Raw genomic sequence first — 72,089 nt, forward strand, 5'->3', positions numbered from 1 at the left:
GTGTGTTTTTTTTATAGATAATACACGGAATTAAGAATAATTAATTTATGATCAATTAAAAATTCAATATTTTGGTGTTATTTGAAGTTGTTGTCAAGTAATTTCGTCATTTTATTCTCCGTTGTTGTTCTGGAAATCGTTTACAACAAGATACATCGTTTCATATCACACACTTATTTTCCAGCATCACGTCTGAATCAATATTTGTGTAATCTTTTTGGAACTTGGAACATCCTTCTTTTCCAGCATCACGTCTGAATCAACATTTGTGTAATATATTTGGAACTTGTAACACCCTTATTTTCCAGCATCACGTCTGAATCAACATTTGTATAATATATTTGGAACTTTGATACTCTTGTTTTCCAGCATCACGTCTGAATCAACATTCGTGTAATCCTTTGGAACTGTGATCTGTATATATCTACATACGTGTCAGATCAATCTATTTTTAAGTTGTTGTTGTTGTTGTTGTGGGAAAATGCGTTGAATACTATAAAACATACCATTAAGTCCCACATGGTTGTGACCATTATATTTTTCTATTTGCTGGAATCTATATCAAATCCGCCAACAGTAATCTTTTCCTATAAATATCTTTTAAATGGTTTTCAAATATCAATTATGTGGTTACCATTCGTTGGATTTTCATAGAAAATTACACGCTTTAAGAAATAGTAAACAAATAAAACCTTTGATAATAATAAACAAAAATGTTCTCTACCGTTCCAAGATTCAGCAATACTTGTTGTGCTATTTTAAAATAGAAGTGAATTATTTATAAATAATACAGAAACACCGATGAAATATTTGCAGATAGTATAGAAGACGATTGAACCATTCAATAGAAACAGAAAGAAATCTAGATTTATAGATAAAATAGAAATGAAAGAATGCAAAGGTGAATTCTTTGTACACTTTGATATTGAAACTACAGAAACCCAGCTGGGCAATTTACATATTGAGATTTTTTTACTTCCGATTTTGTGAGTGACCATGTGATACAATATTCTCTCGTTCGTGACGTGTGTTCTGTTAAACATGGGTTAATGTCCTGACATATTCATTTTAGAGTTTTTGTCATAGAACTTTATCATCGGTGTGTTTCGTTGTTAAGACAAAAAACGTACATAGGCAATAAGAAAATATAGTGTAACCATACAGCACAGTGTACAGTCGGTTTCAGCGTCGCCCAATGTAACCTAAGGTGAAGATCCGAGTCTCGGGAAGATGAGAAACGGACTGGTCTGTGATATCTTGATATCTTAATTGCTCTGGAAGGCATATGTCATCTTATGTTGTTTCATGAGGTTGCTACCTGCCACCACAAGGAGGTCCCGCCTCAAAATAAGTCTGCCTGTTCAGCAAACAGGAATTGTATTATCTATACAAAGGTATGGATGATTCAAAACCAAGCCTTCCCCCAGATTAAGATTTATAAAACCAATAGCATACAAGATTCATACATGATATGGCAAGAGATTGAACATTTCACTTTCAAATGATTATCCGTTTCCAAGGAAGGGGACGTAATGCAGGTTATATACTTTCTTAACTGTAAAGTGAAAATAAAATAACTTTATTTCATAGAGTTGTTTCCCTTTTTTCTCAGTGCTCTTCATTTATCTACAATTTATTCTTGGCAATATGTTTATGACAATGTATTATTGTTATTAGTGATCTGAATGTATATTACATATCGTTTATTTGAAACTTTACAACAATTGCGAAACAAGATATTGCAACGTACACTAATCACACATGCTGGCCCGGATGTTGGCGCACGAGGGGTCTCATTGTGGGAGGAAACCGGAGTACCCGGGGGAAATCACGTGGTCGGACAGGTGACCCCTACCCATTTTTTTTTACTGGGAATCGAACCCTGGATGGCTAGGTGAAAGGAGAGTGCGTTACAAATACGCCACCCGACCATCCGAATGAAATTACATCTGTTGTATTGACAGATATGGCAGTGCACATGCAATTTTAAATATATTTGACTTTTGCGAGGTGACATCAGTGCATTTTATAAAATCAATTTTGCGAGTGTACGGTACCTTTTCATTGTATTTCTTCATTTGTTTCTGCCAGAAAGGAGTTACAGTAATCACAAGAGTACTGCATTGTAATGCATATGTACTGTTTATTTGGTATGCACGTGTATAATCTGTGTCTGTCTTCTCTGTTGCATGGTGCAATTTCAAGGTTGAAAGGTGTGTGTTTTACCAAACTATGCTTATAAATACAATCACACATGTTTTTTTATGGCAGATTGTAATACTCATTCTAGAATTGTCAGAGGTTCAATGAAACTGCGATGAAGATTTTACCCAATTTCATTTTATGCATATTTTTTTCGTTATTATTCACATGAACATAAATTCTATATGTGTGTTCTAGACATTCTTCTTATCAAACGTAAGGTAATCCATTGATAAAACTCGAGGTCGTGTACTTGATTGCAAAATAGATATATTAATCAAGAAATATGACGTCTTTCGGTGGTTTTGGTAAAATAGCATTAGCCTTATGTATAGACCATAAAATAATATCTCATTAACATAATGGCTACGCTAAAAATCTGTCTGTTGTGATTTAAGAGCGTCAAAATCGATATATTTTTATTTTTGTGAAAAGAAACTCACCATGCATAAGATTACCCAATACCATATTTTGATGTCCAAATTTTTTCCACGTTTTTCACCGAGAATAGCATGCTATATTGTCAGGTATTGAAAGCTTATTTGAAACCTGTACATTTTTAAACGATCAGGACATTCCGTTTTCTCGGGATTTAAGATGACTTAAATTCTAGAACTGTACAACAATTATATGAAAAACTTCTAATGTCAACAATTAAATGAAATAATGCCAGAAAGGTCAACATAGAACCAACACAATCCTCAGATAACTATTTGTTCACTGTATTAAATATTAGCATGATAAATGTTAAATCAACGGGTTTTACTTTGGATAAAATTAATTTCAAAATAAATGTTTTCAACAATTTTTCTTTCCTTTCCTGTTTTGTTATATTATCGTCACATATCCCTGTTGATTTTGTTATATTTAGCTATATTACCGTCACATGTCCCTGTTGATTTTGTTCTATTACAGTCACATATCCCTGTTGATTTTGTTATATTACCGTCACATATCCCTTTTGATTTTGTTATATTACCGTCACATGTCCCTGTTGATTTTGTTATATTTAGCTATATTACCGTCACATATCCCTGTTGATTTTGTTATATTACCGTCACATATCCCTGTTGATTTTGTTATATTACCGTCACATATCCCTGTTGATTTTGTTATATTACCGTCACATATCCCTGTTGATTTTTTTGTATTTAGCTATATTATCGTCACATATCCCTGTTGATTTTGTTATATTTAGCTATATTACCGTCACATATCCCTGTTGATTTTGTTATATTTAGCTATATTACCGTCACATATCCCTGTTGATTTTGTTGTATTTAGCTATATTATCGTCACATATCCCTGTTGATTTAGTTATATTTAGCTATATTATCGTCACATATCCCTGTTGATTTTGTTATATTTAGCTATATTACCGTCACATATCCCTGTTGATTTTGTTATACCCCTGTTGATTTTGTTATATTTAGCTATATTACCGTCACATATCCCTGTTGATTTTGTTATATTACCGTCACATATCCCTGTTGATTTTGTTATATTTAGCTATATTACCGTCACATGTCCCTGTTGATTTTGTTGTATTTAGCTATATTACCGTCACATATCCCTGTTGATTTTGTTATATTTAGCTATATTACCGTCACATATCCCTGTTGATTTTGTTATATTTAGCTATATTACCGTCACATATCCCTGTTGAATTTGTTATATTTAGCTATATTACCGTCACATATCCCTGTTATTTTGTTATATTTAGCTATTCACATATCCCTGTTGATTTTGTTATATTTAGCTATATTACCGTCACATATCCCTGTTGATTTTGTTGCTATATTTTGTTATATAGCTATATTACCGTCACATATCCCTGTTGATTTTGTTATATTTACTATATTACAGTCGTCACATATCCCTGTTGATTTTGTTATATTTAGCTATACCGTCGTCACATATCCCTGTTGATTTTGTGATATTACCGTCAGATATCCCTGTTGATTTTTTTGTATCTAGCTATATTATCGTTACATATCCCTGTTGTTGATATTTAGCTATATTACCGTCACATATTTAGCTATATTACCGTCACATATCCCAGTTGCTTTTGTTGTATTTAGCTATATTACCGTCACATGTCCTGTTGATTTTGCTGTATTTAGCTATATTACCGTCACATGTCCCTGTTGATTTTGTTATATTACCGTCACATATCCCTGTTGATTTTGTGATATTACCGTCACATATCCCTGTTGATTTTGTTATATCTAGCTATATTACCGTTACCTATCCCTGTTGATTTTGTTATATTACCGTCACATATCCCTGTTGATTTTGTTATATTACCGTCACATATCCCTGTTGATTTTGTTATATTTAGCTATATTACCGTCACATATCCCTGTTGATTTTGTTATATTACCGTCACATACCCCTGTTGATTTTGTTATATTTAGCTATATCACCGTCACATATCTCTATTGATTTTGTTATATTTAGCTATATTATCGTCACATATCCCTGTTGATTTTGTTATATTTAGCTATATTACCGTCACATATCCCTGTTGATTTTGTTATATTTAGCTATATTACCGTCACATATCCCTGTTGATTTTGTTATATTACCGTCACATGTCCCTGTTGATTTTGTTATATTTAGCTATATTACCGTCACATATCTCTGTTGATTTTGTTATATTTAGCTATATTACCGTCACATGTCCCTGTTGATTTTGTTGTATTTAGCTATATTACCGTCACATATCCCTGTTGATTTTGTTGTATTTTATATTACCTATCACATATCCCTGTTGAATTTGTTATATTTAGCTATATTACCGTCACATATCCCTGTTGTATTTAGCTATATTACCGTCACATATCCCTGTTGATTTTGTTATATTTAGCTATATTACCGTCACATATCCCTGTTGATTTTGTTATATTTAGCTATATTACCGTCACATATCCCTGTTGAATTTGTTATATTTAGCTATATTACCGTCACATATCCCTGTTGGTTTTGTTATATTTAGCTATATTACCGTCACATATCCCTGTTGATTTTGTTATATTACCGTCACATGTCCCTGTTGATTTTGTTATATTTAGCTATATTACCGTCACATATCCCTGTTGGTTTTGTTATATTTAGCTATATTACCGTCACATATCCCTGTTGAATTTGTTATATTTAGCTATATTACCGTCACATATCCCTGTTGTATTTAGCTATATTACCGTCACATATCCCTGTAAATTTTGTTATATTTAGCTATATTACCGTCACATATCCCTGTGTATTTAGCTATATTACCGTCACATATCCCTGTTGATTTTGTTATATTACCGTCACATGTCCCTGTTGATTTTGTTATATTTAGCTATATTACCGTCACATATCTCTGTTGATTTTGTTATATTTAGCTATATTACCGTCACATGTCCCTGTTGATTTTGTTATATTTAGCTATATTACCGTCACATATCCCTGTTGATTTTGTTATATTTAGCTATATTACCGTCACATATCCCTGTTGATTTTGTTGTATTTAGCTATATTACCGTCACATGTCCCTGTTGATTTTGTTATATTTAGCTATATTACCGTCACATATCCCTGTTGATTTTGTTATATTTAGCTATATTACCGTCACATATCTCTATTGATTTTGTTATATTTAGCTATATTACCGTCACATATCTCTATTGATTTTGTTATATTTAGCTATATTACCGTCACATGTCCCTGTTGATTTTGTTATATTTAGCTATATTACCGTCATATATCTCTATTGATTTTGTTATATTTAGCTATATTACCGTCACATATCCCTGTTGATTTTTTTATATTTAGCTATATTACCGTCACATATCCCTGTTGATTTTGTTATATTTAGCTATATTACCGTCACATATCCCTGTTGATTTTGTTATATTTAGCTATATTATCGTCACATATCCCTGTTGATTTTGTTATATTTAGCTATATTACCGTCACATATCCCTGTTGATTTTGTTATATTTAGCTATATTACCGTCACATATCCCTGTTGATTTTGTTATATTTAGCTATATTACCGTCACATATCCCTGTTAATTTTGTTATATTTAGCTATATTACCGTCACATATGCCTGTTAATTTTGTTATATTTAGCTATATTATCGTCACATATCCCTGTTAATTTTGTTATATTTAGCTATATTACCGTCACATATCCCTGTTGATTTTGTTATATTTAGCTATATTACCGTCACATATCCCTGTTGATTTTGTTATATTTAGCTATATTACCGTCACATATCCCTGTTGATTTTGTTATATTACCGTCACATATCCCTGTTGATTTTGTTATATTTAGCTATATTACCGTCACATATCCCTGTTGATTTTGTTATATTTAGCTATATTACCGTCACATATCCCTGTTGAATTTGTTATATTTAGCTATATTACCGTCACATATCCCTGTTAATTTTGTTATATTTAGCTATATTACCGTCACATATCCCTGTTAATTTTGTTATATTTAGCTATATTACCGTCACATATATTTAGCTATATTACCGTCACATATCCCTGTTGATTTTGTTGTATTTAGCTATATTACCGTCACATATCCCTGTTAATTTTGTTATATTTAGCTATATTACCGTCACATATCCCTGTTGATTTTGTTGTATTTAGCTATATTACCGTCACATATCCCTGTTGATTTTGTTATATTTAGCTATATTACCGTCACATATCCCTGTTGATTTTGTTATATTTAGCTATATTACCGTCACATGTCCCTGTTGATTTTGTTATATTTAGCTATATTACCGTTACATGTCCCTGTTGATTTAGTTATATTTAGCTATATTACCGTCACATATCCCTGTTGATTTTGTTATATTACCATCACATATCCTTGTTGATGCTGTTTATTATAATGAAATTAAGTAAATAAATAGTATTTTCCTGCAGTAATTTTACTTTGGTGGTGTTTGTGTATCGAAGCTTTTTCCTGTACACTGACTTCCTCGAGTCAGAGATAGGTTTGATGTTTATGACAAGCCTTCGAATACTTATCCATATCATTAACTTATTTTTAAATATAAATTTGCATTTGATTTTGGTTAGTTGATATTAAAGATAAAGTAAATTAGATTATTTTTCAGTAACCTCGATCTAAACTTAGTACCGTGTGAGATAAAATAGCTGCTTGATGACTTTACAGAGATTTCGTTGATGTTGTTTGGTTTCCGTAGTAAATCCAAACATTAAAATTGATAGAACGGTATCAGAGCATGCAAAGAGAGAAAGATTTACACAATGACCCCTGAAAAAAGTACGCAGAGTTCATAAAGGGAAAGCGTCTTCTGTTTCATCCATGACGCCAAACATGTAAAGATTTCTCAAAGGTTTGTAAGAATGCAACATCCGGGCAATATACATCGAACACATCTCTTTACGGTACAAGGAAATGAAATATTTCCAAATGAGATCATGGTGACGACGTTGAAATTCCCCCAAATTCGTGATTAATCTGCATCTTATGAATCCTTGTAGTGTAAGTTTACCTGTCAGCTGTCGACATCTTTAACGAGGATAATGGTACCGAGAACAAGCCCCTATGTCAGGGAGACATACAATATTATTTAATGAAAATACAAAGTTTACCATAGGGAAATTGGAATCACTAAGTTTATTTTACAACTGAGAGGAAGCTTTTCTTTTTTAGGTATCTCTGTAGGAAAAAAATCGAGGTAAGCGGCTGAACAACAGTCGGCCATTTCCATGTTTTAAAACTTTGGTGGTCAGTATATCACATGCTATATCAAAATATCAACAATATATATTAATGTGAAAAAGCATAAGTTCATCATTAGTATACCTCTTTTCCTTTTTTCCTTTTGATTTTATTTTACGTACCTTTCATGAAACACACGCCAGCATCTTTTTTTTTAAAAGAAAGCTGCTATAACTGCAGAATGTGGGCGGGTCTTTAGACAAAAATGGAATATGGTAACATGAAGCGTTTTACAAAAAAATGAATTTCAGAAGAGGATGTACACGATTGTACAAGACTTTTCGGAAGTCTTTAAAATCAAATTCTATTAGTTTCTATTCCAGATTAAACAGTATCGCAATAAGGCTTATCTGGCCTAAAGGGCACCAAGAAACTTGGATAATATTTTAGTTTAAAAACTAAACGGTACAGCAATTCAAATTCCCTCATATGGATGTTAGGTCGTTTTGGAGTCCAGTGTAAACAAGGGAGGTCCGTATACTTATAATTAAATGGCCAATTAGTGTACCAACCGAGTGTATTGCCCATTACTTCGCCTTTAAAAATGGATGTATAGGTGGGATTTCCTTAGTCATCAAGCAAGCGGAGTTCGTTTTGTTTACAGGAAAGGTAACAAAAAGATTATTTTTTCAAACAATATTCAAATGATTAGATACATCTCTACAAAACTTCTTGAATTGGACAACAAACCAGTAGGAGTCACTTTACAGTCTTAAGAGGGGTCCCATACAAAATAGTGTACAGTAAACAAGAAACCAGGATAATTTGTCACTTGACAACGTAGGTTATAGTACAATTAGGGGGCAAACTTAGTACACGACATAAAATTCTGATCTTGAATTATAAGTACCTGTGTAGTGTCTATATTTTGCTAAAGATGACTAGCGATATGCAGACTTCATAAAAAAACAAAAGAAAATACTAACATATCAGCACAATCTCAATTTAAATTCAAGCCGGAAGATTCTTGAGCAAATCTCAACAATAAGAAAGATTCACAAGGTTACTCCTAAAAATGTGGATATAGAATAAGACCAGCTGTCACGGAAGGGAAAGCGTCGTCTACTTTATTGACGACACCCGCCATATTAATCTTGGTCAATCCGAGTAAGTAATGCCACGTTCATAAATGAAAACAAGGTAAACAACAGAACAACCAGAAACAGTCAGGGACATCAGACACGCCCACCTTCATGTCAATAATTAAAGATTAATGAAATGAACATCGTGTTACATATTGAATCAATACATCGGATTGATTTTGTTTGACATACTCGATATATGAGTAACACGCAAATTTATTTCATACCATTTTATTTCAATTCAAATATATATGTATGTATATATATACTCTATAGAGACTTTTTAAAAATCAATAATAAATAACGGATTTCATATCATATCACATATGAAGCGGACAAACGAAAAACAAAGCAATAATTATATCTGTGGATAATCAACTACTGGTTTACTCCAATCTATTTGTTTTTTCCGTGCTTCCATCAAATCAATTAAGAATTATATTACAGACAAATCTGATTTATAATTTGAAATAAAATCTGATATTATCTGTTTATCATATTTTAGACACTTCAAATCAAAATGCGTCAGATTTTCATGGTTTATTTTATAGTAGTACGTCTGTTTGTTTGTTTGTTTGTTTGCTTTACAAGTAATTTTCCTACTGAACACAATTTCCGTAACTTGCCGTAAATGATTCTAAAACGTCCACCACTTTTAAGAAAATAAAGAACGCATAACGCTTAGCAATTTTTTAAAAATGTTGAAAACAGTTGTAATAAGAAAAAAAAAGATAAAAAATATGTTTGGAATGGTATATCAAATAAATAGAATCAATGAATTAATTAGATAATCTCTGAATGATACAAACGAACATATATACATGTACATATATCAAGAAACGCTGTTAAAGTTGTTCTTTATATTAAGGTAAAGGAAACCGTCGGATTGACACAAGCATTTTCATTTAAATGTGATATTTTTCATACATGCAGACTGTTTGAAACGCGTCCTTTGAAACACGCTACAGATTTCATTTATTAATTATAAACCCTCAATGATGTTTAATATTGGTTTTACTGGAGCAAAATGCAAGGTCTGTCCATTACTTAAACAGGTTAAGAAAGCTCTACAGAAATGCAAAACGTGTCAAATATTCAAGATATGTTTTTGACAGTTAAAATACATGTCATTAATGCATATCTAAGAGAAAAAGTAAAGAAAAAACACTGATATCTGAAACCAACCTATATACATAGTCTAACCAAAATGGGACAGACGAGTGGGCGAGACGAACACCATATACCCTAACAATATCCGACAGGGCTTTGTTTTGTCATTGATATAAAGAATAAACATGAACACATTGAATAAAATGCAAGTTTTTTTTTTCCTTTAAGAATATACATATTGTGTGGATGTTGTTACAGAAATTTGTAGACGTCTAGGTATATTTATGAAATATCAGACACTTGTTAAAAAGACAATTTTTTTTCAAGTTTAGATAATTGATGTTATGTGTGTTTGACCTATTGGGCATTCCGTGATGGATTTTGTTTTTTACACGAGACGACTTTGGTCGCCATATTTGGACAAGCCTCAGAATGAATAACAATGGTGGTAAGATCATATAAATCATCCAATCAAAAACGGCGTTATATTTCCGGTTTCTTTTTTCAAAACATCACATAGAGATGTGTCGTTTGGCCAACTGTAGACTATAATACCATTATAACTACCTGAATGATGCAAATAACCAGGTTTCGTGGCAGGTATTTTAGTCTCTTTACCTTAATACAAAGATACGTCTGGAATAAATCGGAAAAATTGTAGAACGCCGCGATTCTGTAACGTGAGAAACATTTCAACAATATGAACAAGTAGGAATACAGTTAGACCCAAATAGTGGAAAACACGGCTAAGCAACCTAGAGTTATCACCCTTTATTTCACTAATCTATATTTCAAAAATGATACACGGCAGTAAAATCAAGGTATTGTATAAATAACACTAGTAACGAGACCATCAAAAAACGGGGATAAAGTAAAACATTTAAATTGCACATTGATCAACGTTTACGTGGATGGTGTTAACGAAAAATTGGTTGATGGGGTAGTAAGATTAGAAAAAGGGGTGGGACTTATTGGCGAATGTTTTTGACAATATGCCATTTCAACACCATGACTGCACTGAATACCCTCCGAGAGGTTCAGAATAGCCATAACAACGCCTATGATAACTACAAGAGTTCCGAATACAACCACTAAGATAGGTACGATGTTGTTCTTGCTAAGAAGAGGTTCCTGTCGCAGCTTCATCACACAGACTGGCGGTATTATAAACGCAAGCGGACACGCTACCAATACTCCCTGTTATAAAAGAGAAGAAATGACCGGTTAAAACACGTATTTGTGGTACATTCATGTGTTAAGTTAAGGAAAACGTTTAGAAAAGCGTGTAATTATAGTGTATCTTTGCCATGACGATTGCGATTTTTGTAACAAAATGTCGTTGGTAACTTACAAATTGTTATGTAATTTAAAAACAATTTCAACTTCTTTATTATTAAAAGTCAATTGATTTATCGGATATAGGAAAATAACATCATGAAACATTTATAACAATATACATACTCATGATTACAGACAAAATACAGACCCGGAGAGAGAAAACTATTGGCTCAATTGATCTCTTAAAATGTAAGCAACCTTGATTTATTTAGACAGTTTTGTAATTTCTTTTGTGTTTTTACGTGAAAAAAAGTTCTATTAGTTTAAACATACTAGGTTTAATACTTTTTTCAAAATTTTCTGTCTCGGGTCCGTGTAACAAAGACATTTCAATATAAAATAAATCTCATCTTTTGAATCATCTAAATCACAAATGGTACATACTCAACACGCAATTGTCTTGTCACGGGAATGTCGCTCACATATATCATCTATCATCGTATTAAAGTATTTCATCGAACTTCGCTGAGCAATTAACTAAATGAAGACATATTATCATACTTACATTTACAGTAAATACTATTCCTAGACAATCAGTTGCCATGGAGACGACAACGGTGATGATAGATACGCCCACTGTGATACCTATGTGACGCCATATCGGTAACTCATCTGTCATGGCTGGGAAGAGGGCGTTGGTCAGCACCTACCAGTATTACCAATTTAAGGTTAAGTTATAACTCCTTTAAATATGTAACCATGACGACAGGGAAATAAAGCCAGTGTTTAATTCATCCTTTGTGAAAAATGGGTTTTGCTAACTTGTGTGACCAGTAAATCACATATGCCCTGATAGTGACGTCACAAAATGCCATTTCCTGTGTTATGAAAACTGATAAAAAAAACCCCAAAGGTAGTTTGATATCATGCAGCCTTTAGATTCATTATAGAACAGAAGTCTTAGCTTGGTGATGAGTGAAAATTACATTTTATTAATAAATACTACGCTGTGTTTGGAGAAGGAATAATTGGGGAAGGGAATCAGATTCTTTTTTTTATGTATCTACCTCTATCTGAAAGCATTGGATAAAGCCATTATTGATAAACTAAGCAACGCCAGTCATATATTGCAATACTTTTGGGAACGAGTCTTCAAGGTAATTTTTTAAAATGTGGAAATTAAGTGTACTTCTTCAAGCTTTTAATATGAAAAATCACATATGTCTTGCTCTGAAACGTTATTTACAACTATTGAATATGTCAATTTGATGTTTTAGTGATAACTTCCGCCATAAGCTTTTGAATTACTTTTTAACTAAAATAATCACTATACATGGAGAGTAATAATAAGCAGTATAAATTACCTCCCTTGTGACGAAGCATTCCACTGGATACGTCAACATGATAGTACAGGCGAAAGCAAACCTGGCTACATTCATCAGATCGTCCTCGTGACAGTAGTTCTCTAAGAGATCGCCTTTATAACAACAAACAATATAGACATCGGGTAAATTCACCTTTATAAAAAAAACAATACAGATACCTAGTAAATTCACCTTTATAACAACAAACAATACAGACATCGGGTAAATTCACCTTTTTAACAAAAAAAATACAAATACCTAGTAAATTCACCTTTATAACAACAAACAATACAGTATTCAGAGTAAATTCACCTATATAATTTCAAACAGTAAGTCATCTGTTGAATAAGTACATTTTGAAAGTTTCCAGGCTACATATCCGATTCAATCATCAACGGTTCTCTTTAAATCACTTGGTTTCTCAAAAATTGAAATTTATTCCACCAAGCGGCTAGTTCACCATCCAAGTTAATTATTTTTATTTCTCTTAATTGTCCTCTAGGTATTATTGATATTTCGTGCTATCTTTCTACATTCCTTAAAATTACATATGGTAGACACTGCTGGTGAATTTCAGTTCCAGGTGTAATCCACATGGCACGTTTTAATTAAATCGAATAACGGCACGATTCAGAATAAACACATGTACTTGATAATCTTTTGAAATCATACAGTATTGAAAACTATCAAATGTATGAAAGGTATTTAACATAAGGGCTTGTGTATCTTACAATCTAGTTTTTGACATCGGTAAATTTGACGGATTTAACTCGCTTTCTAGAACTAAAAGTAAGGACAAACCAACGGTGTGGGTCAGTAAAATAGCAAATTTGGTATCGGAAAGTGCTGTCACTTGTGTACAATCGTTACAACACTTTGAGTTCTTGACATCACTCATGAGTCACAGAAGAAGCTGGTGTCTTTGATTCAGTAATTTGGATCTAATGTATCTTATTCTTAAGTTTGCACATTTTTTGTTTACTTAAAAGTTGTAAGTCATACAAACGAAAAAATATTCGGTATAACAGTAAAGAATTATTCAATTTTTTATTATATTTAAAGAACCAATTTCGTTTACATCATGTTGGAATCCGGCTGTCCGGGTTCAATATTATAGATGACCTTACCTTGTGTTAATCCGGTGAAGGACACATAGCCGATAATCCCCATGATGATGAGGGTGAGCATCGAGAAGAAGATGCTAACATGTGTTACAAAACTCCATCGCTGATTGGTTGGATTCTCCAGTGACCCGTGTATCAGAAACGTATTGTGGTGACACATGTACGCTGTAATTACAAACACGTGCGTTACGTTTAAGGATGAATACAGCCATATGGCGATATAAATGAAACATTTGGAAAGAGATTAAAAAACAACATCACCTATTACCTTTTACATCTATAACCTTTATCACCTATCACCTATAACCTTTATCACCAATCACCTATAACCTTTATCACCTTTAACCTTTATCCATTAAGTTTCAATTCGGCCTTAAGTCTGAACTTGATTTTACTATCGATATGTGTATATGTGTACGATAAGTTATTACGTCACAATGCAAGGAGCATGCGTCTTATATCTGAACTATCGGTCAAACTGTATACATAAATAGCTAACAATAAGGTAACATACATCCTTAACACAGAACTGTAAACGGATACTTTTATATTTTTGTAAACTGTCCTTAACGCTTTTTGGTCTCAAAATATTACGTAAATATATATTTCCACAAATTGTATATTTTCTGTGCGCTGTTTACACAGTACATTAAAAATTTATTGCGCCAAAATAGATATGTTTACTTTATGTCAGATTAAAACGTGAATACTTATATGGATATACCTCATCACAGAAAACACATATACTCTTACCAAAAGCCATGATACCAATCGCCTGAGCCACGTTAGGAGAGATAACAGTCCAAGCGTCATCAGTCGGTGGACTGAAACACATAACATCTTTGTGAATATAACATGTTACAGAACAAGGGAAATGCACTATAGGTACAAGCAATCTGTAGTTTCAAAACTTTTTCCACATGGGACCCTGGGAGTTGAACCCACACCAGTATGTACAAGTACACTTATATTCATATAATTCTGGTCCCAATGTAAGGTATATATTCAAACTTTACCTAATTTGTTTAAAATTTGACTGAGAAATTTTCAAGGGAAATGATGACGCCGGACGCTGGACGCCATGTCGGGAAAGTTACATTGACTTTTACACGTAATGACCATCTATAATGCATGTTACTCAATGTTATCAAAAAGTTGTATGTCGAATTTATTCGTGTTTATCAAATCTTCAACTTGGAGGAAATTAAAAACAATCGTCTGGATTAGCACATTTTGCCGCAAGCAAGACAACAAGTAATGATAAATAGGGTTTAAAATGTAAAATGGTAAACAGTGTACCATGTTCCACTCGGTGTATCCAATTCTCAGAGAGATTTCTGCTGATCAGAGTCCCTGCTGTATAACCTTATTTGTATAATCACATTTGAAGTTGTTATTCAGCTAATATTGGCTTGAAAACAATCATTCCAACAAAGTTATTTTGTTTTTGCATATGTCCATGTGTACTTACATGTTGTGAGCAAAATCTCCTAGTCGGATACAGATACATATGAGGATGAACAGCACCAGGACTAGAGACAGGAACGCCCACTAGAAAATCAACAACATAGAATTTGGCGATATATCGGGGAAAAACAAATTACACACATATCCGTAACAGCACCAGGACTAGAGACAGGAACACCCACTGTAAAATCAACAACATAGAATTTGGCAATATATCGGGGAAAACAGATTGCTCACATATCCGTACAAGGACTTAAAGACAGGAACACCCACGGGGGTAAAATCAACATTTTGGAGAGGGAATTTCACCAGTGCCTCATTTTCAATGTTTTATCCATAAGATTCCAAGGTGAATATTGACATAAGAAAGAGTAGTAATTTCAGCTCCTAATCTTCAGTGGCGAAAACGTGGCAGGGCTAAAGATATTAGATATTCCGGTTTGACTCAAATAGCGAACTTTCTTAATAACGCCATTCATTTTTTACATCTCGATGTATATACTTACCTTACTGAGTTTATCTATATCTCAATATTGTGACATTATGTCGAATCTACTTACCTTACTGAGATAGCTATATCTCAACATTGTGACATTATGTCGAATCTACTTACCTTACTGAGATAGCTATATCTCGATATTGTGACATTATGACGAATCTACTTACCTTACTGAGTTTAGCGATATCTCGATATTGTGACATTATGTCGAACCTACTTACCTTACTGAGTTTAGCTATATCTCGATATTTTGACATTATGACGAATCTTCTTACCTTACTGAGTTTAGCTTTATCTCGATATTGTGACATTATGACGAATCTTCTTACCTTACTGAGTTTAGCTATATCTCGATATAATGATAGTGGTAACGTGACGAGTATTGTAGCCAGGAATATGATAAACTGTCTGTTGGCTAGAACAGTATCTCCTAACGTTTCTGAAAGAATACAAATCACAGCTATTAATATTACATTCTTAAAGGTCAATCAACAAAGAGTTCATTAGGGACAACAAGTGGTGGACAAAAAAGGTCCAAAACCGAACACTATTACTACACTAAACTGTAGCAGTTCGCATATAAATTTTAAATATAACAAAGTGGCTAAGATAAATGATGTCCTGCTTGACAGACCGACAGTTTTCAGAAAAGTAAAAAAAAAATGAATATGTTTACCGTTTCAAAAAGAAGTGAACAAGTTATTTTATGAATTATCTCAGGCTAAAAGTTGGTACAGTCCAACAAGCTGCGTTTTACTGTAAACAGTTTACTAAGTACTATGTAATGAGACTTGTCTTTGTTGTCCAGTATATATAGGAATGATTACAGCCAAAGGTTTTAATTAAATACATGATATCCGTATAGCGGTCCTACCTGAATATGTCGACATCGTTAATAATATAACCTTCGATATGTCGAAGTCGTCCGAAACATTACATGTAATAACGTTATCTTTCATTGGAAACATACACATGGATATCACGAAGTATTAAGTAATGTCTTTTACATGAAACTATGAGTATTTTTAATTGATTCAAAAAAAATAAAGATGGTGCAAATATAACTTCACAAATTTTCAAATATTCTTTGACTCTAAACCAGTCAAAATTCCCAGTCTACAACGGGTTTGGTGTCAGGAAGCTGAATATGATACACACAAAGTTATGTCATCAATTTAGTTCTTTGTCATACGATATATTTCCTGTAAATCTGGTTGATGGGGCCAAATGCTCAAGTTGAACCTCTTGTGAAAAGGATTTCATTTTTTTGTTTGATGGTCCAAATTACGAACAGCAGTAACGTTTGCCTTTCCTTAATCTTTGATCTTCAGACTAACATCCTTTTAGAAATGAGAATCTGCAGCAGAGAATGGAATTTTAAATAACAGACTAAATAATTTGTTTTCTAAATTCTGAGATAAATATAAACATCACGTATCATAGTACAGTGTTCCTTGTTACCCCTGAATGGGATAACAATACCTCTAAAAAAAGGGGAAAATGTAAGCCCCATCCTCCCGGTTTTCGAGCACTTTCATCGTATGCAAATATATAATCGACAAAGAACTAAATATGAATTGTGAAAGATTGAAAAAAACCCAATACCACATTTAATCAAAATATCCATTTAAAAACGCATGCAAATCTGTTTCCGTTATATCAAAACATTGAATTCGTAAATGATCACTGTGCAATATCCTGAACAAGTGAGTTGACTTTTAAATAACCAACTGTCACCATTTAAGTTAGGCAACCGCTACCTTGCAAAATTTGCGTATTCATTGCTGGATAAATGAAGCACTGGGGATACCAGCATATATCTTCTAGAGAATCCCCACTATCTTTATTGAAATCTTTTTGAAATAATAGTTAGAAGAAATTCTTACGGTGTCCTGAAAATTGGATGACAAAAATAAAAAGAATGACATATAGCGTTTCAAATCCCATTTATTAGATAAGACGATATGTTATCGTGTCAAGTGATAAGTTCAACATCTCTATCTAGTAAGCCATTATCACCATCGTAGTAAACCAACTTAATATTCATTTTTTTTTACAATTACTTCGATTTCATCAGGAAATCAAGTGATTTAGCATTTAGCATTGTAATTACCTGAAGTTTCATAAACACATTATTACTGGAGTTATCTGCCCTTGTTTTTTCCAAATGTTAGCGACTACGACTAACATATGCACTATAAGGATGTAAATTTCGAAATAAATTTAGTGTTAAATAAATAAATGGCGATAAAAAACCTGCTAATTAAATCAACAATTATATATAGTGTGTTAAAAGGTCGATATATGTACACTTACCTTCTCCGCCAATACGTACTATAACTTTGGTGATTGTATCTCCTATAATGACTTGGTAGCTTATCATGGCTGAAACAGAGAACAATTCTAAAAATAGTTGGCAATTTAAGACAATATTATTTATTTTTTATATTCATTTATCTATATTTGTTTATTTAATTTTTTTATCTTTTCATTTATCAGGTAGGAATAAATATTCTACGATTTGTAAATAGATCGTTTTTAATGTACCAATTACAGAATATATTTTAGAGTTATTTCCCTTGTCATATTAATTCAGTAATGCCGTCCTCCTGTCATTCAATTTTCGATCATTTTTAGCTTAAAGCGACATCACGGTAAAACAATTTTTTAAACTGATTTGCCATCATTCAATACATATATATATATATCAAGTGTATCACCTTATGAATATGCCGCCCTTAAAGGGGGTTAATCGATAATTATAAAAAGGAACTCCTTATCTGCTGATCAACAGTCTGGATATGTAATTTTTTGGCGTCTCCCATAAGATAACGCACGCGCAAAAACACTGTCGCCTGTAAATACAATTCGTTTCCCGTCTGAAGAGCTCACGACAATGTTTGTGATTAATGTCACTTATTTCGTCATTCTGAATTGTCTTAGAGTTAACAAATACCATTTGCTACACCCATTACAAAATCGAGTGCTGAAAAACGAGATTTCACTGACTGTCGCTACTGTCGCTGTCATTTCTGCCCGTTTACCAAACGGATTTCCCCGTTGTCAAAACTGTGACGTCAGGTGATCAATCCTAAATTTGAGAGGGGTTTCCCGAACCAAAGATGTGGTCAAGCCGGACATTGGTAATCGTTACAAGAAGTGTATTAAACAGGTACAACCAATGATAATTTTTTACCGTGATGTCCTTTTAACTATTTTTAATGAATTCTTCTTAAATGAAGTTTACTTCAGATGACAATAAACGTAAACACAGACTAAATTTATCATAATTTATAAAATAAGACGTGCACAGCTTAAAAACAGTCATAATATTATAAAAATTAATTATTCAAAACAATGTTTCAATATGTAAAAATGCTGTAATTAATATTTAAACCACTCTAACCTATTAGAGGATATAAGAACTGTAGTGTGGTAAGAATGTAGAACCCTGGTCGTCCACAGGCTACCAATATCATGTCCTGGAACGAAAACAACTTAACTGTTAAATGCTGAAGACGTGACTCTGTTTCTTTTATGCTATAAAACAAACATTTAATCCACAAATAGGAGATTCAAAATGCTTCTGCATGCAAAACAAAAACATTGAAAAGACGAAAAATACCCAAACCGAATGAGACAGGGACATTATATTTCACATTTTTGCGCTTTTCTTTTTTTTTTTTATTATTGTTTTTTGCCTTAGTTTGATTGCTCTGATTTGGCTGTGTCTCGATTTCATCTCATCCTCGCCCCAACGCCTGTTTATTTCACATGAATGAACGGGAACACGAGTGAACCATATATTTTTACCAGAGATAGAGAATGGTAGAGAAAGGGACGGGAAGACGGGACAAGAGAAGCAAATTCGTATATGTCCATAAGCATATAAGCAATAATGATCATGGATATGTGTTTTATACGTACCTGATAACTGTTTGTATTGGACAGTTTCCCAGACTCGATTAGAATTAACACTGAATAATCTGAAAGTAAAAGGAAAATTTTTTTTTTTTATTTTTTTTTTTTTTTTTTTTTTTTTTGTAAAATTTACACGTGTACGTGTATTTAACCAACATTTCTTCCGTTTGAGTAAAATCTTATACAAGAAAGATGCCTCAAACATATACAGTAAGACAATCAAGTGGAGTTTAAGCGCGTTGTGTACGATGCGTGAGCGCAAAATGTATGCAATTCAAAGCGATAAAATAACTCTACCGTAATAGATGCAACCAGGCATAAAACCCTGATTGTTTAATGGATAAATATGTGGAAAAATAATTAAAATATTGTCAAATTTCGTGAAGATACAAAAAAATAATTTTAAAAAATCAAATAAACATATGATTACGGGCTTTGACGGAATTTGCCGAGATACCACGAATGACTCACCTGTTATGAGAGCAACTAACATCAACAAAAATATTCCAAAGGCAAAGCCCGCCTGCTTCAGAGCGAATGGTATACCTGAAATATTAGTTGCTTGATCAGTCCAATTTCAATCCAGCCACTCATTTCAAAATCTACGGTATTATTAAATACATAGAGAAAGACATATTTCACACGTTGTCCCAGAAATACTATGAATTTTATGTATTACAAAAAATATACAAATGACATTTGAACAATTATCTATCGCCAAAATATAAAATGCAGCCGAATGGACCATATTGGGGTGTTGTCCCTCCCAATATACATTTTTGGCATTTTTTTCATCAATTTTTACCTGTCGTCTGATAGCTTTCTTATTACTGACGTGTCCTAGAAGGACGAAGCGGTTGTTTGATGCAGTTTCCTTCCCATCTCATTCTAAATTCGTATTTAGAGCTACTGTTTATAAGTTTGTCTTTTCTTGGGACAGTAATTTGTAATCCCCTAATGTACGCATAGAATTTCACCGATTCGTCCTGCTTTCACTATAATCTTATCGCCATCTCGCCACACTACGTTCCGCCTTAGTGTACATATAAGGTTATACTAGAGCCGAAATGTCTTGTGATTTCATTAACATCTTGTTCACTGTATCTCGTGCAAGTAATGTTGACATTGGTTTATTATCTGATGAAGACGACAGTGAAGTCATCGAAACATCATAATTATCAAACTGGTTGTGAAATTATACATTTATTCAAAACTTTTCAAGAAATATCAACATACAAATTTCTGAACACATAAGGTGTATCTTTTAAAGGTCAGACTAACAGATGAAGGGCGATGACGATGATGATGATAATGATGACGACGACGACGACGACGACGATGATGATGATGATGATGATGATGATGATGATGATGAAAAATCTTTACTAACCTATGATTCCAGAGCCGATAATTGAGTTGATGAAATTGAAGCTAGTCATTGGAATATTGCTGCGAAGACGGCCATCGTCCTTTTCCTCCACAAGCTGGTGCGTGTCGCCCATACTGCTCGTCTCAGAGAAATCCGACATTGTCTGGAAGATGAAGGTTACAAAATGTGAAAATAGAAAAGATTTACCTAGTGCAGCCAGAAGTTAGCGAGCCGATAAATTGACTGAAAGGCTTGCTCAGACAGAAGGACGGAAACGCTAGACTAGTTTAATGTACATTAATAAACAAAAAAACACATGTTTTTCAAAATAATTTATTGTAGAAGAGACGGTATGACATACGAACACGTCAGGATAGAACACTAAACAACCATGATACATATTGTAAGACATTAGCTCAGCAGTCACAGTAGACTCTCTAGTAAATGAAGTAATTTTTCCAAGGGCCTTAAATGGGGAATGATGATGATGATGATGATGATGATGATGATGATGATGGTGGTGGTGGTGGTGGTGGTGATGATGATGATGATGATGATGATGATGATGACGATGATGATGATGATGGGGTTGGTGGTGGTGGTGGTGGTGGTGGTCTTTGTGGCGTTGATGATGATGATGATGATGATGATGATGATGATGATGATGATGGTGGTGGTGGTGGTGGTGGTGATAGTGATGATGATGATGATGATGATGATGATGATGATGATGATGATGATGACGATGATGATGATGATGACGACGATGGACACTACTGAGTATACCCTGACAATTCCATGGCGTGACATACACACTGTACCATGTTCATGATAGGAATAGGGAGATACAGCGCTCACACGATAGGAAAACTGGACGAAATAAGCCATCGCACATTTGTGCGCACGTTGTGTGGTTCTATCGCACAAATGTGCGACTCTGTCGTGGTTAATACAAATTTAGAAATGACTTATAGATAAGTGTGGGATAGGGTTTATTTATGTTCTAAGTATATAACTAAAGATATTCCTAATTAAGCCATACATCTATATGTTAGACACCTGTAGATCTATCAAATACAGACTGAATAGTTATATACTAGAAAAAAATGAGGGAGGGCAGCTAATGGGCCTGCATTGCTCACCTGGTATTTCACAAATACATTAATTGACAAATTCACAATTGGCATTCAAAGTGGGCATGCCTAATCGATTGTAACCAATTTCCACAACATAGATTTTCTAACACTTCACTCTCTAAACAATGAGAGTTATGACTGGGTTTTAAGTACATGCCTTTTCTTTTTTTCTGGAAACCAAATATCATGTTTCTCAGATTTTTTTTACCAGAAGAAAAAAAATCGTCCTTTAACCTTGAAAATGGGTCAAGGTCATTTCTTTTCACATACATTGTTAGTCATTATCCTAGGAACCTATCAGTCGAATACAATGCTTCTTTCTGCACCTTTTGGTAAGACAGAATTAAAGTTAAGATTTTGACTAGTTTGATGACTTTGACCTTAAATAAGGGTCAAGGTTATCTCTTTTTGCAAACTTTGTTGGGCTTCATTCTTTGAAGTTATCGGGTGAATACTGTACTTCTACGACTTATGGTTAGTTAGAGAAAATTGTTTTTAACCAACTTGACCCCTGTGACTTTGAATATGAGTCAAGGTTATTGATTTCCGCAGACTCTGTCGTGCTTTATACTCGAAGCATACCAGCCAAATGGCATGCCTCTACGCCTTTCAGTTCATGAGAAGAAGTCGTTTAAATGTTTTAACAAATTTGACCCTTATCACTTCAAGGTCATTTTTTTCCCAAACTTTTGTCGGGCTTTATCCTCGGAACATACAAGCTATATAGCATGCCTATAGAGCTTTTAATTCATGAAAAGAAGTAATTTAAAGGTTTTATCAAATCTGACACCTGTGACCTTGAATATAAGTCAAGGTCATTTTTTTCGCAAACTTCGTCGTTCTTTATCCTACGAATATATCAGCCAAATATCAAAACATTTGGTTCATTGGTTGTTAAGAAGATGTTTAAAGAAAAAGTTGAGACCGAATGACGGACGGACGATGCCCAACGGCATAAACTCACTAAAAAAAACACATGCATTTTAGCTGAAATTGTTGTGTTTAACATATAACCTGCATCCCTGTCCAACATATAATCTACATTCCTGTCTATCGCGGCATTTTAAATCATCCAACACTAATTACCAAATCAAATTTCCTGTGAAAAACGACCAAATGAGACCTAATGCATTCCTATTCATTTCGATGTGCAATTCAACTCCGTATGAGCACGGGTTAAACTTAACATCGAATTTGAAAGCGATTGGACTCGCTGTAACCTGAGGTTCGCTTGAACGTTAAACAACAGTTATGAGAACAGAGGATGTACTATACCTCCATCGGGACTAAATGATACTGTGAATCCATGATTCTATCCAGGTATGTTAAAATAAATCCTGTTGTTGTTTCTGTTTTTCTTCTCAAGTAAATTTAGTCTCTTGTTCACAATAACATGTTCTCGTTTTTAAGATGAAGAAATTATGGATTCAAAACACGCAATATCTAACAAAAGGACCTGCGATTTTAATATCATTATGGAGCATCAATAATATGTTGCTTTGTATATTGTACATACATCAACAGAGCGCAACTTGCTATACATAGGACCCTCAGCTGTGAGTATTGTCAGCTTAACATCTGCACAAGTAATTAACCAATTTCCAGTTACATCGTATATTCCTAATAGTATGTTGTTTGTTATCATTTCCTGAGCTGATTTTTGTTCTTTCTCGTTTTCTTTTCTGTGAAATATGTAAATGATGTTTACGGTGTAAAACAATTCCATTTATCTCCGATTCAAAATTTGACAAGCAAACAATCCTTTGAATGATGGTTAATCTCGGTGATATCAGTAACACGGTAGCATCTGTCGCTAATGTCTTTCGCTATATTCAATAATATGACTTGCATAAACAAGGTTAAAAGGGTTTCAAACGATGTCTAACAGCACGGGAATGTATATAAATATATACTCAGCTCTTTACCAGGGGTAAACTATTGATTAACTTAACTTATGTAATGATGTATTTTGTTTCATCCCTGGAACTCTAGCTCAATTCTAAATGTTTACAATGATTTGATATTGGTGACATAACTTTGCGTCACTGCAGTTGTATGATCCGACCCTTTAAAACATCAAACACTCTCTTTTATTAAGTTATTTTAACAGTTTTTCATCAACATTATTATGATAACTGTTCAGCATATTCGTGTTATTTATATACACTGTTATTTCCTTAGAATAAATAATGATGTGACAGCTGTTGTGGATATATCGGTGTGTCATTACGTTCTACGTATGGCATGTAGTTGTTTGACTTATACGGAATTGAACTGACTGCAATATTTTCTGTCTATCAAAACACTTTGATACCATAAACAAACTGATTTTTTGAGAATAAGACAGGGAGGGAGACGAAGCTGAGAGAATTACGACCCTGTCATTGGGCAATAATAAAAGGGGGACAACTCTTGCAGACTTGTGCGGAGGAAGGTAAATGATTTAAGCAAACAAAGTAACATTAACCCCATTTAACAGAGAAAAATATATCTCCTAGCGCCACACGATGCTATAGATTTAAATGCCTTGTTTATTGTAAATTAGTAAGTAAAATAATTAATTATTTAAGGAGATAGAGGAGCTTTCGTGTCTAGATTTTGATATTTAATCTGTTTAAATTAAGGAATGTTTCACTGTCTTATAACACTTGATTATTTCAGTAAACGATTTGGCGGAGATCTGCAGTAGAACTGACACTACCTCAATCTTATGAGAAAATCCTCGGACAGGGCGTCATTAAATAGCCGATGATCTAATATCCAGCGACCACTAACCTAAACTGGTTGTCTACGGATCTTCATGTCACCCTATGTATGCAATGCTTATCCGGTTGTGTCCAACTGACAATCACTAAAATGACTGTTCCACTATCCCTCACTAATCTGACTGTCCCACTAGTCTCTACTTATCTGACTGTCCCACTAGTCTCCACTTATCTAACTGTCCCACTAGTCTCCACTTATTTGACTGTCCCGCTAGTCTCTACTTATCTGACTGTCCCACTAGTCTCCACTTATCTGACTGTCCCACTAGTCTCCACTTATCTAACTGTCCCACTAGTCTCCACTTATCTGACTGTCCCACTAGTCTCCACTTATCTAACTGTCCCACTAGTCTCCACTTATTTGACTGTCCCACTAGTCTCCACTTATCTAACTGTCCCATTAGTCTCCACTTATCTGACTGCCCCACTAGCCTCCACCTATCTGACTGTCCCACTAGCCTCCACTTATCTGACTGTCTCACTAGTCTCCACTTATCTGACTGTCTCACTAGTCCCCACTTATCTGTCTGTCCCACTATCCTCCACTTATCTTACTGTCCCACTAGTCTCCACTTATCTGACTGTCCAACTAGTCGCCACTTATCTGACTGTCCCACCAGCCTCCACTTATCTGACTGTCCCACTAGTCTCCACTTATCTGACTGCCCACTAGTCTCCACTTATCTGACTGTCCCACTAATCTCCACTAATCTGACTGTCCCACTAGTCTCCACTTATCTGACTGTCCCACTAGTCTCCACTTATCTGACTGTCCCACTAGTCTCCACTTATCTAACTGTCCCACTAGTCTCCACTTATCTGACTGTCCCACTAGCCTCCACTTATCTGACTGTCCCACTAGTCTCCACTTATCTGACTGTCCCACTATCTTCCACTTATCTGACTGTCCCACCAGCCTCCACTTATCTGACTGTCCCACTAGTCTCCACATATCTAACTGTCCAACTAGTCGCCACATAACTGACTGTCCCACTAGTCTCCACTTGTCTGTCTGTCCCACTAGTCGCCACTTATCTGACTGTCCCACTAGTCGCCACTTATCTGACTGTCCCACTAGTCTCTACTTATCTGACTGTCCCATCAGTCTCCACATATATGACTGTTCCATCAGTCTCCACTTATCTGTCTGTCCCACTATCCTCCACTTATCTGACTGTCCCACTATCCTCCACTTATCTGACTGTCCCACTAATCTCCACTTATCTGACTGTCCCACAAGCCTCTACTTTGAACTTACTGCAAGTGACTGAAAAAGTTTTTCTAATAATGACGATCGTAAATGTTGAATCTGTATTGAAAATGTTATCAAAATTACAGTCGATGTTTCAGGTATTATACATTGTTTCGTTTCGTTTTTATCATTAATTTTTTTAATCTTATTTTTTAATTTTTGAGCTCCCGGTTCCGGATCCAGATGAAATCCGGAACTAGAGCGGACAAGTGTTTGTATTACAAATTGAGAGCAAAATGCGTCCTCTATTTCATAGTGTGATGAATTATATTTAAAGTAATTAAAGAATACGACAAAACATTCCCATATATAATTAAATTATATATAAGTTTTTGTCTTTAGCATTACAAGTCAATAAAAGTTATCAACACTTTCTTTATAAACATAGAGCACTCCGGAAGTCTTTCTCTGAAACACAAGATGCGGGTAGACTGGTCGATCCTACTGATTTTTTTAATCAGCATGAATTATATTTTGTAATTATTACAGTCCTTCTCAAATACCAGTTACATTCGTACATGTTTAATGTCTAGCGTTCGTTTACTTTCCAATTACACGATACGGCAGGAACATTTCAAGATGGCGGCGACGAACCACACTCCGGTAGTACAGGTACAAACAGTGTGGCCCAGTACTCCTTATGACTTACTGTTTGTTACTTTTGTTGCAGTGGAAACCTTATGATAGAAATGTTGAACAGCGTTATCTATGTATATTTACAAAACATCTTAGAATTTTATGTTCCGTGTTGGTGTTGATTATAAATAAATATTTAAACAGATAGCGCGCAAGAAATGTTCATTTTTCTATAAGTTTTGGTTCCCTTGTAACACAAATCCTACTCTGAGATTTGTGTCGTAGCATTTTCAAACATTTGAATGCATTTTGCGTTCTATTTATACAATAGATATCGAAATATTTGTTCAAGACTGAAAGTATTGTTCAACGAAGAGACTTTTCAATTGAAATTTAGAATATTGACAGACTGTTTATGTCCCCTTCGTTGACACATAAATTTCATCTATACACAAATGATGAGCTCAATATTGACATAACTGGACTAAATGAACATTTGGCACACACAAATGGCTACGTACCGTGGACAGTTTCTTAGATGTAAAACACATTTAGATTTCCGGGAGAGTCACTGCCTTGGTGTCGGATTTCCGATGAAGCTCTCATTCAAATGAATAACATTTCACTTTTAAATTTAAATATTTGTCTATACTTATCTACTGATGTGGACCATTTCTTAAAATTATAACAGAGGTTATTACTAATTTCAATTCCTTCACCTGGACTCGAACCGGGACCTCTGGTTTAGTAGTCTGATGCTCAACCGACCGAGCTGATGAGAAGATCTCCGTAAACGAGCTGTATATTGCGGTGAATATTCTATCAGAGAAAAAAGGGCGTACAAATTGTTTCAAAACTGCAAGATGAACGAACAGAAATCAGGTTTATACATACAGCTACGGTTATCTTTTAATGTCCCCTCCGAACTATGCACGTGACAGTGCTAGCAGCCTTCGTTGTCCTTGATATCTGCTTTATATTGGCCACCCGCCTTATACCGCCAATATTTTCAGAATTTAATAAGAGGCAGTATAGCGAGAATATACTGTAATACTTCGATCGATAATGACATCGACCGTTTTACCTTTTGATCATAAATAGTAATTAAATCTTACATGCTTTACTCATCATTACCACTAGTGATTTATATATATATATATGTACATATATCTTATATGACGTGCTAGATTAAAGAAGCTGTATTCTAAAGTCAAATAAATATCAGGGAGTTTTCATTTAAATTGTGTTTGGCTGTATATAGTTCTCGCTTGAAGGCAATGTAATACACATTTTCCTTTGGCGATTGGTTTATAGACAAAAATCGAATAAAGCCTTTGAATATATCCTGTTATATCATATATCTGTCAAATAGTGACGATTAACGTTTTTCATTATCCCGCATCTCTGAGAAGTTAAAGCCTAACACCAGTATAGCACACACTACCTTTATGATGCCATAGGGTATTGAGTTAGAAGATACGTACATTCTGCATGCTAGGCTGTCCGTACGCCAAATGTTACACTGTCTATGTAAATGCAAATTGTATTCTGTTATTGTATAAAATGTATATGTGTATCCACTGTTACAATAGATACAAATACGTTGTTGCAAAACATAAACACTGTTACACTGTTTATATACTCAGTATGTTACACTGTTTATATACTCAGTATGTTACACTGTTTATATACTCAGTATGTTACACTGTTTATATACACAGTATGTTACACTGTTTATATACTCAGTATGTTACACTGTTTATATACTCAGTATGTTACACTGTTTATATACTCAGTATGTTACACTGTTTATATACTCAGTATGTTTTTATACTCAGCATGTTACACTCTTTATATACTCAGTATGTTACACTGTTTATATACTCAGTATGTTTATATACTCAGTATGTTAATATACTAAGTACGTTACACTGTTTATATACTCAGTATGTAACACGTTTTATATACTCAGTATGTTTTTATGCTCAGTATGTTACACTGGTTATATACTCAGTATGTTACACTGTTTATATACTCAATATGTTTATATACTCAGTATGTTACACTGTTTATATATTCAATATGTTACACTGTTTATATACTCAGTATGTTACACTGTTTATATACTCAGTATGTTTATATACTCAGTATGTTAATATACTAATGTTACACTGTTTATATACTCAGTATGTTACACTGTTTATATACTCAGTATGTTACACTGATTATATACTCAGTATGTTTATATACTCAGTATGTTAATATACTCAGTATGTTACACTGTTTATATACTCAGTATGTTACACTGTTTATATACTCAGTATGTTACACTGTTTATATACTCAGTATGTTTATATACTCAGTATGTTACACTGTTTATATACTCAGTATGTTACACTGTTTATATAATCAGTAAGTTAATATACTCAGTATGTTAATATACTAAGTACGTTACACTGTTTATATACTCAGTATGTAACACGTTTTATATACTCAATATGTTTATATACTCAGTATGTTACACTGTTTATATATTCAATATGTTACACTGTTTATATACTAAGTACGTTACACTGTTTATATACTCAGTATGTTACACTGTTTATATACTCAGTATGTTTTTATACTCAGCATGTTACACTCATTATATACTCAGTATGTTAAACTGTTTATATACTCAGTATGTTACATTGTTTATATACTCAGTATGTTACACTGTTTATATACTCAGTATCTTTATATACTCAGTATGTTACACTGGTTATATACTCAGTATCTTACACTGTTTATATACTCAGTATTTTTATATACTCCGTATGTTACACTGTTTATATACTCAGTATGTTTATATACTCAGTATGTTACACTGTATATATTCTCAGTATGTTTATATACTCCGTATGTTTATATACTCAGTATGTTACGCTGTATATATACTCAGTATGTTACACTGTTTATATACTCAGTATGTTTATATACTCAGTATGTTACACTGTATATATCCTCAGTATGTTTATATACTCCGTATGTTACACTGTATATATACTCAGTATGTTTATATTCTCAGTATGTTACACTGTTTATATACTCAGTATGTTTATATACTCAGTATGTTACACGTTTTATATACTCTGTATGTTTATATACTCAGTATGTTACACTGTTTATATACTCAGTATGTTACACTGTTTATATACTCAGTATGTTTATATACTCCGTATGTTTATATACTCAGTATGTTACGCTGTATATATACTCAGTATGTTACACTGTTTATATACTCAGTATGTTTATATACTCAGTATGTTACACTGTATATATACTCAGTATGTTTATATACTCCGTATGTTACACTGTTTATATACTCAGTATGTTTTTATGCTCAGTATGTTACACTGTTTATATACTCAGTATGTTTATATACTCTTTATGTTACACTGTATATATACTCAGTATGTTTATATACTCTGTATGTTACACTGTATATATACTCAGTATGTTTTTATGCTCAGTATGTTACACTGTTTATATACTCAGTATGTTTATATACTCAGTATGTTACACTGTTTATATACTCAGTATGTTTTTATGCTCAGTATATTACACTGTTTATATACTCAGTATGTTTATATACTCAGTATGTTACACTGTTTATATACTCAGTATGTTACACTGTTTATATACTCAGTATGTTTATATAATCAATATGTTACACTGTTTATATACTCAGTATGTTTTTATGCTCAGTATGTTTTTATGCTCAGCATGTTACACTGTTTATATACTCAGTATGTTTATATACTCAGTATGTTTATATACTCAGTATGTTACACTGTTTCTATACTCAGTATGTTTATATACTCAGTATGTTACACTGTTTATATACTCAGTATGTTACACTGTTTATATACTCAGTATGTTACACTTTTTATATACTCAGTATATTACACTGTTTATATACTCCGTATGTTACACTGTTTATATACTCAGTATGTTTATATACTCAGTATGTTACACTGTTTATATACTCAGTATGTTACACTGTTTATATACTCAGTATGTTACACTGTTTATATACTCAGTATGTTACAATGTTTATATACTCAGTATGTTTATATACTCAGTATGTTACACTGTTTATATACTCAGTATGTTTATATAATCAGTATGTTACACTGTTTATATACTCAGTATGTTTTTATGCTCAGCATGTTACACTGTTTATATACTCAGTATGTTACACTGTTTATATACTCAGTATGTTTCACTCTTTATATACCCAGTATGATTATATACTCAGTATGTTACACTGTTTATATACTCAGTATGTTTTTATGCTCAGTATGTTACACTGTTTATATACTCAGTATGTTTATATACTCTTTATGTTACACTGTATATATACTCAGTATGTTTATATACTCTGTATGTTACACTGTATATATACTCAGTATGTTTATATACTCAGTATGTTACACTGTTTATATACTCAGTATGTTACACTGTTTATATACTCAGTATGTTTATATAATCAATATGTTACACTGTTTATATACTCAGTATGTTTTTATGCTCAGTATGTTTTTATGCTCAGCATGTTACACTGTTTATATACTCAGTATGTTTATATACTCAGTATGTTACACTGTTTATATACTCAGTATGTTTTTATGCTCAGTATGTTACACTGTTTATATACTCAGTATGTTTATATACTCTTTATGTTACACTGTATATATACTCAGTATGTTTATATACTCTGTATGTTACACTGTATATATACTCAGTATGTTTTTATGCTCAGTATGTTACACTGTTTATATACTCAGTATGTTTATATACTCAGTATGTTACACTGTTTATATACTCAGTATGTTTTTATGCTCAGTATATTACACTGTTTATATACTCAGTATGTTTATATACTCAGTATGTTACACTGTTTATATACTCAGTATGTTACACTGTTTATATACTCAGTATGTTTATATAATCAATATGTTACACTGTTTATATACTCAGTATGTTTTTATGCTCAGTATGTTTTTATGCTCAGCATGTTACACTGTTTATATACTCAGTATGTTTATATACTCAGTATGTTTATATACTCAGTATGTTACACTGTTTCTATACTCAGTATGTTTATATACTCAGTATGTTACACTGTTTATATACTCAGTATGTTACACTGTTTATATACTCAGTATGTTACACTTTTTATATACTCAGTATATTACACTGTTTATATACTCAGTATGTTACACTGTTTATATACTCAGTATGTTTATATACTCAGTATGTTTATATACTCAGTATGTTACACTGTTTATATACTCAGTATGTTTATATACTCAGTATGTTACACTGTTTATATACTAAGTATGTTACACTGTTTATATACTCAGTATGTTACACTGTTTATATACTCAGTATGTTACAATGTTTATATACTCAGTATGTTTATATACTCAGTATGTTACACTGTTTATATACTCAGTATGTTTATATAATCAGTATGTTACACTGTTTATATACTCAGTATGTTTTTATGCTCAGCATGTTACACTGTTTATATACTCAGTATGTTACACTGTTTATATACTCAGTATGTTTCACTCTTTATATACCCAGTATGATTATATACTCAGTATGTTATACTGTTTATATACCCAGTATGATTATATACTCAGTATGTTACACTGTTTATATACTCAGTATGTTTCACTGTTTATATACTCAGTCTGATTATATACTCAGTATGTTACACTGTATATATACTCAGTATGTTACACTGCTATATACTCAGTATGTTACACTGTTTATATACTCAGTATGTTTCACTGTTTATATACTCAGTATGTTACACTGTTTATATACTCAGTATGTTACACTTTTTATATACTCAGTACGATTATACACTCAGGATGTTACACTGTATATATACTCAGTATGTTACACTGTTTATATACTCAGTACGTTACACTGTATATATACTCAGTATGTTTATATACTCAGTACGTTACACTGTTTATATACTCAGTATGTTTATATACTCAGTATGTTACACTGTTTATATACTCAGTATGTTACACTGTTTATATACTCAGTATGTTACACTGTTTATATACTCAGTATGTTTATATACTCAGTATGTTACACTGTATATATACTCAGTATGTTACACTGTTTATATACTCAGTACGTTACACTGTATATATACTCAGTATGTTTATATACTCAGTATGTTTATATACTCAGTACGTTACACTGTTTATATACTCAGTATGTTTATATACTCAGTATGTTACACTGTTTATATACTCAGTATGTTACACTGTTTATATACTCAGTTTCTTTATATACTCAGTATGTTTATATCCTCAGTATGTTACGCTGTTTATATACTCAGTATGTTACACTGTTTATATACTCAGTATGTTACACTGTTTATATACTCAGTATGTTTATATACTCAGTATGTTACACGTTTTATATACTCAGTATGTTTATATACTCAGTATGTTACACTGTTTATATACTCAGTATGTTTATATACTCAGTATGTTACGCTGTTTATATACTCAGTATGTTACACTGTTTATATACACAGTATGTTACACTGTTTATATACTCAGTATGTTACACTGTTTATATACTCAGTATGTTTATATACTCAGTATGTTAATATACTATGTACGTTACACTGTTTATATACTCAGTATGTTTATATACTCAGTATGTTAATATACTAAGTACGTTACACTGTTTATATACTCAGTATGTTTATATACTCAGTATGTTACGCTGTTTATATACTCAGTATGTTTATATACTCAGTATGTTACACTGTTTATATACTCAGTATGTTTACATAATCTTAGTATCACACTGTATAAATACTCCTAATATTACACTGTATATTTTACTCCTAGTATTACAATATATTTTACCGTAGTATTACATTGTATATTATACTCCTAGTATTACACTGTATATTACACTCCTAGTATTACACTGTATATTATACTCCTAGTATTACACTGTATATTATACTCCTAGTATCACATTTTATATTATACTCCTGGTATTACACTGTATATTATACTCCTAGTATCACACTGTATATTATACTTCTAGTATTACACTGTATATTATACTCCTAGTATCACATTGTATAAATACTCCTAGTATTACACTGTATATTATACTCCTATTATTACACTGTATATTATACTCCTAGAATCACATTTTATATTATACTCCTAGTATTACACTGTATATTATACTCCTAGTATCACACTGTATATTATACTCCTAGTATTACACTGTATATTATACTCCTAGTATCACATTGTATAAATACTCCTAGTATTACACTGTATATTATACTCCTAGTATCACACTTTATATTATACTGTAGTATTATACTCATAGTATTACACTGTATATTATACTCCTAGTATTACACTGTATATTATACTCCTAGTATTACACTGTATAAATACTCCTAGTATTACACTGTATATTATACTCCTAGTATTACACTGTATATTATACTAGTATTATACTGTTCACTTTATATTATGCTCCGAGTGTTACTCTGTATGTTATACTCCTAGTGTAGGAGTATAGTAAGAATGTAATACTTCTATTATATATCGAGCGTATTATTGTATATAACACTAGGAGCATTTGTATATATAGTGTTACACTACAAGTATGAGTTACAGTGTAATACTAGGCGTCATATATATACAGTGTTACACTAGGGTTATAATACAGAGTGTAATTCTCGGAGCACATGTAAATATACAGTGTTACACTAGGATTATAATACAGAGTGTAATTCTCGGAGTACATGTATATATACAGTGTTACACTAGGATTAAAATACAGAGTGTAATTCTAGGAGTACATGTATATATACAGTGTTACACTAGGATTAAAATACAGAGTGTAATTCTAGGAGTACATGTATGTATATATATATATATATATTTACAGCAGAAGTACGATACAGAGTGTAATTCTCGGAGTACATGTATATATACAGTGTTACACTAGGATTATAATACAGAGTTTAATTCTAGGAGTACATGTATATATACAGTGTTACACTAGAAGTATGATATACAGTGTATATATACAGTGTAATTCTCGGAGTACATGTATATATACAGTGTTACACTAGAAGTATGATATACAGTGTATATATAGTGTAATTCTCGGAGTACATGTATATATACAGCGTTACACTAGACGTATGATATACAGTGTATATATACAGTGTAATTCTCGGAGTACATGTATATATACAGTGTAATTCTCGGAGATATACAGTGTATATATACAGTGTAATTCTCGGAGTACATGTATATATACAGTGTAATTCTCGGAGTACATGTTTATATACAGTGTAATTCTCGGAGTACATGTATATATACAATGTAATTCTCAGAGTACATGTATATATACAGTGTAATTCTCGGAGTACATGTATATTTACAGTGTAATTCTCGGAGTACATGTTTATATACAGTGTAATTCTCGGAGTACATGTTTATATACAGTGTAATTCTCGAAGTACATGTATATATACAGTGTAATTCTCGGAGTACATGTTTATATACAGTGTAATTCTCGGAGTACATGTTTATATACAGTGTAATTCTCGGAGTACATGTATATATACGGTGTAATTCTCGGAGTACATGTATATATACAGTGTAATTCTCGGAGCACATGTAAATATACAGTGTTACACTAGGATTAAAATACAGAGTGTAATTCTCGGAGTACATGTATATAACAGTGTTACACTAGGATTATAATACAGAGTGTAATTCTAGGAGTACATGTATATATACAGTGTTACACTAGGATTAAAATACAGAGTGTAATTCTAGGAGTACATGTATATATACAGTGTTACACTAGGATTAAAATACAGAGTGTAATAGTACATGTATATATATATATATATATATATATATATATATACGATACGGAGAGTGTAATTCTCGGATACATGTATATATACAGTGTTACACTAGGATTATAATACAGAGTTTACTTCTAGGAGTACATGTATATATACAGTGTTACACTAGAAGTATGATATACAGTGTATATATACAGTGTAATTCTCGGAGTACATGTATATATACAGTGTTACACTAGAAGTATGATATACAGTGTATATATACAGTGTAATTCTCGGAGTACATGTATATATACAGTGTTACACTAGAGGTAAGATATACAGTGTATATATACAGTGTAATTCTCTGAGTACATGTATATATACAGTGTAATTCTCGGAGTACATGTATATATACAGTGTAATTCTCGGAGTACATGTATATATACAGTGTGTAACAGAGTACATGTATATATACAGTGTAATTCTCGGAGTACATGTATATATACAGTGTATATATACATGTATATTCACAGTATAATTCTCGGAGTACATGTATATATACAGTGTAATTCTCGGAGTACATGTATATATACAGTGTAATTCTCGGAGTACATGTATATATACAGTGTAATTCTCGGAGTATATGTATATATACAGTGTAATTCTCGGAGTACATGTTTATATACAGTGTAATTCTCGGAGTACATGTATATATACAGTGTAATTCTCGGAGTACATGTATATATACAGTGTAATTCTCGGAGTACATGTATATATACAGTGTTACACTAGAAGTATGATATACAGTGTATATATACAGTGTAATTCTCGGAGTTTATGAGTATACACATACTAGATCTGTTATACTCGTTATACTGAATACGTAGACTTTTCGAGAGTACAAGTAGAAAACTTCTTAATACCTAGGGGTAACCCCTTCGTTTTCATCCTTCCTCCTCCTCCTAACATACTAACCCTTACCCTTTAATATTTCTACAGAGGAGGAAGATTCCGTTTTACTGACTGTTTTTACTGAAAGTACATATAGAATAACAATACAATCGTGTTTTTGTTTAACACCTAATAATCTCAATCAAAAAGAAATTATTTTTTCACAAATGAACGAAACTTGTTTAACATCACTCTCCCGGAAACTCCCCAATTCTCTCACCTGATAATCATTTTGTTGGGTCTTTCCCGGGGTGTCATCAGCGACCGGGACTTCAATCTTAGACATTTTCAACATGGCTGTAAACTTAATTCCTTTGTTTGTGTCTCAACTCCAAAGAACAAAACGATTTGTACGTTGAAACAGAAGTGATAACACGCACAAATCATCCCATGACTTGAAGTGATCTTATTGTTTTCAAGTCGTACCAGTTTCCCGGCCTAAATTGATTTTTCAGTTTTCAAAATCAAATAAAAGCCACGCGAATATGGATATAACGCCTGGCACTTTCTACATCCGAACAAGTGAAATTACATCCAAACTGTTAAATCATACACGTGGGACCTTCTGAGCGAAATAAGTCTAACAGACCTTTTTTTCCTGGCAGAGATCGTCAAGCAGCACCAAGATATTATCCACAGCAACACCCACTTGTTAATATTCCAGGAGAGTCATTCCAAATGCCTGCGAATGGAACTGTTTCACAGTCTCAGGTTGTCGGCCCTAAGAGTGGCCAAGTCAATATGACAGCTGTCTATACTATATAAGTATATATATATATCTATACAATTGACCACTGTGTGGGCGAGTTAGACAGCATGACATGTCTGCTATAAAAACCCTATATGTTTTTAAGTGTGTGGTCGTAACACCGACGCTTGGCACGCGACGAGCGCTTTACCTGTGTTTGTCGTCTGGCGCATGGATATACCTAGTGAAACGAACAAGCGCTCAATTCTGAGGATATTGAACTGAATAATTTATGATGAAAATGTGTTGAAAACACATATGTACGTGTGTGTCAAAACTAAGCGTATCATGTTCTATACCTGTAAATGAATGTAGACTTGTTGTATCACATTGTCAATTAAAAGGAACACAGTGACTTAATTAGTCGCAACGGTACCCTCCACACACTTGGGTCTAATCAACAGGGACATGTATACACATACAAGCAAATGGATACCGGGTTTCCACTTGGAAAGAGAATAAGAATTGGAACAGTCCATTGGGAAAATAAATGTTCGTGTTGGCGAGAAGACAAGCATGGTTGGTTATAGCACAATGTAAGTCATTCTGGGAATAAAAACAGCGGGCCAGTCCAACTGCATATCGGTACGGGTAAACCCAGCTAGAGTGATTAAAATACTGGTGTATACACAATGTCACACTACTGGTGATAGTGACAGAATTTCAATAGGAGTTTTCAATTCATACTTAGATAATTGATATTTTTTTTTCAAATTCTTTCCAATTTCTGATGGACTAGAATGCAATTATGTAAGAAAGGAAAAGGCGAATTTGATTAATCGCACAACGTTGTAACATGTTTCTGGTACATGAAAAGAAATACAAACGAATCAATCATTTGATTTCGATTTCCATTGAAGTTTTTTTTCGTCCTTTCGTGATACTATCAGGAGTTCGTAGACTCATGCACAAATTACAATAAGAGTGCATTTGTTTTAGGATATATCATTTCTGTGATAGACACAGCGTTTCTTGCAGTAAATGGTAGTTACTTCAGTGAACCTCGTGCTGGAGGCCTGTCGCACGCTATGTCAATCAATCAGGACAAAATGTTTCGCCTAAGGACAAACGATCGCAATAACATTGGACGAACCGTGCTCTCAACTTCCCGGAAATGTGGACCGAATCGGGTTTAACCTACAGATTTCGGATCTTCGCCTTGTCTGATGTGCAAATTCGATGCCATCTTTTCACCAACAGAGCATTCGTGATCATTTGGTGTCTGTTTTTTATAGACTGTTACGTAACACTTGTTCTGATATAACATCAAATATAATCTGTATCATCAAGTTATCTCTGGCCTAATTTTGGCATTAAAATTATTTTTTATTCTTCTTAGTCGCCTCATAGATTTCAAAATCTATGCCTTCAGTATATATCACTGACAAGACCTATCATGACAACGAGTCAGTTTAATTCCTTATTTGGTTCTACTGATTGTGTTAAAGGGCGCCTTTCACTTGTATGTGCAATCTTTCTCTGTACATTAAAAGAGAAAAAATGAAGTCTCCCTCCCACTCACGTAAAAATGGCACTACAATCGAATATCTATTGAACAACTGAAAACGATGGCTGAAATCATGTAAAACAAACATTTAATTGAAGAAGAAGGGCTTCCGGAATGTTTGCACTTAGTGACATGATTTGGTATGACGCAATATCGACATATCGACATTCCGCATTCTCCCTATCTAGTACAGAAATGTCACTTTCTATAACAGAAAGTAGACCTTCCCCGAATCCATGCACTGACATGTTCTAGTACTGCAGTGAACAGAAGTATCACTCTCTACAACAAAACGTAACTGTTCAATTTTAAACAAATCTCTGAGTTCACCCTATCTGTGACCAATATCTTGATAGCGTTGAGATCATTTTTTTGGAATCTCACGTTTTGGCAACAACCAATGTCAAATGAAGACCATGTCCTTCGATGAAGGACGTCTTTAAAGTGTAATCATACTGAAATGTCATGATCTACACACAGTAGTATGATACTCCATCTGGTAACTGACTAACGAGTGTTAACATAGGTCCTTATTGTCTTCAATTCGTCCGTTATAGAATCTAGGACTTCATCGCTTGACCAAACTCTCAATACCAAGTCCTAGCGATTGGCATTGCAAAATGACATAATTGATGTTTAGGAAAATGAGGGACGGTCTCGATATAGACAGTACAATTAGATATTTAGTAATTTCGTTTTGTTGGGAGTATACCATATTTGCAACATCGTAATCTATAGATGGGAGCAAGGAGAGAGACAGAGAGAGAGAGAGAGAGAGAGAGAGAGAGAGAGAGAGAGAGAGAGAGAGAGAGAGAGAGAGAGAGAGAGGAGGGGGGGGGGCAGACAGACAGAGAGAGGAGAGAGTGAAAAGAAAAACAAATTGCTCCCGAACGAGAATCAATCGAAGATTCTATTGTATTCAATAGCAGAAGACATAATGTCTTGAAGATCGACAGTACTTTCGCAATAAACTTTGCACTATTGTGGATATAAACATAGTGTCTGCTGCTCTCTTGTCACCCGCTTAATGGTGATGTATGTATATTGCCGTGTTGAATCATACTTAGGGCTAATTTTGTTGATTTGGTGCATTATGGGTCGTCATCTTCCGGCTTGCCGCTGCTGTCACGTGATCCCTGGTTAAGATTAGAAAAGAAGGAGAGGCGACAGACGAATTGGGCAGTGTCACGCTATTAAAGGTGCTTATATACACATAACATGGCAAGGCAAAAGCGACTATACAAAACGAACCCTAAATACAAGTCTGATGGGATTATATTCTTGTAATTTTGGGCCAATTTCCTCTCCGGATTCCCAATATATCTACACCAGACAGAAACTTCACTTGACAAATACTCCAGAGGTTTTAGAGTAGTCAACCCCGCTTTTACTTCTCGCGACAGATATTTCGAGACAACGTGCTAAATTTTCTCGCCACCAACTCCACATACCACTGTTACATTTGGCTCGGCATTGTAATATTCAATTTGACTTTTATCATTATTTTTTTTCTTTGGTTTCACATCAAGAAGAATTACAAATGTTACCTTTCAAACGTCCAGAAATTACCTGCATGTAGTACGAGACAGTACTAAGCTTAAGTATTACAATCTTACAATCTTTAGTTCAGAGGCGTAAACGTTACAAGCACACATACATATTTCTTTCTAATGTAAACCATACATACAAATGAATTTATTTGCAAAGCGAATCGGGGCTAGCAATTAATGATGATATTGTTCAGCTATGACGTAAATCCGGAGTAACTGAAAGGCTACTCTCTAAACCAGCCTGCTCATTACAGAACATAGCGGCTGGTACAAGTACCTTTTGTACATATCTGTTTTTATACATTTCCAATCTCCCAGCTTTGGTTACCGACAGATATCCGATCGTTCACATAGTATCGTTTTTTTCATAAATACATGAACGTTTTAACAATAGGCCTATTGGTTACTGAGAAAAGTAATTTAAGGACAAAAAGTTGACGCCAGATGGACAGCATAAACTCACTTGTTCTATCGCGCCAAATGGGATAACAAAAGTAATTGCTAAAATGTCTTTTTCTTGTAGTTCAGACATTCCTTTTTCCATTGTTCAATATAAACTGTTAATTTCCTGCTTCGAAACACAGTTTACGCGATGAACGTATTTCAAATCACAAAACTTAGATCATTTTCATTCTTTCCATAGAACTTTTTGTGTGAACAAATTTCCAAAGAACGCTTGAAAGTACAAATACGGTACGAGATAAAATTTCGATGAAATAACTTGTCATTTGGGGACCGAACTATTTGTCAGAAGGACGAAATCTATCGTCGATGTTTGCAACAAAAAACTACCTTTCTTTTACTCTACTCCTAACAAATAGATAGTTTTGTCGTAGCAATAAATACCAGCCCTAACGCGCGGTGTCACCTTATCACATTGCGTCACCAATAGATAGCGTCAACCCAACATAGTCCTTACCCTTCAATCGCGTTGTCAGCAATTATATTATGAATCCACACCATACCGTCTCCAGTTACTACAAATGTGGTTAATTCCCTTGGAGTTTTATTTTCGAAACCGGAATCAAATTGGGAAATTTAGATACCTAAGATATAAGATTAAAAGAGAAATCCTGAGCCTATGTTTTACATTCTGTGAGAAATACATCTTTCATTTTCAAACAGCTTTTGATAAAGCCACAAAAAAAAAAAAAAAAAAAACGTGAAAAAAATACACAACGTCACATTTTATCTTACCTATAGAGATACAATACCTAGCCACTAACCTTTTCATTGTTGAAAGGATATGGAGCAAAAGTATTCTTCTCTTAATACTATTGTCATCCCAAACAAAATGAACATCTGCATAACACAAGGTCCCTCCACCCAAATCCTCCTCCTTAAACTTATACAGCTGGCATTTACGTACACAATACTTTTTCACTAGCTGTACTATTCTGTTTTAAGTTGTTACTATTTTTCAAGAGAGTAAAGAATTGAAGCCCTTTAACGTAAACTGCAATCATTTACTAGTTCTACAAAAATTGAAATGATAGCAAAACAGCATCATTATACGTTCAAATTCGAATTTAATGTAGAAAAGAAACCCTTTACTATGTACGATTGTAGTAATCTGAGAAATGCCGTAGACCAGCGTGTCAGGTCCAAGTTCCCAAGAGACCAAGATTGGTGTGGTATGTATCAAACATCCTGGTGAGAGGGATCAATACCAAACGGAGAGGTCAGACACGCGCTGGAAGCACGACCTCTATCGGATTTGGAAAATTGAACAGAGCGTCGATAACGGTGGGAGAACCAAACAGTATATGAAGCGTCTCGTGAGTGCGAGATATTAGACTAGAATTTCGTTAAATAACATTCACATTCGAATCTTCATTTACATAAAGAAAATGGTTCGATCATAAACTTGAATACATAAATACTTTATCCATACAGGTTGACTAAAACACAACGAAAACAAGTGTGATATGATTGCACTGTAGACATGTGTCACCACCTCTTGCTGTAAACAGCGGTTTAGAAAAAAGAATATACTTATTTATTTACATAAATCTAGAAAAAATTCAATAGATGAAAAGACGGGTCATAGCAATTTCCAGAAACAGAAATGAAGTTATGATAAAATGCCCTACCGTATTATTGGTAGCCGGGTAGTCGACAGTAAAGTCAGATTTGGTTTCTGTTGGAAACCATGATATGCTATGATACAGAGTTATACAGTTTGGTAACGTTAAGTAAGTTAAAGGAGATGTGACTTTATTTTCACAATTAAAAATAAATGTATGCTTTAATGAATCTATTCTCTCTATAGGAAACTAGAAACAATTGTAAAATTTAAAATGCTGTTCTATTTGAGATATGCATTCTAGAGAACATTCAATCAAAAATATCTACAAACCTATGACACTTGTACCACATCAGGGGGTAACCAAGGATACGGTAACCGGGACACCAATACACTCGTGTAAACAGGGCGAAAGTTATTTGTGTGATGGTAACCACGGCGACAACATCTATAGCAACGGTAACGAGTACATTAGTAACCAGTGTGATGAAAATTAGGGAGACGGTCACCAGATTGACAGTCATTAGGGTCACGGTCACCAGATTGACAGTGATTAGTGTTACGGTCACCAGATTGAAAGTAATTAGGGTCACGGTCACCAGATTGAAAGTAATTAGGGTCACGGTCACCAGATTGAAAGTAATTAGGGTCAGGGTCACCAGATTGACAGTAATTAGGGTCACGGTCACCATATTGAAAGTAATTAGGGTCACGGTCACCAGATTGACAGTAATTAGGGTCACGGTCACCATATTGAAAGTAATTAGGGTCACGGTCACCAGATTGAAAGTAATTAGGGTCACGGTCACCAGATTGACAGTCATTAGGGTCACGGTCACCAGATTGACAGTAATTAGGGTCACGGTCACCAGATTGATAGTAATTAGGGTCACGGTAACCAGATTGACAGTAATTAGGGTCACGGTCACCAGATTGACAGTAATTAGGGTCACGGTCACCAGATTGACAGTAATTAGGGTCACGGTCACCAGATTGACAGTAATTAGGGTCACGGTAACCAGATTGACAGTAATTAGGGTCACGGTCACCAGATTGACAGTAATTAGGGTCACGGTCACCAGATTGACAGTAACCAGGGCGAACGTAAAAAAGTGTGATGGTAACCGGGGCGATGATAACTAGAGTAAAGGTAACGAGGACCACAGTAGCTAATACGATGAAAATTAGGGAGACGGTAACAAGGGTGATGGTAACTAAGGAGACGCCAACAAATGTGAAGGTAATCAGGGGGGATGGTAACCAGGGTAACAGTAACCAAGGCGACAGTAGTAAAAGCGATGAAGATTAGGGTTGCGGTAGGGCGAGAGTTGTTACAACTGTGACGGTAAACAGGGCGGTGGTAACCAAGGCGACAGCAACAAGTGAAACGGTAGTCAGGGCGATGGTAATTAGGGATACAATAACCAGGGCGACGGAAACCAGGGCGAGAGTAACAAGTGTGATGGTAAGCAGGATTGTGGTAACCAAGGCGCCAGCAACAAGTTTGACCGTAACCAGGGCGATGGAAATTAAATCGACAGCAACAAGTGTGACGGTAACCAGGGCGACACTACACAGAACATTGAACCAGCACTTCTACAAGTATTTTAAATTAATTACTCTGAAATATTTATTGAATTAAATTCCCGTCGTTTCTGTATGAAACATTAAAATTCTATAATGTATTATCCCCATGAGCCAACTAACAGAAGGATTCCCGGAATATTGATCGTTGTATTCTAACAATTTTCCACACGTAATTGTATTATTCATTTTTCCAAAAATAAACACGTGAAATCTTGTTTTGTTCTTGTTCAAAAACACACTCACAAGGAGAGTGATTCAGACGGTACGTAGAAAAGTTTGAATTCTATATCAGAGAGATGTCCCCCGATACTGTACGTGGTAGATAATACATTGTATAAATGATAAATGACGTAACACCAATCACCTTTGGTTGACTTATGGTATATATTGTCCTACAAACTAGTTGTCCTGAAACTATTAGTCTATTAAATACAACATGAGATAGGGATTGTCACATTTTTTGAAATGTTTAAGTAAGTGAAAATTGATATAAGATTTTTTACTGTTGTTTTGTGGCCAAGCACAGCGGTCGTAAGAACTTATGGTGTTTTCACGTTTAAAGATTTTTGTGGTCACATGACCATACAGTCATTGTGAGCAATTTCCCCTGTAATTAATGTACCTATCGTATCTGTCAAAAGGCAAAACGGACATGTATCACTTACCGGGTTTTAGCAGATTGATGTTCGATGGCCATCATGTTAACATCCACTTCCATGAATTTAAGTAAATATTAACCTTTTTTTTGGTCTGGTTTCATGTTCAGATAGTGTTTTCGCTTTTAATTATTAGAAATCAATATTTTAAAAAAAATCCAAAATGTATAAGTGTTGACCCCTTCTGATTCCTTCCTCACTAAGAAGCTGTTCTAGAAAAGTAGCGTTGGTGAGAAAATTTAGACTGACAGACGAGAACGGACGAACGTACCGACGCATCTTATTAGTGTACCTAACTTCGGACAAGGTAAGCTCCCCTTGAAAACAGTAATCACATTTATCCGAAACCGACTTGTTTACTTAAAGTTTTGATGTGATAGGTAGTTTATATACTAAACTCTTCCGATCGGTAACCATCAAGTTACGCCGTAGAAGTATACCCTATGGAAGAAATGCTGGCATTATATTACTCTCTCGCGACCGACAATACACTCTCACACACTCCAAAGCTACAATAAACTAGAGATGAGGCACTAAAACGCATTATCTATTATTCCAAGCCAGACAATAGCAAATGTAAATAGAATTTAAAGCAGCCAATATGCAAATCAGATATGGCTGTAGAATTGAAAATTTGAATAGCTGCATTTTTACAGAATATTGATGATAATGTATCTTAATGTCCTGGTGGTGACCATCGATTTTAATCATCCCTTTTATGGGTTTTGCTTGCGAATCTGCTGAACAAACAATGGATTGATAATGCCAGTATTTGTCAGATAAAAAGTACGATAATGTGCATTGATGACAGAGCGTTATAAAACCATCAACTTTTGTAACGTATTACCGATATGTGTTGTGATAAAACTGAAAGAACCCAAAATGTGTTTCAATATATCGTTAGAGTGCAACTATGCCCGGAAAAATACTGGCGTTATAAAGGGTTACGTGCAATTGAGAAAGAGTGATCATAACTGCGGTTGATTCTAGAAATGACACGCGTTGTATCAAGGTTTGACTGGAGAAATGGCGGACGTTACTACAAGGTTAGAATGTAGGAATGGTTATGTTGTGTTGAGCTTTGAATAAAGAAATGACGAGATTGCTTGTAGAAATGACGGACGTTATATTGAGGTTTAACTATAGAAATGCCGGTCGTTTTATCGCGATTTGACTGTAGAAATGACAAACGTAATATCAAGATTTGACTGGAGAAATTGTGGGCGTTATATCAAGGTTGGAATGTAGAAACAGCGGTGTTGTATTGGAGTTTGATTGTGGAAAGGATGGCGTTATATTGGGGTTTGAATATAGAAATGACCAGGTTGATTGTAAAAATGACCAGCGTTACATCGAGATTTGATTTTAGAAACGACGTGCGTAATATCGAGGTTTGACTGAAAAATGAATGGGGTTATAACAAGGTTGGAATGTAAAAAATGGGGATATTGTAATGCGGTTTAAATAAATAAATGACGAGAGTTGTAACGAGGTTGATTGTAAAAGTGGGGGTTTTATTATAGAAATGGCGGGCGTTATATCGAGATTTGATTGCTAAAATGACAGGCGTTGCATTAAGGTTTAACCATAGAAACGGCCCGCGTTATTTCAAGGTATGACTCTAGAAATGTCGTATTGAATCGAGTTTTAAATGCAGACAGGACGAATGGCGTTATAATGAGGTTTGAAAGCAGAGATAATGAGTGGCGTTATAATGAGGTTTGAATGCCGAAAGAGCGTTCGTTATAGGAAGCTTTTACTGTAGAAATGACAGGCGTTATATCGAGGGTTGACATTAGAGACAAGTGGTAACAGAGCACTTTTAACGTAATATTGCATCAAGTGTTAAACAGTTATCTGGTATTGAGGTTATTTCAGTTATTCAGTCACCTATCCCAATCCCATTCTCGACCAACCGCCTCTATCTCTACGTTTTTATATGGATTTTCGATCTTCCGTCCCATCTGCAACAAGTGTGGAACCAGACGCTGATTGATAGCTCACAGGGCTCCGGCGTTGATACATTATTCGAAGCGCAAGAACAGTCTCCGGGGCTACGAGAGCGAATTCCCAAAGGGGAAGAGAAATTTTATAGAAAATCCATTAGGAAATTTGAATAGGCGCAATCTACTCATAGGTCGTTTCTTCGGCAATAAAGAGGATGACTGGGCGGTTACTATAACATTACTGAGCGATAATTATCTCCCAATTCATATTGGATACACATATATGAGTATGACAAAGGAGAATCAAAATGTTCTGCAGGATTTCTGTCGTAAGATAGCACTTAACACTGACGATTTTTTTTCATTTCATAAATTACTATAAGAATCATTTTTGGTTTTCGTTGGTCTGGTTTTTTGTTTTGTTTTTGTTTTTGTGTTTTTTTTGTTTTCGGTTTGTTTTTCTGTGTTTGTATTTTTTTGCATGCCATATATCTATAAAAGCATCATTTTCGGTTTGCGTGTACTTGATAATATCATTGTTATGCAATAATGTTTATTACGCTCGAGAGACATATTTATTGGGTATGCTAAAATTTCACAATGGCAATGTTTAGTTCATAAATACAATGTATATCCCGAAGCAAGAACGACAGTGGTTCATTTTGTACAATCACTATATATTAAGTTATTAAACATGCCATTTCCTTATTTTATTTTATTCTTATTATTATCATGTTTTATAGTCGTTTTGGAGCAACAGCTGGAGACCAAATAACGAAACACGAGATCGATAACTGTTGACCTTAACCCAGCCCACGAGGTGAGTAATGATAAGCTTAGTTCTAGTGCCCCACGACACGATGTCATGGTAATCTTTCTCTTGGCATCCAAGAGGCGATAACGATAATCTGCGTTCTGGCACCCCAAGCGGCAAAAAAAGCAATAACTTGTGTTTTGGCACACCACGCGGCGAAATAGCGATAATCTGCGTTTTAGCACCCCACGCGGCGAAATGGCGATAATCTGGTTATGGCACCCAAAGCGTCGAAATAGCGATAATCTGTGTTTTAGCACCCCACGCGGCGAAATAACGATAATCTGTGTTCTGGCACCCTACGCGGCGAAATAGCGGTAATCTGGTTATGGCACCCAAAGCGTCGAAATAACGATAATTTATGTTTTGGCACCCAACGCGGCGAAATTGCCATAATCTGTGTTCTTTCTAGTACCCCACGCGGTACCTATAGGTCCTAGTGTAAAGCTTTGATATAATAAAGATTTAAATGTTGTCTGAAACATTCCAAGTAGGAACTGTGCTTTTTGGAGTGGGGGGATAGGGGATAAGGGAAGTAGGGGAGGGGGACTGGGAAGTTGAAGTTCATTGATTTTGTAATAAAATACACGCACGCGATTTTTATTCCCTTTTAAGTTCTTGATATCTTTAAGGCCCTTAAATCTAACAAGTCTTCCTGACTGTAACTACAACTTGGATATCACAGTAAAAATGGAAAGCGATAACGACAGTTTCCTTGATGAGAATTTTAAACATTATGATGTATTTCCTAGTGTGTGGCATGCAGCGGACGACTTCATGGATCTCGTGGTTGGAACCCAATTATATGTGAAGCCCTACAGAACACAGGCAAACGTTTATCATCACTAATACAATTACTTGAAACTTGGGAAGAAGAGATATTAAGGAAAGAAGAATGGTCATAAATAAGTTGTATAAATCGGTAATATCGTTGTTTAGTAAGGACATGCACCACGGATTTCAAAATCTACAGGTGAGTATTTATGTATATGTATGATGTCTATTTACCACTATAAAAGTTGTGGTATATCGAAAAAAAAATGGGGGTGGGAGTGGGGATGGGGGTGGGGGATAGGGGGTGGGGGGGGGGGCGCTAGATTAAGATTATCTAATGTTCTCGAAATGAAAATTAGGACACCTGAAGCATGATGCTTTTGTAAAGAAAGAGAAATGTATTTGTCAAAATCACAAGGACAACGCATTCATTGTGTTAAAACATGATCATTTGATTAAAATAATTAATTAAATAAATAGTATATAACAAGCCATGCCTTGTGGTTTTGATGGTATTAACCCGGTACTCACATTGAGAACTTGACATTACTAAGGCTGGCTTTGGTGTTGAAGAAAAATATGCCTACCGTTCCTGAAAACATGTCTCATATCTTATGTGTTTTTTCGGGGATACCAATGTAAATATATACATTGCATCGTTTTGAATATTTTGATTTAAAATGAGTTGAAGGATATGTAACCAGCTTGCCCAAAACTTGTTTAAATTGGTTTTGAAATAGTAAGCCGAACTAGCAGGAACTTGCAGAAAGAATCAGTGTTGATTTTAACACTTTCACTTTGAAGTGTCCAGAGGATCAATACTAGTCTGGTATAATTCACGTTTAATCATACAGATGTGACACTACAGGGAAATGTACCCGGGCCACTAATTCATCTTTGTGTTTTTTTTGTAGACCCAACCGATCGGTGGACAAACCAAATATGACAATCTCGTGGGCCTAGATAATAGATTTCGATAAAGACCAACCAGTTCTGTCTGACGTGTATTCTAAACATTCAAGCTCATATCACCAGAGTATCACAGTACTGTCTAATGCATGTTCTACATCACCAAACCCACAACAGAGTATCACAGTTCTGTCTACCGTGTGTTCTACATCACCAAACCCACACCAGAGTAACACAGTACTGTCTAATGCATGTTCTACATCACCAAACCCACAACAGAGTATCACAGTTCTGTCTACCGTGTGTTCCACATCACCAAACCCACACCAGAGTATCACAGTACTGTCTACCGTGTGTTCTACATCACCAAACCCACACCAGAGTAACACAGTACTGTCTAACGTGTGTTCTACATCACCAAACCCACACCAGAGTATCACAGTTCTGTCTAACGTGTGTTCTACATCACCAAACACATACCAGAGTATCACAGTACTGTCTACCGTGTGTTCTACATCACCAAACTCACACCAGAGTATCACAGTTCTGTCTAACGTGTGTTCTACATCACCAAACATACACCAGAGTATCACAGTACTGTCTGTCGTGAGTTCAGCACTACCAAACACACACCAGAGTAACACAGTACTGTCTAACGTGTGTTCCATATCACCAAACCCATACCAGAGTATCACAGTACTGTCTACCGTGTGTTTTACATCACCAAACACACACCAGAGTATCACAGTACTGTCTACCGTGTGTTCTACATCACCAAACACACACCAGAGTAACACAGTACTGTCTAATGCATGTTCTACATCACCAAACCCACAACAGAGTATCACAGTTCTGTCTACCGTGTGTTCTACATCACCAAACCCACACCAGAGTATCACAGTTCTGTCTAACGTGTGTTCTACATCACCAAACACACACCAGAGTAACACAGTACTATCTAACGTGTGTTCCATATCACCAAACCCACACCAGAGTATCACAGTACTGTCTACCGTGTGTTCTACATCACCAAACACACACTAGAGTATCACAGTACTGTCTACCATGTGTTCTACATCACCAAACTCACACTAGAGTATCACAGTTCTGTCTACCGTGTGTTCTACATCACCAAACCCACACCAGAGTAACACAGTACTGTCTAACGTGTGTTCTACATCACCAAACTCACACCAGAGTATCACAGTACTGTCTACCGTGTGTTCTACATCACCAAACACACACCAGAGTAACACAGTACTGTCTACCGTGTGTTCTACATCACCAAACACACACTAGAGTATCACAGTACTGTCTACCGTGTGTTCTACATCACCAAACTCACACTAGAGTAGCACAGTTCTGTCTACCGTGTGTTCTACATCACCAAACCCACACCAGAGTATCACAGTTCTGTCTAACGTGTGTTCTACATCACCAAACACACACCAGAGTATACCAAACACACACAGTACTGTCTACCGTGTGTTCTACATCACCAAACACACACTAGAGTATCACAGTACTGTCTACCGTGTGTTCTACATCACCAAACTCACACTAGAGTATCACAGTTCTGTCTACCGTGTGTTCTACATCACCAAACCCACACCAGAGTAACACAGTACTGTCTAACGTGTGTTCTACATCACCAAACACACACCAGAGTATCACAGTTCTGTCTAACGTGTGTTCTACATCACCAAACACACACCAGAGTATCACAGTACTGTCTGTCGTGAGTTCAGCATTACCAAACACACACCAGAGTAACACAGTACTATCTAACGTGTGTTCCATATCACCAAACCCACACCAGAGTATCACAGTACTGTCTACCGTGTGTTCTACATCACCAAACACACACCAGAGTATCACAGTACTGTCTACCGTGTGTTCTACATCACCAAACACACACCAGAGTAACACAGTACTGTCTACCGTGTGTTCTACATCACCAAACCCACACCAGAGTAACACAGTACTGTCTACGGCATGTTCTACATCACCAAACCCACACCAGAGTAACACAGTACTGTCTAACGTGTGTTCTACATCACCAAACTCACACCAGAGTATCACAGTTCTGTCTAACGTGTGTTCTACATCACCAAACCCACAACAGAGTATCACAGTACTGTCTACCGTGTGTTCTACATCACCAAACCCACACCAGAGTAACACAGTACTGTCTACCGTGTGTTCTACATCACCAAACCCACACCAGAGTATCACAGTACTGTCTACTGTGTGTTCTACATCACCAAACCCACACCAGAGTATCACAGTACTGTCTGACGTGTGTTCTACATCACCAAACCCACACCAGAGTATCACAGTACTGTCTACCGTGTGTTCTACATCACCAAACCCACACCAGAATGCAGTCTAACATGTGTTTTACACATCCTCACAGATCACTTTGTAATGACTACACAATTAAATGAAGCTGCGAAATTATTGATAATTCTTAAATAAAAAGAGAATTCAAATTCACAATAACAAAGGTGTTTTTGTATATTGTAGTAACTCAGATGCACCAGGATGCATCGATGTAAATATCTTAAACTGTATCAAAGTCAGTGTAATGCTCATTCTCTTGCCGCACGTGAGGCCTTAACATTGACGACCATAGAAGTTAAATAGTGATTACTCTGGACTCTCAAGAGCCGTTTTCAAACAAAATCTCCGATGCTATAAATAGAAAATAATATAGGTGGTCTCCAATCTGTTCTATAAGGCAAAGCAACCTTTAGTCTGGAATATTGACTGTTCCGCGGGTTTGGCTGCTGCAATGGCTGTCTGTATTACGATTTTAATTCTACACATTTGTTCTATTTTAAGCTCGATTGCACAACGTCCATTTTGTAACGAGACTATCGTCCTAAATACATATCTATGTTTTATACCCGATCGAATAACCACAATCCGATCATGTCTAGACCATGCTTAAAGACAAATTTCTTTGCACAAATATATATTTTTATTATTCCATATCTTCTTTCTTTCTTTAGTCATGTTTAGGAAGATTATTTCTTGCTATTGTTAATTCATCACATTATTCTTCTTGTCATTTTGGAAGCTATCTTTTAATACTTGTGTATGCATATTCGAAAACTATGTGTATACATTTGTGTTAATTAACGTCATTTTTTTCTGGCGCCACCTTTTAGGCTATTAAACACGTAATTAAACAATGTCATTGACTTTGGTGTATCACTGTCTTTAAATGAGGTCAATAGATCTTTATGCCTGGTAACGGAAGGTACCGATTTAGAATCGAAAAACGATTTTGCAAAGAAACATAATCTTGCTGTTTCTCATGGGGTCATGGGGTCATCACTACGTAAACAAAGATTATTCAGGTACAAAATATCTGTAAATCAATAAACACTAATTACATCCAATATGGCTGTCATCGTCCAAAAAAAATTACTATCACAAAAAATACATATGACCATTTCATTCTTGTGATAGTCATGTACCTCTTAGCCGTGAATGGAGGACAGTAGTGTAGTAAATTTGATTACATTTGTGCCTTTGATTGTTAACTGAACATGGTTCCCAATAAAGCACCATGGCTTTGTTATTTAAAATCTAGATTGGGTTACAAATCCATACTAAGAAACATTTAATTATTTATTACATTCGTATTGGCAGAATTCCCTTACAGCAATTGTCTTACCTGACTTTTCTCCAAGATGTAGGAGTTCTCCCGAGCTGATTCCGCCATACTGTCGCAAGGCGGCGCTGCTGACAAATGTGTCCAATGGTATTCCTGATAAAATCCGATGGAAGTCGACAATGACAAGTATCTCAGTTGATTCACACAAATGATGATCTTCCTGAAAAGTTTCTTCCAGCCTTGTGTACGATACCACAGCGTTCCAGTATCGAACAATGCTGACGGGAAGGCGAGACAATCACCTATCGCATATAGCAAGGTAGACTTGTTCTCTACAACAATAGAACTCAAGTGAATTGGCAGGTTTTACGTGAATGGCTTCCGCAAGAACAGGCCACAAAATTGGTTTATTGAAGGCTATAGATGCCGGTGCCCTTTTATGGCCGATGAGCTAGATTTCCTAGACAGAATACTGAACCACACAGATCACTTGTCTGTAACAGTTAACACACTAGGCATTTGATTTCTTGTCAGGACTGCGTGCGTCGAAACAGAAATAGGGTGAATTAAGCAAACATCTGCTGGTTGCTTATGCAAATAGATTGGGCAAAATTATCAGTGTATAACGAAAACAATTATTGTGAACAGGTGGTTTTTCCGTTTACCGGATGTAAAAATTACACCGCCCTCTATCGGCGATTATCAATAAATCAGTGTTTTTCAAATCAATATTCTGTTTTCCACAGAAGGACGATAACAATCAGAGCTGACGTGTATTTTTAACTACGTTAGATAACCTAGGCTAAATGCGGATATCAATAAATAGTAGATTATTGATATTGTCTTCCCAGTCATTAGCATTCTTCATTTGCCATGTCCTTTGAGCTCGACTTGGAAACGATAACATTTACCATCAAACGTTATAGATATAAAAGGAAGTACGACTGACGCAAATCCAAATCTTTAAAACCTTGTGTTTCCTGTAGAATCTTCTATCCTTTACCACAAATTCCAATGAAGCACAAACGATAATGCGCCGAGAAGAATGAAAACACAAATCAGTTATTTGTCAGATGGATATCAATGTATATCCTTGTCACATCTGCGATCAGATCACTGGAGAGCTAAATCTGTGTGAACACCTCTGGTCCTTGCTGTACTTAATAGTAATCCTAGATGGTGTTTGAGACAGTAATGAAAATCCCTTTACATGGATCTACAAAGCGCTGATGTGACCTTGTCCGTACAGATGTAATCTCCTTAGTAACAAGACATCTCAAAGTGTTGACACTGATATTCAACGAACACAGGCTTATCTCGAAGTGTAAAATCTGATATTAGAGAAACACGGACTTATCTCGACATTTGAACACTGATTTTAGACGAATGCTTTTTTCCTTAGTTTAATTCTCCGTTGTAATTTAGAGCTGTTTTTTTTTGGTCGATTTCACGACAACGTAGGTTTTTAATCCGTTTGTGAATGAAAAAAGATTGGTCCATCTATAGATTTGATAATGATAATAATGACTATAATCCAGAAAGATTGGTCAGGCAATGTATAGTCCTAGCTGAAGAAAACGAAAAAAAAAAATTGAATTGAGTTCCGGAACTGGATTGCGGAGCCAGCTACTCCCGGAAATTGCGATGCGTGCTGTTTCCAGGGCGATGCTATAATATTCTGTTGTCAGCAATCCACACACAATGTCGGTACCGCGTGATAGTATGTTTGTCGTTAATCCGTCTAAAAGCCTAGAGATCCAGAAATCTGAAAACGAAGCTAATGGATTTGCTCTTTCTATGGATCAAAACGGCAATACTTTAATCATGCAAAAATGATTCGCGTGAAAACTCTATGAATTTCGAATTTAATTCGAAAGGAAATCCATTAAGTTAAGGCTGCAAATGCAGTGTTCTTTTTGTTCAATCAGAAAAAAGCTTAAAGTCTTAAATACTTGTCATTTCGTGTACTTGTCGAAATAAGCCGATGAATAGCGATTGATTTTTGTCAAAGGATACAAAATATTTTAAGATTATATCCAGATTGTAAATTACATGTAATTTGTATAGCATTGTGCGTCGTCACCAGAAGACAAAATAAGATTGACTCTGTGATTAAGTAGAACACGTTCTCTTTGAAACCCTAAAGAGCAGACGACATTGAGTATGTGGCTCTTCCGTGCCAGCTGAGACGAATGTGGAAGTGACAGAGCTCGTACGTCTCCAAGTCTGTTTGTGACACGGCTGATGGGTCCTACTATGTAAAACGCTGGGAGAGAGTCTGAAGTTTCTGTAGAGACTGATCCAGTTATTTCTTCCAGTACAAACTGACAATGCACGGGTGACCGTAGGACGTGGACTATTGACACAGGTTATAGATTAGAGTCTTCAACTAATTTCATCAATCCTTGTTCGCGTGTGCCTGGTGGTGTGGCTTGAACCAATTCTCCTCACTTAATTAGGCACGTTCGCCATTGTTTCGCCTGCCACAAATGATGATTGTATCTCTGCGGCATAAAGCATACGCCCTCTTCCTGTTTAAACGACTCTTTTTCCGGATATCTGTCACTTTCCAGGAATCAATTATATGTCCCAGTGTCAACGTTAAATTAAAGAACCGGGGGCCTGTAAAATAACAAGAAAATATTTAATTTAGATAACACCCAAGCTGCCTTTGTAATCCAAAAATATGAAATATTTCACGTGAAATGGTGATGCAATCAATCATTTTAATAGTCTGATTGATACCTCACGGTGACTTGGCACACTTGCCTGCCAAGTCATTCAATGAGCGTGTGACCACAAATCTAATTAATCTGATGTCATTGTTATATGTGTATCTACCGATAATTGCAATAATACTCCAACTGTTTTTATTATCCTGAAATATTGCCTGTGACGGTACATTGAAGCTCAACAACAACAACAACAACAACAACAACAACAACAACAACAACAACAACAACAACAACAACAACAACAACAACAACAACAACAACAACAACAACAACATCAACAACAACATCATCAACAACATCAACAATAACATCATCAACAACAGCAACAACATCAACAACAGCAGCAACAACAACAACATCAAAAACAACAACAACAACAATAACAACAACAACATCAACAACAATAACATCAACAACAACATAAACAACAACAACATCAACAACAACAACAGCAACAACAACATCAACAGCAACAACAACAACATCAACAACAGCAACAACAACAGCAACAACAACAGCAACAACATCAACAACATCAACAACAGTAGCAACAACAACATCAAAAACAACAACAGCAACAACAACAACAACATCAACAACAACATCAACAACAATAATAACAACAACAACAACAACAACAGCAACAACAACAACATCAACAACAGCAACAACAACAACAACAGCAACAACATCAACAGCAACAACATCAACAACAGTAGCAACAACAGTAGCAACAACAACAACATCAAAAACAACAACAGCAACAACAACAACAACAACAACATCATCAACAACAGCAACAACAACAACAACATCAACAACAGCAACAACAACAACAACAACAATTCCAGGGGAAAATGTCTATCAAAGCCGTTATAAGACAGAACTATTTGATGGAAAATAAAACTCGTTTATTTTTGCATCAGCTTGTCTGACTTATTTCTATAATGGTGCACTTGGGGAATGTATATTATTTTGCTGTAACATGCACGCCACATTTAAATCATTCGAATAATGGATTGGTTCAGGATACACACGTGTACTTGGCGTTTTCCTATAAGTATGTGATAGGTGAAGATTACAGAATTATGAGGCTAGTTCACCTTCCCTATCTCGATTTTGACATTTCTTTGATTACTTTGGATTTTCCTCCTTGCCTCCTTTGTTTACAACCTCGGTCCATATCATCACTGACGAGTCTTTGAAGGACGAAATAGCTGTACGATGCAATTTCTGAATGGTGCTATTCACGTTGTGTCTTTTGTAATCTTTTATGATATGTGAACAACTTGTTGAACAAAGCAGAATAACCATACTTGTTGACGACTCATCAGTGAACACTGAAGTAACTCAAAATCTATAAAATAGTTCTCTACTAAAACATTAACCTAAACACTGATTTGATTAACTGGCACTGTACATAGTAATATTTAACAGATGTAATTAAGAATGATTCGTGTCCATTCTAATTAAATTTTATTCTCGTTAGATGACATAATAAAAACGAAAAATATGACCACGCTTGAATATCATTACAAAAACCAGGCTGAACACAAAAGAATCTGGTCCGTGTTGTGTAGACCATGTTTTGCCTGGAATTATCTGATTCTTATGGGTCAGACAGTCACAACTCGTCAATCGCTGGCTCCACATGCACTCTACATATCTCTACATTACATAATTATGGAATCGACCTCACTTCCATCCATCGTCATGTTTATTTAATAATGTAGTATAGAGATGTGTTTGCATCACGGGGGAGATCTCCAGCTGCTGAACGTAAAAGATGCATAGCCGTGTTTATACCATATAAGGATGCAATGCAGAATATTCCGCCCCGTAAAACGAGCATGTCCAAATAATGATTCCAATTGGAAATAATGACGTATAGACCTAAAATTGTACAAGAATCGGTGTTCGGTCTATAAACGGACCCATATAGAATAGTTAAGATTTGTTTTCAACATGGCCTTTTTTGGCTTGGAGCGTTAAAGCTGAAAACTTCTCAAATGAGGGGTTTTCGCCAAATCAATTATTAATACAAAACAAAATTGATTCTCTGAAATATGTCTACTAATGATGTGATTTTGTCAATATTTTACACGGTGCGGGTGTCGTAACAATTGTGGCTGAATGGAGCTCGTGCGAGAAGAATCGAAGCTATTAATTACCGAATTCGTTTAACATATGTACTAAATACACGCGACATTTCAATAATTTCTCTTGCGAGAAAAGAAATTGGGTTTTGTATTGGCCTGCTGGTTACACACAATACGTCTGCTTGTTCTGTTAGTTTTTCTTTGTGTCTTAATAGCTCTCAACGGTTTGGTCAATTGTGATAAAAACAAAATGTTGCATAGATATTGGAAAATCGGCAACTGTGTTTGCTGCCAATCTTTTTGTTTGTATGTGTTTTTCTTGTTCTTGTTTTTATTCATAAGCAAGTTAAAACTCAATATATACAGAAAAACCTGATAAGAAATTTCTTACTGGATCGTTCCTTACTCTTGGATTATAAAAAACAATCAAATCTACAGCAATGATTGGCTATATTTAGCGTCTTTAATGTTTCTATATACTGACTTAGTTACACAGTTATTGTCGCCTATTCACACACAAGGATGGCTATTGGTTCTGTCCCCTGACTGAGACAAACAAAAGTCTTTAGAATTGACATATACTATATATATTCACAAACAAAGTCATGTCATTGTGATTAAACTATAATAGTCGCCTTGATTGATCTATTCTTCCGTGAATGCACCCTTATTAACAAAATCGGACCTGTTGTGACGCAAAACTCAACAACACAAACATAACAAAATTGAAGGTTCCATGTGCGACACCTTGTGGACAATACGAAAAGACTAGTTTGATACTTTGATGTACATGTTGGCATTTTCTTCTTGTTTTGAGAAAAATTGGTGATTTACATTTACTATAAAGGAGGGAATATAATTTTCACGATTTTCAATAAACGATCAGAAAACGAAAAAGAAAAACAGATATCTTAGAGATTGAGTTTGGTTAACATTCCATTTCATGAATTCAGTGTTAAATCCATTTTGTCTTTTATTTATTTATTTTTCTATGAAAATGTTTAGCATCGAAAAATATCAACCTGCTCAGTAACGGTGCATAATTCACACGTTGGCTAGGGTAGTTAAGATTCAATTTTACAAAGAATGATGTTAATGTGACATTTAATGGTAGTTACGGTAATCTAAAGTAATATCTATTATGGTTTAAAAATTGCAGTTATTGACAAATCAAAGTATAGATTTAATCAACTGCTTCGTGCAGATCACATGGATAAATCTATTGAGACGTAAGAAACAAAACAAAAACAAAAAACAAAAAATGGTAGGACACGTGCACAGATTTGTTGTTGATCATGATGACTACTGTAACATTGGAAAGTTTTTCTCGCATTGTAATCCACATTTATGTCCTTTTCTGGCAATAATTTAACGTTTAAAGCAATAGTTTTACACAAGAAAAAAAAACATAAAAAATCAAACATAAATAAATATATAAAGTATAGACAGACTAAATGTGTGGTCAGATTGTTCAAGTCTAAGGTCAGCCATATTGAATTTTCTTTTGCTATTTTTAGATGAAAACATGCCATTATTGACCGGAGTTTTTTTTTTTTTTTTAATAACTACTGACGTCATGGCGTTAGGAATTCAGGTCATAAAATCAGAATGTATCCAACGTTTTAATAGACGAAATATTGTATACTAAACATTTATCATTTCAGTATTGTGTTACAGGCTGTATAACGGCAACAGATGGGCCCAGTATACCTTGGGGACTTAAATATACCAGGTCCTATTTGCCGATGTAGAACATGTACCATATGGAACCCCAGATGTAGATCACAGGCCTACTGACTATGGAATTTTTTCGTATATATATAGTTTTGTCAGTTGAGGAACAATTGAAATACTGTAAATAACTTAGATTTCTCGATTACTTTATTTCGCGAACTTACCTCTTCAGATTTATTCGCGAGTACAAGATTTCGCGAAAGCTGGTCTAGAAATTACTTAAAATTCTGGATTAATGAGCTGTCAGATATATTAACTTTTTAGATATCAACACCGATATCCAAATCATCATGAATGCCATCCAAGTTAATTTTTGTACAGATAATCACGAAGATCGTGAAATACAAGTGATTTACAGAAGTGATTCAGGATCAATCCTAATCAAACTTGTGTGTATGCGTGTTTTTTTTTATGTCGACGGCGTCCATAATTGAGGATAACATCAGTGATGGGTGTCTGTGCTGTAACATTTTACGGGATTGGATCATGTAGTATGATACTACACACTGTCACGTTATACTGATAATAGACTAACCCATCTACACACAGGCACTCGAGGCCAGGATATTATTTTTTAAACATTGATTTTTGTTTTAGCACTCATGACTGACGTTATTTAAACGAAATATCAGCAGAATTCAAGTTTATGTGCCGGTTGACAAATCCGAGGTCCACGGTCATTAAAAATACACAAGGCAAGCAACTCCAGATTTTAAAAAATCGACCCCTCGCTTGGAAACTGGCTCAAAAAAAGTAGTTATGATAAGTTCCTTGTAAAACAATATGTATCCGTAGGTAGTGTGTATATTTACCTTTTATTTGGTGCATAACATTACAGGCAACGAGAAATTCACAATACGTACATGAGATTAACATCTCAATAATCGGAGATTTTATCGTCCATGTAATTATCTTTGACGGAAGTAACATGCCATTTCAAGGGCGGTCACTCCGACTTTTTGGGAGAGGAGTTCCGGATAGCACTATACCAGTGAACAGGTAAGAAAGGTTCCGATGTCATTACGCGCGTAACTTCAAAATAAAAAAAAATAGAAAAAAAATCATTTAATTTCCAATTTCTAAGTTAATATATTTCCCCCACGATATTTTTCATAAATTGCGCCCTTTTTTCATTATCTGCATGATTTTTTTCTATTTTTTTTTTGAAAAAAAATTCTCATTACCGCCAGCTTGATTGAAAGTTGATGCATTCTGTATAATCCCTTACCATGATATTGTATCCGAGTTGGCAACTGTGGACTTTCTTTGCCCAGCCATTATTTTTCCATCCCCGCAAATGTATTTGTAGAAATAAAAATATCTATTTTGAAGTTACGCGCGAAATGACATCGGAACCTTTCTTACCTGTTCACTGGTATAGTACTATCCGGAACTCCTCTCCCAAAAAGTCGGAGTGACCGCCCTTGAAATGGCATGTTACTTCCGTCAAAGATAATTACATGGACGATAAAAATTATTGAGATGTTAATCTCATGTACGTATTGTGAATTTCTCGTTGCCTGTAATGTTATGCACCAAATAAAAGGTAAATATACACACTAGATGGATACATATTGTTTTACAAGGAACTTATCATAACTACTTTTTTTGAGCCAGTTTCCAAGCGAGGGGTCGATTTTTTAAAATCTGGAGTTGCTTGCCTTGTGTATTTTTAATGACCGTGGACCTCGGATTTGTCAACCGGCACATAAACTTGAATTCTGCTGATATTTCGTTTAAATAACGTCAGTCATGAGTGCTAAAACAAAAATCAATGTTTAAAAAATAATATCCTGGCCTCGAGTGCCTGTGATCTACAGAGCAGTAAGTCTCCGTCAGTGGACCAAAACTCCCCACCTTCCTCGCTTGGATTCACGCTCAACGCTATAACCAAAAGCAAGGAAGCGTTTGAGGAGACTTTTGAAAAAAATACATGGCGTTGTAGAAAAATATAAGAAGAGATAAGTTAGAAAATTTAGTTGACTCTCACTATCAATACTGAGTGTTGCACCCTACCTGAAGGTAAATGCACTAAAGCATTTTCTCTCTTGCTCGAAGAACGATCAAAATGTTGTTGTTTTTTTTCGTCTACACGTAAATGAATTTTTACGTTTTTAATCTCCTTATTTTAGCTACACATTGCAGACACGTAATATAAAAAATCTTATCTTGAAGATTGGCTTTGAAAAAACAACCCATTTTATGAGTTCAGGTGGGTTTTTTTTTTAATTTTTGTGTGAAACTTAAAATAGAAGCAAAAGAAAGATTTACACGGAGACTCGTGAAAAAGTAGGAGAATTAGACCATGTGTTAAGGAAGAGTAAGCTTCTCTCTCGGTTGATCGACAAATAAAGTGATTAACAAGCAAAATTGATAAAGACCATGCAATTAGTACCTGTTGTTTTCTACAAGCGTTTTAGGAATAAACTGATGTGTGACACTCGCTGCAAATTTTTGGATTAAAAAATGTATCGCTGCTCCTCGCAAAACCGTTTCTATACTTAAAGAATAAGTCCTGAAATTCTGTTGTTTCTGTATATTGCTTTAAGCTCATCTTTGGCAATGGTTAAAACATATACCAATGTTGAGTAACTAGTTTTCCACAAACATTGACCTTTGCAGAGGAAATGATCCCTTGTTTCGCGAGTGTGGGCGTGCTGTCGTCTGCATGTCTTCTCCGAAACAGCAATCCCTGCACTAATTTGACTTGTATTTTCTCTATATAAAATTAACCTATCCGATGCGTAAACTGCATTTTCTACCTTCATACAAAGGAGATACATTAATTTGTGTTAGCCGTGTCGCCTCTATCTGTTCTTTAGGTTCGCCTGTCTACGATAATTCCAATTATGGTAAAGAAATGTGTGTATCACAGTAGCTGGATCTACAACATCAGCACAAAAGAAGATACATCCGTGGTACAGGGATGTTTCTCAATTTAATTTCCGTCTGCCTGCCGTAGTGAATTATCCAGGTATAGTCACAGTGTCGTAAATACTTCAACATGGTTGTAGCTGAAAAGGTCGACCTGTTTTTCTAACGGCAAGCACGCCCACACATACTGTATTTTTATTCAAAAGATGGATGGATCTGACGGGTCGGCTTAATAGCTAGAAGGGAAAATTCATCAACGATGCACGAAACCCCAAATTGGAGGAAACGGTATAATGTGTGTGTCGTAACTCGCATAAATCATGTAATTAAAAAAAATCTCATTCCAAATCCGACCTGTTTTAAAGTACTGTGATGTTTAGCGACGTTACAATAGCACTGCACTATTGTTTGACCACGTTGCACTTCTGCATGGTTTATATATTTCATATACATATATAACAGCTTGGTGTTCGATCATTTGAACGTTTGTTTAAGATATCTGGAAATTAACGATATCGTCGGTCCAGAAATACATTGCAATTTGTTCATTTAGCATTCTGTGATTGTACTAAAATACACTATTTTTTTTCAGTTTTACTCGGAAGTTTATGATATTTTAGTGGAAGAAAAGATTACCGATATTTCCAAGTAAGCCTTGGAAGACAGTGCGATAAGATTTTTCTATAATTCCTTAATAAAGAGTATCTAGAAAATGTAGTCCATACAGTCTTGAATTATATTGATCGAAATGTTAAACTACCCATAAGTAATGAACGACATGTCGGTCTAGATCACAAGCAAAAAGAATCATTCATTCTTCCACTACTTCCGGAAGCAAACGCCACCTACATCCGGTCAACTCAATGATAACAAGTGAAGTCAATAAATGTCTGCGCGTTAGTCAACTATAAGTAATTATAATGGAATCATGGACTGGCTGTCCTTAACACGAGATAATTTTACACTTCCAGCTCTCGACGCGATAAAAGGCACTGCTATTTGTTACTGGGATGTTCTAACTCAAATACCAGGGGTTTAGTTAATTTAACGACATTGACACCAAATAGGCCACCTAGCAGTTAACACCAGAAGAAATTCTTCCTTTTTTTATCAGATCAGAACTTCATGACTAAACCCGTGCAGGGAGGAGGAAATGTTTTATCTGATGCATCCCACTGCACACAATTCGTAAAAAGGGACTAATTTCGAGGCCCGGTATGGAATCCATTTCGTTCAATCTTTGTCATTTTTCAAAAGGACACTGAAGAAGCCAAAATTGATTTGCTGCCCCCATTGAAACACTGCGGATATTTTCCTTTCTGGCTGTGTCAATTCTATCCGTTTTTCTTCTTCCGTTGGCGTCTTAATAGACAGGAATCCTGATATAATCGTGGCAGTTAATGTCTCCTTGGTTGTATTGGTGTCTAGGAAACACATGACGTTGAAATCTCCGTGGCTTTTTTGTATCTAGGAGACACCAATCTTCATATAACCCTGGTTGTTGTTGTCACCCCTGACACCAATCTTCATATAACCCTGGTTGTTGTTGTCACCCCTGACACCAATCTTCATATAACCCTGGTTGTTGTTGTCACCCCTGACACCAATCTTCATATAACCCTGGTTGTTGTTGTCACCTCTGACACCAACCTTCATATAACCCTGGTTGTTGTTGTCACCCCTGACACCAATCTTCATATAACCCTGGTTGTTGTTGTCACCTCTGACACCAATCTTCATATAACCCTGGTTGTTGTTGTCACCTCTGACACCAACCTTCATATAACCCTGGTTGTTGTCGTCACCCCTGACACCAATCTTCATATAACCCTGGTTGTTGTCGTCACCCCTGACACCAATCTTCATATAACCCTGGTTGTTGTTGTCACCTCTGACACCAACCTTCATATAACCCTGGTTGTTGTTGTCACCCCTGACACCAATCTTCATATAACCCTGGTTGTTGTTGTCACCCCTGACACCAATCTTCATATAACCCTGGTTGTTGTTGTCACCTCTGACACCAATCTTCATATAACCCTGGTTGTTGTTGTCACCTCTGACACCAATACTCATATAACCCTGGTTGTTGTCGTCATATAACTGTCTGTTTGTGTCAGTTTAGACACCAATCCTCATATAACCCTGGATGTTGGTGTCAACCCTGAAACCAATCCTCACATAACCCTGACTGTTGTTGTCACGTATAAATCTGTTGTTTCATCCCTGACACCAGTCCTTATATAATCCCATCCTCGATACTCCTAAAGATGCGATCAGTTTCGCTCTCTGCACCCCTTGACCATGTCATGACAAAATTGAAGGTTCCATGTGCAACATCTTGTAGACGAGACGAAAAGACTAGTTTGATCCTTTGATGTACATCAACCGAATCTCCAAGTCGCAAAACCGTATATTGTAATGGTTTTGAAGTTGTTGACTCTCCTTTGTAATATAATGCTAGATATTCATAAGGTACATATCAGATATTTGATAAGTTTAGAGTCGATGTCGTTCAGAACATCACATTCTACCTAATAACACCAAACACTTATTATATATTTATATGTTGCACGTGGTACCTACATGTATATTTTTACGCTAGTTACCTACATAAACGTACAGTAGAGTCGAGAGATTGTATCTCACAAAAGATACTTTGAAGTACAATGTACTTATTTATACCTCACAAAAGATACTTCGTGGTCCATATACATCACAGATGACATCTATTTAAATCTTTAAACACTTACACCAGTACATTTGTTTCCCTTGAATATGTTTCATTTTAAAATACTGACATTTTATTGAAACACGACCTTCATACCATTAGTAACATGTCCCTAAGGTGAGTTTTTTTTTATAATCTGGATAAGGATGGCGACGTTTGATCAATTGTATCTAAAATATTGACTCTCTGATAACATACTGTGTTAGCATGGTAGTCATAAGACTCGTTATTTCACGACATCCTTGACTATATAAGACATAGCCGAAGCTTTATATTTGTGTTTCTGACTTTCGGAAAAGGATCAGACTGTCTTTCTTCCACGACCTCGCAATTGTATCTAAATATATATATATATATAAGAAGCTTACAGACATTTCTTTATTGTGTGACTCAAGATTCTTCACATTGAACCTCTCATAACATTTTATCTGTCTGTAAGTCTCAATCGCTCAATCCTTTCGACTCGGTCGTACCCATGTCCCAAAGCACATTCCTTCATTTCATGTTGTCCTTTTTACAAATCTACTTTTCTAATAACTAGAATTTGACCTTTCGCGGAACGACATAGCTGCCCCTATCTTAGTACACCCCGTTATTTAACTCCCAATTAAATTAGGATCGAACTCTTTATCGCTGTTAAAACTAGCATATTTGCCTTTTATCGTTCTCTTGCCTTCATTTTCCATCCCCATACGAAGCCAAGACCCAGCTCCCCTAAAACCTTTCCTTATTCCAAGCCAATACACCACCAACAAAAACCCTTTTAAGGAGTCGTAACGTAACAAAAAATGTAACAAAGCTTACTTTCAAAATCCCATAGCAATAGTTAAGGACAATGTAACTCAATGTCAGCAAAATGCCTAAATTTGAAACTCACGTTTGTTGAAGTTACTGTATAGAGAATATCAACTTTATCCATAATTCAGCCTCGCCAGCACAACCTATAAAACGATAATACTTGTTTTTGTTTGTGTGAAAGATTTCAAAACATTGGAGCATATCTTGCTATTAATACATTAACAAAACAAAAACAAAATAATATGACAGCGAAATCAACAATATCAGAATACAGAATAAAAAAGACTAAAGTACTTTACAGAACAATCCTTTGATTAAGTAGAGATCAGAAAGACAAATCATTGCGCTTTCTTCCGATTTCCATGTTTTACTCACACAAATTATTTCTGCTAGATTTTATTTAATCGTACACTTTCGCTCAAATAACTGGAACCATCGTCACCTTTCCTGTCATGTATTGTATCGAAGGGAGCAGAATTACTTGATGAGAAAGGGATGTTGTCTGGAACACAACAAAATTGAACAAAAGTCACAACATTAACTAGCACCTTTCAATACAAATTCAGAACTAATTTTTACAGTAGAGTTAAATAATCAATTCAACTTTATCACACAGTTTGCCCGCTTAGGATGCTAGGGTCTTAACTGTTGCAACCTAGCAGGCGAATGTAGAAAACCAACATCGATTGGTAGAAGCATTACCTCAATCAATTTCTTATCAATAAATTTAAATAGAACGTTTAGTATATATTTGTATATTCTGAAGCATGCATCTTTTTGAATTACAACTTGCCAGACAGGTTACTTGAAAACATTAACATATGTCAATGATGCTCGAAGCTGACGAGGAGACATGTAATATTTTACTGTGGTGGTAGTGTTGGTGAAATATACATGTCAAACGTGTTCCTACAGGTATGCAGCAAAATAAGTTATCACGACCACCCACACTCTCCACAAATGCAGTCTCGTGATCTATGCTGATTCAGGCTTTGGGAAATTGTGTAAGCAAAAATTAACGACCTAAGTGGTATTACATAAAAAGATATGATTGTGAGTTTTAACGTAATTATAAGGAATCGAATATGAAAGTAAATGAAATACTGAAAGGAGAATGGATATAGAGTTTAACGATGTATCACTCTACGTTACACAAAAAAGGTAGGCTGTGCCTTGCATCACAACACAATCAATGGCGTACAGTGAAGAACATACACAATTAGTTTTGCCATATCAAATAAACGAATTCATTCATATCTTGCGACGTGAACATTTTGATGTCCAATCAAAGAACGAATGCAAGAAATTCACTTTGATATAGAAAAGAGTGTAAGACGGTGTCTATTCCATATATGATATGATAAAAACACGCAATTAAATTCCTTGCAGGATGGGCACATGTCTTAATGGGAAGTGTATCGTTTACTATCGAGACAATTGAATGGCGATTGTATTATATCACAACTTTTCTATTCAACAAAAACTCATGTAACAGAATATACCGATTTTTTCACTTGTCTTAAACGCCGGTGAAAATATCTGTATTATGTCAAACTTATGTTACATTAGATATCATCGAGAATAGCTTACAGATCTTAGGTAGCAGGAAACAGTTGATTTGCATTTTTCTTGAAATTATTGGTCATGTTTGAGATATACAGGTATAGCAGTTTGGTTATGAAAAATACATCATTACATGTACACAGATTTATAAACTACCTAACAATTACATTAGTAACGGACTATAACTTTGTAGAAGAAATTTATTTCTAAACACGTGCCTGAAATCCAACAACACTGTCATGATAACAAACTACTTACATTTCGGTAAATTCGAACTCGGAAATCGTTCATAACACGACCAAATATAAACACTATGAAAATTTCATTTCCTGTATAGCTGGTTTTTGGTGCGTAGACACAGATTCGAGACTGCCCAAATAGTAATCTCCAACACAAAGCTAAAATATCATTCTGAAAAAAATGAAATCCCACATTGTCCACTTTAACATGACAGGACCAATTTTAGCAAGGATTTATTTTTGAAATTTTTGTTTAAAACCTTGAAAATGGGGTAATATAATGAACAAAAATATCACCAATGGTCACACTGAGAAGATGTGTACTGCTACCTTATCAACACATTTATTAGGAATGGTATAGTAAGTGTTTACTCTATCCAGCCGGAGAAAATCCCTCCCCAATAACACTAGAAATCATTAGAATGGAAATTGATCCTAGGTGATGCATGTGATTTGTTTATCTTAATCGGCAAGTGCAATTTTCCAGTGTAAGCATGTTTCTTAATTGAAATAAATTGGAAGTAATAACCTGTTTTTGGTCTGTTAATAATATTGATGAACGCAAGATGGCGCTTTTAAATGTTTCATGAGTTGAATGATTTTGGCTTGTTTTTATTTTGAGATTGTATTTCTGTACAAACGGTAAATATATATGAAGACGAGTTCATACAGAGAGCGCCGGAAGGAAGGACCAAACGGAACACACAGGGACGGCAAGTTTTATAGAGTCTGTCTATTTGATGGCCATTAGGGAGAAGGCACAGAAGCCATCCTTTCTTGAAGAACTCTAACATAAATCGTCTATATGACATCAGTTGTACGAAACATGCCTGGCCTTTCCATTGCTTTTCTTCCGTGATATTGCAACATGATATACACTCCGAAGCATCCTACAATCCATAGCAATACTTCAGGGAATTCTATCAAATCATAGTAAAGAGATGGCATGCATCGTCTACACATTGTTTTTGAGTAAGATCTGATAAAAACAGCTTGCATTTGCCATAGACAATAACGAAACGATCGAACGCCATAAGAAAACAGAAATATGAAGGAATTTATCATATACCGTAAATGCTATAAATAAATATAGAGATAAATTTGACGCTGAGATACAAACGCCGTGACTTATGAAATGTATTGTTATGCATTGCTTCAGTATTTGCTTTCAGAGAGATAATTGAGATTGTATAACGTAATTTTGATATATAACTGATAGTGCCCCATATGCAGCAATTATCTCACTGATAATTAATTCCCAACAAGAGCTACTTGCGAGTTCACATCGTACACGGATTAAATAGTGTTTCTCACGGAATATAGGACCAGGTGACTTGGAATTGTAAGCGTCTACTACTTCATCGATGATAACCACCATGTTAAGTTTGGTCGACCCAAGGTAAGTGATATCACGTTCTCAACTTGAAACATGGTTAATAAGCGAGACCACCAGGCATAACCAGCATCGCAAACATGTACCTACATTCACAGGGAAATGGCATATTTCCACTAAGATCTTGGATGTGAACATTTATCAGGCTGAATTTCTCGGACATCTTTTCTTTATTTTTTTAAGTACCACTAAAGGGTTATGAACCTTTCCTTGTCAGTTTACTATTGCTTTTCGCTGGTGACTACGAAAGAACCGGCTTTTGAAATGGTCTGCTATGTGGCATACAGCTCTTCTAGTTAATAGATTCAGTTTATGTATTAGAAATATTGGAACACGAATGATATAATCTGTTACCTGTGTGTGTTCAAGATCGATTATCATGGTCGATGGGCTGACATTCCGTAACAAAATATCATTTGAGGCGAAGCTACAGAATGTCAGCCCAAGATTAATCGATCTCGTGCATATACGGGAAATAGATTCTTTTTCTCGTACATGATTGTGTCAAAATTGCATAAAACTTTCAACTAGTTTCAAAATTTATCTGTTTGATTAGATTGCCTCCCTTTACGGTTATTCGTCAAGAAGAAAATTGAATACAACATTTAAAATGTGACGTCACTTGGCGCCAATTATCTCGTTAAAATCCCAGACAGCTCAGACAGAAAAAAATATCATTCGATAACGTGTGTGATTTCCCTGTCTAACGTACGAGAAAATTAAATGCATTACTGGTCGCGGTGGATGTACCTTTGAACGAATACATGTTTAGAAGAAGGATAAGCTTCTTAAAAACAAATTTAAATACTGGGTATAAAAAAAATCATATCGAGTTACGAATATCATATCTACATGCGGCTAACGATTTTCTCGGCAGACACAACGTCTGTTTATTCACATCTCAATTTATACATCAAGGGAAAATCCCTGCCCTTCAGTTAGGGATAAGAATTGCACGTGCTTCTTCTACGGCATGAGCGTAAGAGACGACTTTCCTTATATCTTCTCTAATTCTATTCTGACTATTAATGATAGGGATAAGGACCTCTTCCTTTTATATTGGATTCCTTTACGTTACAGGAATCCATATAAACAACGTTATATTGCTTGCTTTTCAGGATTCTAAACAATCCAAAGAATGCAAAGGGCTTTGTGGTGGGTCTTCCAACAGATTGTTGACTGTGCCCCTCTGCTGGCTGACTTGTTTTTATTTTCATACGAGGCTGAATTTGTCGAAAAACTTATCAAAACAGGCCACAAAAAACTTTACAAAGACTTACAATTTCAATTTCAGATATACTCATGACGCTATTGACTTTAAATAACAAGAAATTTATTAACCCCATCCATCGTATATACCCACCAGAATTGGAAACCAAAGACATGATAGATGATTATCTCGATATCTTCCTACAACATGAACATACACAGCTTTCAAACAAGCATGACGGTTTCCTTATTGTCATTTTTTTCATTTCTGGATTACAACCTCCCTACATCCCAAATCTATGGTGTTTACGTGTTACAGTTTATTCGATCTTCGAGGTCATATTCCCATTATCACGATGTTCGACAAAGAAGTCGTGAACTGATGGACAAACTCATAACCATAACACAGGGTTTCAGAAGATGCAGATTAATGAAAATTATGGTAAAATTTCACGATCTTCATAGTGATCTCATTGCTAAATATTCTATTGTGCGATATGAAATTGGAAGTGTTCGATGTTCGTTAGTCTGCTTGTTTGTTCCGAAGTTGTAAGCCTTATTCTCATTTCAGAATGCAATATGCTTACTTGGTTTGACCAAAGTTTACATGGCGATTATCGTCGATGAAGCAGAAGACACTTGCTCTTCTGGAACACCTGGTCTTATTATCCATGTACTTTTTCAGAAGTTTCCTTTTAGATTCTTACTTAGTTTTATATTTTGCTCTGTTGAAGTTAAGCGTTGACATGTTGGTTGTTTCCTTATGCTTTAGTTCTAAAGATTATTTTCTTCCTAACGCCTCCCTTTAAATTGCCTCACTTTCACTGAGAGAGGCTTTTAATTCTGTCTCCAGGCCGAGACCTACCAGATTTCGATATATCACTACTGATATTACTAACGGTCAACAGTTTAGTAGAGAGACGGCTGGTTTGTCCGTTTTCAGTAATACAAAAATATGACCAGGTATGGTGTCCTGGTCGGGGCATGCGCAGTATACTTCAGTGTGAGAGTAGGCTTCACTTACGTTTTACCACATGGCGGCTTACAAGGAAGTATCGCACCATCCCTAAAGCACACACATATCTACCGGATAAAATTAACCTTCTGTTGAAGATCATAGCTACTGACACAGATAAGATTTTTCATGACAGATATTCTTTATCATATTACATTGAATTTAATACTTATTAATATATAAATGTAGCATTGTGCCACAGTAAAACACATTATCTTTATTTTATTCTGTTTTCCTAGTTCACTATAATCAAAATTCCTGACATTTGAATCGAAACACTGTACAGGAAAAATAGGCTTGATGGCATTCACAGGTGTAAAAATATGAAATTAAAGTTATTTTAATGTTATTAATTAAAATAAAAAGAAGTTTAATATAAATTCCTAAATAGCTGTCTTGGCAATTAATAAACTAGGCCAAAGCATTATTTGTAACTATAGAGCACAATGGTGTGAATCGATACACGTCCCAAGTATATCAGAAACAGCTGTTACAGACATTATAAAAGAGAGGAGATCAAGTCAGGAAGACACCGTAGGTAATAATGCCCTGTCAGTATCTGCTGGTATTGAGGGCTGGTATTGAAGGAATCTCCACAGCTGTGACAACCTAGATATTAGTGTGGACGTGTTTCAAGGTGAAAAAAAGGACACAGTCATCGAGTCTTAACAAATATATAGTATTCAAATTAGAAATTAAACATCACTTGCGTTAAGACGTACTGTACTAGATTTTCACAGTGTACATGCATATCAACATCTTATGATGAAGACAGA

General features: G+C 34.9%; 1 protein-coding gene across 1 annotated transcript; it reads right to left on the reverse strand.

Annotated features, from left to right (window-relative positions):
• Positions 1 to 11,056: 11,056 nt before the first annotated feature.
• On the reverse strand, positions 11,057 to 37,076 carry LOC132561000 (putative sodium-coupled neutral amino acid transporter 11). The gene is given in 13 exon segments (XM_060225716.1): positions 11,057 to 11,350; positions 11,997 to 12,137; positions 12,796 to 12,908; positions 13,923 to 14,084; positions 14,673 to 14,743; positions 15,391 to 15,470; positions 16,215 to 16,324; positions 18,196 to 18,270; positions 19,292 to 19,367; positions 19,813 to 19,871; positions 20,278 to 20,352; positions 21,197 to 21,338; positions 37,002 to 37,076. Coding segments are annotated over 13 exon segments (1,473 nt in total).
• Between the last annotated feature and the right edge of the window lie 35,013 nt (positions 37,077 to 72,089).

The sequence above is a fragment of the Ylistrum balloti genome, unplaced genomic scaffold (assembly GCF_031769215.1).
Source record: "Ylistrum balloti isolate Yb309-2 unplaced genomic scaffold, AGI_CSIRO_Ybal_v1 Utg371134, whole genome shotgun sequence".
In the NCBI taxonomy this organism is placed as follows: domain Eukaryota; kingdom Metazoa; phylum Mollusca; class Bivalvia; order Pectinida; family Pectinidae; genus Ylistrum; species Ylistrum balloti.